Here is a 61,305-nt window from a genome sequence, read left to right on the forward strand (position 1 = left end):
TAAAGTTGCTTTCCAAGTCCGGTGTGATGGCGCGCACTTGTAATCCCAGTACTAGGGAGGTTGAGACGGGAGAATCAAAGGTTCAAGGGCCAGCCTCAGCGACTTAGTGAGGCCCTCGGCAATTTAGCGAGAGCCTGTTTCAAAACAAAATGGGCTAGAGGTATAGCTTATAGGTAGAGTGTCCCCTGGGTTCAATCCCCAGTTTAAAAAAAAAACAAAAGACGAAGGGAGAGAGATACAGAGTAGTGATCCAAGAGATAGACGTTTCTATGAGCTTTGCTATGCAGGTTCTAGTGTTTTTCTGAAAGGTACCAACCATTTAAGCACCCTGCAGCCAGCATAGACCCTAAAGGAATCTCTGGCCGAATTAGTAGTCCTCCTTTTTGAATCCCATCCCAGTGCTAAGGATTAAGTCTTTGTCTTTCCCTCATCTCTAAGGAACGCAAGCTGGAATTTCTTCCCTTCGGGTTTATAGAAAGAAAAGGAAGCCTCTTGGCTACTGGCTCTGGCTAAGATTAAATTAGCACATGACCCTCTATTTCTCTCCCTCATTATGACTGAAATCCCTGGACAGAACCATGATTCACACATAGGACACTGGACATAAAGTATAGTGGGCAATTCAGGAGAGAGACCCAAACTGGGGGCGCGGCTGATGTGCGCGAGCTCTCTGCACCCCATTTCCCGCCACGTCCCCTGTCTTACACCCCAGGACAGACTGGACAGTCTCCAGAACCGTGGCTGGTCCAAAGCTGAGGCCCTAGCATGGGGGCAGCAGCGACGGGTGACCACACCTGAACAAAAGTCCTTCCCCGCTGAGAGGGACTGGAAGAATGGGCCTCCGTGCTCCAAAGACCAGAGAGAACCCTGCTGATTTTTTTCTCTTTTTTTATATTGCCACATCACCCCAGATGTGAACCCCCGGTGAAATGTACAGCACAATGGAGTTACAGCCTTGAGTTTGCATCCAAACGACCAGAAGTGAAACTGAAGTGGACTCTCCCTACTTTTACTGTTTGATGAGAGTTTGAGGTGTTTTCCTCATGGCGAATGTCCACTCACTTAGCAAAGGACCCTCATTTTGCATCCTGAGCAATCAGCATCAGGGACACGTGTTACAGATGTGATTGTGTAAGTGGGTGGATGTGTGTGCATGTGTGTTAGGCACAGGAAACAGCCCTCTTGATTAGTGCATGGTTTCACCCACTCTGAGCCACACCAGCTGTACTTACTTAGAAAAATAAAGGCCTGCTTCAGGAAGTCATGAGCCCTGTCTACTTGACTGGACACTGTGTCCAGCCAGCATGGTCCCTGACACATAGTAGTTGCACAGTAAATACTGCTTGAATAAGTAAATGAATAAATAGGTAGCATGATAACAAGAACAGTAGCACTCAAAGATGCCCAGGACTTCATCTCATCTCCAGAACCAGTGAATATGTGACCTTACATGGCCAAAAGGATTTCCCATTTTTAATTTTTTACCTTTTCAATTTTCACTGAAATATAACTGGCAAAAATTGAAGTATAATTTATAAAATAAAAGTTAAAGTATAATAAAAAATTAAAAATCTAAGGTGTATGACTTAATGTGTATTGTGTGTGTGTGTGTGTGTGTGTGTGTGTGTGTGTGTGTGTGTGTGTGTGTGGTACTGGCGATTGAATCTGGGGAACTCTACCTCTGAGCTCTACCCCAACCATATTTTTTTTTATTTTGAAACAGAGGCTCACTAAGTTGATGAAGGTGACGCTAAATTGCTGAGGCTGGACGCCAACCTGTGATCCTCCTGCCTCAGCCTCCCAAGACTGGGATTATATGCATACACCGCCGCCATGCCTGGCTTATCTTGCCTTTTGAAAAAAAATATTATTTGATTGACTTTGCACAATTGAAACACTGTCCCAGCCTTGAGTAGCTGTCATGTAGACTACACCTCTCGGATGCTTCTCTTCACAAACATGTTGGGGACTATTCTCGTTCTCCTCCTCTCAGACTCCCAAGAGCGCTGGTTTTAATCCCACACCTCTAATACCTTTTAGTTGCTTTCTAGCACATCGTAAGACACCAAAAAGTTACTTAATTGGAGAAGCAAGTGAGAGAATATAGACATAGCAACAGGTGTACTGCCCCACCATAAACATGCAGTCAAGGGCCGCCCCTGGGGTGCAGGCAGAGAGCTGGAGTGTCCTGGCTCTAGACTTCATGGGCTGAACCCAAACTCAATGCATACAGCTCTTGAGAGGAAAGAGCCCACGGCAAGTCCAGACCCAGGACACCTGGGAGGCTGAGACAGGAGGATCGCAGTTTGAGGACAGCCTCAGCTACTTAGAGGCTCTTTGCAACTCAGCGAGACTCTGTTTCAAAATAAAGAATAAAAAATAGGGATGGGGGTATAGCTGAGAGATAGAATGCCCCTGGGTTTCACCCCCAGTACTGAAAAACAAAAATACTCCTGGTACCAAGCCTGCCCCACGTCCTGTATCTAGGGTGGACCATAGGTCTTTGTAGAAAACAACCTATTTCTAGCAGGAAAAACAAACAAATGGAATGTATACGGTGTAAGTCATTTAGTCAAGATCAAATAGCAAGATAATGCCAAAATTAGATGCAGGGTCCAGGCCCTCCAGTTCCCAGGCCAGTGCCCTGGGATCATATCTAGAAGCCTTGAAGAGACCACATGCCTGTCAAGGAAATGGGCTTGTGATTGACTCCTGCAGGCCAGTGTCAGCAAAGGATTCCTGGTGGCAGTAATCAGATCACAGGGAGGATTTTGTGATCAAGTATATTTGGAAAATCTGGATGCATCAGTCAACTTTTCATCACTATAACACACACCTGAGATGGTCCATTTGTGAAGAGGGAAGGCGTATTTTGGCCCACAGTGTTGGAGGTGTCTGAACATGAGCAGTGGCCCCAGAGCTCGGAGCAGGGGCTGAGGCAGCTCATCGTGGTGGACACACCACATGTGGCAAAGCAGAGACACCCACCTTGTTTGGGAAGTGAGGGGGCTAAAGAAGAGGAGACTGGGATCCCACAGTGCTCATCAAGGACGCACCCCCAGTGACATAAAGATATCCCTCATCCCGGGTCTTACTTCTTGATGTTTCCACCACCTTCCAGGATCGCCAAGCTGGACACCAAGCCTTTAACATATGGGCCTTTGAAGGATACTTCAGATCCAAAATGTAGCACTGGGTTAGCCAGGATGGGCGAGCATGGAGAATCAGCCAGCAGAGGAAGGCTTGGCTCCATCTTCCGAAATGGCTTCTGAGCCCTTTTCTACAAATTATGGCACTGGCTGGTCCTGAACATGCAGGGCCAGCCTCCATGCCCAATATTTTATAACCCCAAGCTGTTAGTATCCACCCACCAGCACCCCTTTGAAGTTCATTATTACTTATTATGAGCTCTAGTCTAAAAATAAAAAGTATCTGCAGAAAACATTTCTCTAATCAAAGACAAACACACAGCCCTATTCCTCCACTGGAGTGCCCATTTAAAAAAAAAAAAAAAAAAAAACCATGCCGGAGTAAGTCAGCCTGGCTGATAAGCACTTGTTTCGTGCTGATAAAGCCTGCCACTGGAGAAGTCAAATGAGGTCACAAGAGGGTGGCATCCTCACACGGGGATTTGAGAAGAGCTCCTGGCTCTGTAGCCCAAACCCAGCCCCCTAGTCAGACTCTGGAGTCTGTCTTTATTCCCACTTTTCTTGAAATGTTCATCCTCAAAGTGACCCTCCAAGTTAGAGGAAGGTAATTGTCGAGGACCGTCTTAGAACGTACACTAAGATTATCATCTTGGACCAGCTCAGCTTAAATACATGGTATTTGGCTAAGTGGGATTTGTCCACAAGGAGAGAAAGTCCAAGGGTCCCAGTGTCATCTCTGAGTTATGGTCTTTGATGTTGTCTCCACCCAGTAATGACTAATCTCTCCTTCCTCCAAGCTTATCAAATGCCTACCTCACTTATCTTCTTTACTATAACCCGTGACAATATTAGCTTCTATGTTGGATTAGCTTTTATAATGCCTCGTCTACAGTTTCTATAAAAGTAAGGTGCTAGCTGGGCATGGTGGTGCACACTTGTCATCCCAGCATTTGGGAGGCTGAGTCCAGAGGATCGTGGTTCGTGGACAGCCTCAGCTACTTAGTGAGGCCCTTTTCAACTCAGTGAGACCCTGTTTCAAAATAAAGAATAAAAAATAGGGCTGAGGGTGTAGCTCAAATGTAGAATGCCCCCGGGTTCAATCCCCAGTACTGCAAAAAATAAATAAATAAATAAATAAATAAAGTAAGTAAGTAAGTAAGTAAGTAAGTAAGGTGCTGGCTACAGATGGATGGGAGAATTGTCATCTACCTCCTTCTTGACCCCCCCCCAGATCATTAAATTCTTTAAAAATAATTGTATCAGGCTCTGTGTCATTGTCGTGAGAGAAAGACTAGTGTTAGGGAGCTTCTCTAGAGCAATGACCTTCCGTGGGAGGAACTGCAGAACAATTTTCAGGAAGCTGCATAAAGCAGCGACCTTCTGTGGCAGGAAGCAGGAGACAATTATTAAGGGGCTGCATAAAACAGCAACCCTCCACGGTGGGACTACAGAACAAGCAGCATCTGCTAGAGTCACCAATACAATGCACTACATTCTGCAGTATGCTTAGTAACGTTCTCAAATGTGCCCTTCTCTTTTTAGTACCGGGGATGGAACCCAGGGTCATTCTACCTCTGAGCTACACCCCCAGCCCTATTTTTTATTCTTTGTTTTGAAACAGGGTCTCACTGACTTGCAAAGGGCCTCACTAAGTAGCTGAGGCTGGCCACGAACCCTGATCCTCCTGTCTCAGCCTCCCGAATACTGGGATTACAAGCATGCAAATGCACCCTTGAAAGCCAGTCTTCCCACCTGGTGCTCCTTCCTATCACTGCACTCTTCCTGTCCTAAATTAGATAACTTGGAGTCTCCAACCATTGTAGATGGCAGCAGGGCTGACTTCAGCTGCAGCTGAGCTGGACAGCTCCCAGGCCCACGGATGGCTTTTTGTCTCAAGGATCCTCTGGGGTTCTCAACTTTTCTAGTTCAGGGCCTTCTCTGATGCTACAGCAGCTGGCTCAGCCCCAAAGCCCAGACATTCTGGAGAATGGGGTCCACAAAGTAACTCTCAACACTGAAGATAAGAATCTTTGAATAAGCACCTGGGCCTCTTGTTCTTCGTTATGAGTTTGACATACAGCCACACAGCTGTCTGCATCTTCCTTCCTAGCAGGGTGAGCCCACAGTGGTCGCCAGCACAATGACATGGCTTCAGCTGGCTGAGATTATGGCTGTCCTTGGCTACTGATAACTATAGCTACATTATGTTTAGCTCACAAGCCTACCTGTCCTGGCAGACTGGGAGCTCTCCTGTTTGATTGTACTGGTTTGGGTCTGGAAGTAGCAGAGTTCTGGCCATCTCGTCTTTCTCCTTTGCTTCTGGGCCATGAGGTGAGTATTTTTTCCCACCATATATCTATACCAGGATGTGCCGCTTCCTCACATACCCAAAGAAGCAGAGCCCATTGATCTTAGACCCAAACCTCCAAAACTGTGAGCCAAATAAACCTTCCTCTTTGTAAGTGGGTTGTCTTGGAAGCTTGTTACAGTGATGGAGCCAACTCACATCTAGTCCATAGCTCCTTCTCAGACTCTGCCGTTGTCCTGATGGCTGACTTGGCAGCCATGTGCACCCACCTCACAGATATCCAAGTATAGTACTAGTTGACCTAAAGGCACCAACTGAGGAGCCTAACAGCAGACTTCATTGTCTGACAGTTCTGAAGGTGGAGCTGTGGCAGGGCCTCTTCTGAGGATCGGGAGAGAAGAATCCTGCCCAGGACTTTCTCCTAAGATGTCTGCTCCCTGAATCTTCACATTGCTCTCCATCCATCTGTGTCTGTGTCCAGATTTCCCCTATTCATTAGGACACCAGTCATTGGATATAGAGTTCACCATATTCCATGACCTTGTCTGAACTACTTAACACGATCCTATTCCACAAAAAAAGGCCCCATTCTGAGATTGTAGAAGTTAGTATTTAAATACACAAATACAAAAAATAGGAGGAACACTTCAACCCAGGGCCAGCTGTGACACTCTGAAACCCAGTTTAAAACTATGTATATGTTTCCCATATACATATGTATATGTTAACCATCTCCAAGCCAATAATTGAGCTTGGCAGAGATACTGAAGTCGACAGGTGCCCAGAATATTCAGAACTCCTCCAATGGCCAACCGTGGCTCAAAAACTTCCAAAGAGCCTCATCAAAGTTCTCAGATTGCACAGCACCTGACCTCCCCCCTTCAACCCTCCACACAGAGTCAGACTGGCACCCACTCTTGTTCAGCCCCGTCCCCATGGTCTCCCACAGATGTTTCCCCTAATAAAATCCTTTTATGTTCAATTCCATCTTAGCCTCTGCTTCTTGGATTCCCAGGCAAACACAAGCTGTCTTAGCTCAGACTTAGGGTATGAGGAAAAGGGCTCCTTCACTTTCTGGGAAGATTAGAAACTTGTCCTTTACCTTATTCCACCCCAGCCTTCTCTGCCTTGCTCTGACCACATCTCCACTCTAGCTTTCTGGGATTTCCTCCCAAGACATCACCTGCTTTCAGGGAGGATTTGACAAATTTAGCATCTTCTACATGATGAACCATGTCTTGACCCTCCCTGCATCTCCATGATGAAGCCCCATTCATGTTGGGCACTGGAAGCTGTGGGCTGGTCATCAGCTCCAGGTTGAGCCCCATATTCAGCCCTGGGGTCAGAGAAGAGTCAGGTGTGGTTATCTCACAGTGGGGACAGACATAATGACATCCTGGAAAATCAGCACAGTAATGTGGAGAACTCAGGATCACAGGCAGCCATAGAAGGGTTACTGAGATAGTCAGCTATTGTGTCACTGTGAACAAAATGCCTGATATGTACAACTTAGAGGAGGAAAGGTTTATCTGGGCTCAGAGTTTCAGAGGTCAGTCCATGGTTGGCCAACTCCAAGACAGAAACATCATGGAGATAGATTGGAGTGAGGGAAAGTGGCTCAGCTCATAGCAGTGAGAAAGGAAAGAACAAGACAGGAAGGGACTGGAGACAAATATGGTCCAAGGCCACACCCCCAGTGACCTATCTCTACCAGTCATGCCTTACCTTTCTATAGCTTTTACTTCCTCCCAGTAAAACCATTCAGATTATTAACCCATCAAAAGTACTGATCTACTAAGGAGCTCAGAGCCTCATAATCCAATCAATTCACATCCAAGCATTGCAGCACTGCTTAACACATGAGGTTTGGGAGACATTGCAGATCCAAACCATAATAATCTCCATATGCAGTCACTTGGAGAGCCATTGGCTCTTTGAGTACATCATCTGCCTTCTAAGATACTCATACAGCAGCTGAACCAAATATTTCACCAGTGCATAATAGAGATCACCAGATTTCTAACCGTCATTAATTTTTCACTGCTCGGCACCAGCTCTCCACTTTGGTACAATGATACAATCTATCAAATACCTCTGCAGGTATGAACTTCTGTGAGGGGACATTGAGATGGTGTTCCCCTTGGGAGGGAGTCCAGAAGGCTGCATCTGTAGAGAGGTTGACACATGATTGAGAATGTGCTAGGGTCCATATCAAAGACTGAAGGTTTCAATGGCTTAAAGGTATTTGCCATCCAAGGTTCATAGGTTGAAACTTAATTGCCAATATGATAGTATTAAGAGATAGACCTGTAGAAAATGATTAAGGCCTAAGAGTAAAGTCCTCATGAATGAGATTGGTGGCCTCAGAAATGAGGTATGGGGGACCTGTTTGTCCCTTCTGCAGTGCAAAAGCAGCCACAGCAAGAAGGCACCACCTTGAAGCAGGAGAAAGCCCTCACCCAGCACCAAACACTGAATATGCAAGTACCTTGTTCTTGGATTTCTCAGCCTTCAGAAAGGTGAGAGGTTGAACACTGTTGTTTTTAAAGCATCCAGTCTACAGCATCTTGTTTTAGCAGCATAAACAGAAAGAAATGGGAGTCATGAAGCCGGGCGTGGTGGCGCATGCTTGTAATCCCCGCGCTTGGGAGGCGGAGACAGGAGGATTGCGCAGGTTCGAAGCCAGCCGCGCGCACTGGCTTAGGAGACCCTGTTTCCAAAATGAAAATGTAAAAATAGGTCTGGGAGTGTAGCCCCGAGGTAGAAGGGCTCCCAGGAACCCCAGTACCACCAAAAAAAAAAAAAAAAAAGAAATGGGAGTCATGAAGATCATGGGCCAAGTCTGCAGTCTTTCTCCCCAGCTCCTGTGTGTCCCCCTCCGGATGACATTTTATGTTTGAGGAGAGGAAAAAGAACTCCCATATGGTGCTGTTTACTTGTATTCATGAAAAAATCAAAACACACCACACTGAGGGCCAGGAACATAATGCTTGCTTCTGTGTGCCTGCAGGGAGCTGGGCTAAGGTGATGGGGGAGGTGGGGAGCGCAGGAAGCTGGCACCAGCTCTGGTCCCAGGGCAGCTACATCCATGTGCCCGGCTATTACATCCTTCATCTCTAATCATCACAGGACAAATACCGGCATCCTCAATTTCCAGAAACAAAGTAGAAACTCAGAGGCACAAATCAACTAGCTCAAAACCACACATATTCCAAATGATTGAGCTGGAACCAGAACTGGAAATTCAGAATTCAAATCCCAGTCATTTTGTAATACCACCCAACTTCTACAGTTAAACATAACTTCATTGATCCTCAAGTTTTTCCATGAGTAACATATCTGCTTCCACTACCTCTGGGAATCTTTGTCTTTAAGGATTAAAAATGGTGAAACCCCTTTGCTTTTAGTGCTTTCTGATTCAAAACCTACCCCCTCACCCTTTATGTGCCACCACAACAGCCAAACACATTAAATAAACGAGTAGACTGACATTTGGGAGGAGGGGGTAGGTGAAGAAACGATGCTCTTTACATTATGAGTCTCACTATGACTTGGTTCTAAAAATCCCACAAAGGCATTTAGCCTTGTCTGCAGGCCCAGAGATGTCAGCGGCCACACAGATCCTCCCAACGACTGGACAGGAGCCCCTTCTGTGCCCCCGGCCCACGTGCATAGCATAAGTGTAGTATTTAGGTTACTGACTAGAGCCAGTTAGTGAAACACAAGAACATGGAAGCCTCTAGTCACTTCTCAAAAGATAAAACCCAGTGGCATTCCGTGACCAGTGTTCATGGTGGTACCCAAAGGAAGCCCCAATTGCTCCCCTCTGTGCTGCATCCTCTAGAGACCCTGAGGCTTGGATGCAAGAGACCCATCCTGGCTAAAATCCCTCCAAAGGACCAGAGAGGTGGTAGGGACAAAAGAAAAGACAACGTGTCTGCTCTCCTCCGATGGACTCAGTCACCTCTACTCATCCAGCATTCATTCATTCATCCCACACACTTTTATTTATCATCTGACCAGTGCCAAGCACTGGCTTAGAACATGGGGAGTGTGGGGATAGTACAAGAGAATACAGGCTTACTCTAAGTAGTGATTGCCTAAGAGATGCATAAAAAGAACAGTGGAGAAACTGCCTCACAAAATACTCACACTGCTGGGAAAGGCAGAAACTCGCCACTAGAGGATCAGAGAAATTATTCAGGTGGACCAGGACCAGAGACCAGAGGTGGGCTCCCGCAGGGATATGAGAGTTTCCGTCAGTGGCCATCTCAGTTCAACCGTCTCTGCTTACACACCTGAATCCAGGGCCATCATACAAAGAGAAGCCCCTTGGAACAATCACACCAGGGCTAAGCTCTAAGCTTGTCTATTCTCTCGCTGAAGGATCAAAAAGAAGAGACTTTATTCTCCGAGTCTCCATTTTCTTGCATATAAAATGGAAATGGTGATACCTGAGTTATGGGGAGATTAAAAGAATTAAAGTCATTCTTGCTAGTCCACAGGAGGGGATACATTTCCTGGGGGCCACCTCTGACCTTACAATGATCATACTCTGTAGTGGGAGTATCCTTGAGGGCAGAGATTATTTGAGTCATCTCTGAGCCCCTGGCCCTCCTATCACTTCCTGGGAGCTATTAGGTACTTGATAAGTATTTCATACTGGGGTAGACTGCGTTGTTGTTGTTGTTGTTGTTGTTATCGTTGTTGTTGTTGTTGTACACCCCTTGGAGTGGTGGACTTCCCCAGCCACCACCACTGGGCTTGGTCTTGTGAGTTGGTTTGGCCAATGGAATGCGAGAGCACAGAATGCATGTCACATCCAAGCAGAGACAATAAATATTCTTGCATGGCCTCATGGGATCCTGTCTTTTAATGTGTGAGGACGATGACTCAGAGAGAGGAGCTACTTCCCAAGTGAAACCAAGGAAGAACCAAGTTCAGTGGACATGGCCCCAACTCTTACCCTAGATCTGGGCCCACGGAGTCCTCGCCGAGTCCAGTAGCTCCATGTCAGCCTCTGAATGTGAGAAGCAAATGTCCACTGTTAGATGGGATGTGATTTTTCATTATGCAGCATCATCACTACAAAACCTGTCACTCGTCCAGAGCAGGAAGTATTTGTCCAAAGATACGGACAGATGAAAATGAGCCAACCAGCTGGAGCAACGCCCATCAAAGTGGCGCACTGTGATCCCTTTCTTAGTTCTCCTGTTCATATGAGGACAAGAATAACAAAACTCCTTTGCCTTTAGCACTTTCCAATTCATAACCCACCCCTACCACATCCATTAAGCCTAATCACTGTGCCCAGAAGCACCGAAGACAACAGATAGATCGGCATGGTGGGGGTGGGAGGAAACAATGCTCTTTACATAATGATGCCCACTATGACCCAGTTATAAATAACCCATGGAGACAGTTAGCTTGTCTAGCAGGCGCTAATTATAGGGGCTGCTGGGAAATGGATGCGTGACCGTCCTCAGATGCTGCAGAGTTGGCCTGCTGGTCCTGGAGTGGCTGACTATATTGCTTTTCTATATTGCCTTCAGGTTGAATAGTATGCGTGAATGGTTTGCTCTATGGGAAGAACTAAGAGAAACAAACGGGTCAAAATGATGGGGATAAAACATTCAGGGTCCAAATGGCCTGGGAGGAAAAACGTGGAAAAGAGAAAGCAAAGGGCTCTGCCCACGGTAACACAGCTCATGAGCAGCTGAGCAAGATTCGACCGCCGTTGTCTTCCCTGACTCCTGACACTATATTGTGCCTGGATGAAAAGAGGTCTGAGCTATGACAGAAAGGAGTTCATGGAGTACCACAAGAACCCTAGGCTGTGGCTGAGGACTGTTGTAAAGATTCACAATCATACCAAAGTCAATCACTGAGCCAAACAGAAGGCGGGAGTAGGGAGGGAACCAGGTGGGAACTGGAGAAGGGCTAAATGGGTGATGTGTGCATGGTGCCTCTACAATCTCCCCATTAAGATGTATAATTACAATGTACAATAAAAATAAAAATAAAAAAGACTAGGCATCCCATTGCCCACTCAGGACAGATGTCACCAAGGGCTGAGACTCCAGCACCTTCACTGAGCTTTCCTCCCTCCAGACCCATAAGGCTTCATAAGGTCCCACAATTCTTCACCAAGCCATTATGACCCGGAGTGTTTTATTCCCACCAATTTGACCCCATTGTTTCTCTTAGATTCAACCACAACATAAAATCAATATTCAACATGGTGACAATATAAAAAGAAAATGAGTTAGGAAAATAATTAGTCACTCCAGGACCAATGGACCAATATAAATCCAATTTATTAAGTCTTAATCTGACTCATAATGAATATTGCTGATATAAATCATCGATAAGAAGAAAAACTGGCAGTCACAAAATTAAATGGAAAATTGCAACTAAAACTCTCCCCCCCCAAAACACAAAGCAATATGGCAAAAAGTATTGATGAAATTTGATATGAGAAATGAAATGACCAATAAACCAAATCTTCATTACAAGTTTTTGAAAGAAAAAAAAAGATTCAATAAAAATAAAATAAGTAAGATTTAAAAAAGAAAATGGAGAATAATATGGAGAATGGTTTAATTGCACCAAGAAGAAAAATAATTGATGGTTTAATGGACTCCATACATTTCACCCTAGAAAATACTTGCTGGGCAGAATTCATCCATGTTGATATACTTAGAGTCAAAATGTTTCCAGAGTCAAACATCATGGGGTTCTCCTTTGCCTGTTTGCTCATGATGTTCCTCCTTCCTGTCCTGGTTTTCTTCCACCTTTTTTCACCTGTCCCCCTACTACATTCCCATTAAGCCTAAATGCTGCTTTAGCTACAACACATTTCTGCTGCTCTATCTGGATGGGAACTCTCCCTCCCTGAACTCTAAACTTTATCTCGCCTCTCCTGGTACCAAGGATGTTCAGCTAGGGCAGTTCTTGGAATCGATCAGCTGTCCTTCTTCCTGGAATCACAATCTTGCAACCTGCCTACTTCTGAAATCCCAGGCCTCAGTTAAGAACCCCAGAACCTGTGAGATAGTCAATAAACCACGGAGGAACTGACAGGTGGATGAAGATACTGGCATCCATACTTATGCACCAGGGTGGATTTAAGTCTATGTACCACCTCCCGTAAACATATCTGCTTCTTAGGAATGGGATGAATTCACTTCTCACTTGTCAGAAGATTTCTGAGCTGTGAGAACAGGTGAGACAGATGTCACTGGAGCCTGAGGTTCCATCTCAGAGGATGAAACTCTCACCCAAAGGCAACTTGTATTCCATGGAGGCACCCGGTCAGCTCGCTCACGTTATCCCTCTTCACTTACTGCATCTGAATGAACCAGGTCCCTGTGTTCACTGAAACTGTAGAACAAGCTTGTTGGAGAAAGACAGCTGAGAGAGACAGTAATGGCCTGGGAAACGGCGTTGGCATGACAAAGCCGGAAAGATGCTCTCTGCAACCTCAAATGACTATTGATGCTCATGAGGGCTCTGCAAGAAGATAAAAGGTTAGCATCTCTGGATAGGATATTTGAGGCCTCTTTCTTGAATCCTAGGACTCGGGCTTAAAGAAACATGAGCCACATGGCCACAGGAGGCGGGGCACTTCGCAGGAGGGGTGGGCTCTGGGGCTCTGGGGCTCTGGGGCTCTGGGTTCATCTAATCTTGGACCACAGAGTTACTGAATCTCTGTACTACTCTATTGTATTGCCTGTAAGATGCAATATTACTTGGTAATATTCCCTACCTCCTAGATTTATTCAAAATACTAAAGGAGTTGGGGTTTATATAAAATGTTTTGCTTAGGGCCTTGTGTGTGGCAAGCACCCAATAAACCACCATCCTCATGACCCTCTGCTCGGAGGGCCCCTTGGGTCCCCCTGAGGTCCTCTGGGGACAGAGAGCATGCGAATTCCCTCTGCTAATGCAGGGAAACAAAACGGGGCTGGGGGTTTTGCATCCTTTACCATATCTGCAGTGGGAATCCTTCCCTGGTGTTTTTGGCATGGGTATCAAGGCTGTATGCCCTCTGGTGGGTGTGCAAAGGAGTTTCCTGAAGAGCCCTTCAATACATCCATCACAAAATCTGCTTTCCAGCTCTCGGGGAGAAATATTTCTGACTCATGCTCAGGCCAGAAGAATTCAAAAGAGACAAAACAGAGGCACCAGGGAGCTCTTAGAAGATTGTGTGACTCACACCAGAGGACACGTGGAGGCTTGGGAGTGAGACTGATCTGTGACTTACCAAGTAGAGAGCCCCTGGGACAACTCCCAAGAAATATCCTCCTGGAGGCTTACACTTTCACTTCTACAGGATACAGAAGCAAATCTCTCCCCCTCCCTGCAGTAGAGATGACGGCTGCTCTGTTAGGACATTGTCAGGGATTGAACGGGGTAAGACCTGGGGAGCCTTTGCCTCAGCACACCGTAAGCAGCCCATCAGCAATGGCTGTTACCTTCCATGGTCTTCTTCCCAATCCCAGAGTCCTCCTCTGGTCCTCACCTCGTGTAGCCCGCTGGATGGCCCAGATGCACCTCAAACCTGAGTCTGAGCCACACCCAAAGTGTCAGCCCCCTGCACGCTACCACCAGGCTCACTCTCATCCCAGCCACGCAAGCCTTTAGGGAATATGGTATCGGATCCATGGCAACAGAGACTATGATGCTAATTCATCTTCAATTCTGGGTCCCAATCACAAGAGCACAGAGTGGGTACCAATGTGGTTTTGGAGTGTGAGTGTTCTGCATTTTTGTTATACAATATGCTGTCATCACATTCTTACCATGTGGGATAATGTCGTGCAAGGTAGACAGGCTAAAGCTTGAATTTCCCCACTTGTCACTTCTTAGCTGTGTGACCTTGAGCAAGGAGATGGCTGCTCTGAGCCTCAGCACCCTGAGCTGTCCAAGGGGCATGGATAGAGCCATTCAGAGGGCTGCTGTAAGTCTCCATGAGGTCACTGTGTGCAAGTCCTAATGTAGCATCTGGTCTGGAGTAAACTCCAATAAGTGACTGTTGATCTGTGATCAAAGCATGATAGTTTTCATTACTAGAGGTGGGTAGGCAAAACTCAGATGCGTTGAATCACTGACTTTGACCACATGAATATAACTCAAACATAAGACCTTTTTTATTTTTATTTTTTGTACTGGGGATTGACCACAACAGTGTTTTACCTCTGAGCCATACCCCCAGTCATTTTTATTTTTTACTTTGAAAGAGGGCCTGGATAAGTTGCTGCGTGTCTCACTAAGTTGCTGAGACTGGCCTCAAACCTGCAATCCTCCTGTCTCAGCATCCCAAGTACTGGGATTACTGTCATGGGTCATCACACCCTGTTTTAAACATAAATTCTTGGTTCCCCAGCCTGATGTTCATTCTCTGTTGCCCAAAATGTCCAAATTATTTTGATCAGAATGGGAAGGGAAAAGAGAAAGTTACTGAAATCCCCGATTTCACGTTAGCAGCCTCTCGCCCTGCAGAAGGAGCTCTCTGTAATAAAGGCCTTCTGTCTCAAGTCTGTTTCGATCCATTTTTTAAATCCTCTCCTCCCCTCAGCTCTTCTTGGAAACTGGCTTCCTGCCACACTGCACAGAAAGGCTTGCTATCTTTCATGAAGTACAAAGAAAAAACAAAAACAAAAGACGGGCCTTTGAAATGCTAACATTTATTCCTTGTAGATTCTCATTCTCCATGCCTCTTTCAACTGAGAATTAGCCGGGGTCCTCAAATCCCTGCACATCTGCGTTTAACCCACTAACAACTACGCCATGTTCCATCTCAACAGGGCACTGTAGGCAAAGCATGAATGCGTCAACTTCTTTTGTGTGGAGGGAGAAAATGGGTATGAACATCGTGTTCATGATCTCTTTGGGGACTGGAGTCTGAAGACCCAACGAGCCCCAGCCCATCCACCACCACAGAGGCATGGCGCCACACAAGAGCGCCGGACTGGGAGTCTAGAGACCCAGATTCTAGTTCACATCACCTTTCTGGGCATCTGGGCAAATCTTTCAACCTCTCTGGCTTTTGTTTTGCACATCCTATCAGAAAGGGAGTAGACAATAATTTTTGAAGTCTCCATGGAAATAACTTCTTACACACAGCTCTTAGAGGACAATTCCTCTCAACCTGTGAGCCCGTGACACTGAGGAGACACAGATGGGCTCCCACACACCCTGCGCACAGTGGTATGGCAGGCATAGGCCAGCTCTAGCTGCTTCTCCCCCCACCACCACCCCTGGATGCTTAAGAAGTGTTTTGATTTTGCATCTCGCCAATCTATTCATCCAACAGATATTTACTAGGTACTTGCTAGATCCTCTTCATTTTTTTAAATTCCCATCTACCAGTGAGAAATCTGAGAATTAGAAGCAAACAATTATAATTAGGCTCACCAGATTATTTCTCCTGGAGTAAAAGGATCCCTGGGGCTCTCTGTCGGTAAGAACTCTCTAGCCGTGCCTGCAGTGAGCTTTGGGTTGGCTTTTGATCATCAACCACAAGGACTGGTGATTCAGAGTGTGTGTGTGTGTGTGTGTGTGTGTGTGTGTGTGTGTGAGAGAGAGAGAGAGAGAGAGAGAGAGAGAGAGAGAGAGAGAAGAGAGAGAGAGAAAGAGGGAGACTTGAGATTGAACCCAGGGGCCTTCTACCTCTGAGCTACACTCTTAGCTCTGTTATCATCACATTATTACTATTATTATTATTATTATTATTATTATTATTATTACATGTGTGTGTGTGTGTGTATGAGAGAGAGAGACTCAAAATTGAACCCGGGGGCCTTCTACCTCTGAGCTACACTCTTAGCTCTGTTACCATCACATTATTATTATTATTAGTAGTAGTAGTAGTAGTAGTAGTACATGTGTGTGTGTGTATGAGAGAGAGAGAGATAGAGAGAGAGAGAAAGACTCAAAATTGAACCCGGGGGCCTTCTACCTCTGAGCTACACTCCTAGCCCTGTCGTCGTCATCATCATCATCATCATCATCATCATCATCACTACTACTACTACTACTACTACTACTACTACTACAGGGTCTTGCTAAGTTGTTGAGGACGGCCCTGAACCTCTGATCCTCCTCTCTCAACCTCCCAAGTACTAGGAGTATAGGCATACACCACCACACCTAGCTCTCAAACTCTTTTATGTGGCAGGATGTCTACAAATACCTTGACCCAATAAAAGACCTAGAGATTTGCTGATCCTAGTCATTGCTATAAGAGTCCATTTAATACTGTAACAAGACACAACCCCAGGTGACAAGATGAGATGAGACAGGTAAACGTAAAGCCTCCTAATGATAGTGAGGACCCGCGGTGACTCCCATTCTGATCACACACTTGCATACTTAAGACACCAAAACTTAGACCCTGTTTCCCCAAAATTATGATTCAGCTCCTTACAAGTGGGCTTCAGACATCCATATGTTAACCTTCAGGGGATGCCTGGTAGACCTAGAATGGCAAATGCTTAGAACATATCGCCCTACACATCCCCAAGGGCATGACCCAACATTATTCATCAATCAGGCCCCTGGTTGCCATTGGTTGGAATGCAGCTGTGAAGTCTTCCTCACCACCGCCAAAGAGGCTGAGCTGACGAAGAAATAGAGACATGTCTGCTATCCCTGATAAGCCATAAGCCATACCTACCCTGCTTTCCCAATTCTAGAAACTGTCAAGGGTGTGAAAAGATAGGATATCCCCCTGCTGACCTCACTAATAATAGACAATTGAGGTCCAACTGTCCATTGTTAAAGGGCCATTGGAAGAGACCAGGGGCCAAGATGGAAAGAGATCTGGCAACCAGGTCGGATGGGAAATGATTTAAGGACCCCAGGATGCTTAGCCTGGAAAAGGCCCAGAGATTATATACATTGAGGAGTCCATCTGTGTCTCTCCAAGGAGTTCTATAAGGCCCAAAATGGGGACTTTCCAGGGAGAGAATCTCTTCAGACCCCTCTGCTGTCACTACAAGCATGACCTTGTACAATCTACTGGGCTCTCTGAGCCTCCTTCCCTCATCTTTCAAATGAAGACAGCAGTGCCCACTTAAGAGTGGTACTGTGTTGCCAGGCGTGATGGTGCACGCTTGTAATCCCCGCACTTGGGAGGCTGAGACAGGAGGATCACACAGGTTCAAAGCCAGCCTCAGCTACTTAGTGAGGCTCTCAGCAACTTAGTGAGACCCTGTTTCAAAATAAAATGTAAAATAGATCTGGGAGTATAGCCCAGAGGTAGAAAGCCCCTGGGTTCCACCCCCAGTACACAAAAAATAAAAATTAAAAAATTAAAAAAAAACTTAAAAAAAAAAGAGTGGTACTGTGTTGCTATCAAAAGCTGTCTCCAAAACCAGACATCGTCGATGTAATGGTGGATACAACATATCACCTTTATTCTGTTGCTATTGGTGGGGTGCTGGTCCTCTCGGTTCACTGAGAGTTTTGAGGGCAAGATGGTCTTAGACGAGAATGGAGAACGATGTTTTGGTTGTCTCCCTGGCCCCAGAACTGGGTTGCTATCTTACATATGGGATTCTGTGCATTGCAGGGCCCCACCATTGGAATGCCAAAATGTATCTGATTAAGAGTATCAAAGCAGAAGTCCATTGGCTCTGTCCCCTACCTGGAGTAGGAATATTCATGTTCTTCACAGTCTTCCACAAAATCAGCCCAGAGACCCAGCAGGTCCCCCATGTCAATCATTTCCTCATTATCAAGCCTGCCGTCTTCTCCTGTTTCTTCCTGTGCCCCGGTATGGATAAGTCTGGTTTGCTGTTGAGCCATTCTGTCCGTCTCCTGGATCTCGGCTCCTGAGCTCTTGGGCCTCAGGAGCTCTATGCATTGAAGCACAGAACCACCCCAGGGACACAGAGGTCCTGCCCTGGGCTCTTGGGTCTTGGGACATGGCACGGAGCTGACGGTTTTGGAATCCTCCCTTTGTGAATGCTCTTACACAATCCACATGCATCTCACACAACCCTGATGATCAGCTACAAGGTAAGTAACGTATCATCTCCATTTTAACCTGAAAAATCCCAGAGGTTACAACCTCTGACTTCCAGGTCTCATGAACTGGGAAGTCAGAGACAGGACTTGAACCAGGTGATGGTTTTAGAACATGTCCACATAGACTTGATATATGTACATAGCTAGGTATATAAACATATACAGGTGCTTATGAGTATGTGGGTTCATACGAATCCATGTGTGTGCATACACTCACACTGTTTCTCAACTGTCTTTTGAGAGGTTCTAGAAACAATGTCCCCTCAGTAGTAACGAGCACCTCAATGCCCAAACTTTGATTTCCAAATACAATTCTCTGCTAAAGAGAACCAAGGCTCTTCACAGAAATGTCTGGTCCCACCGGGCGTGGTGGCGCACGCTTGTAATCCCTGCACTTGGGAGGCAGAGACAGGAGGATCGCACTGGTTCAAAGCCAGCCTCGCTGGCTTAAGAGACCCTGTTTCCAAATAAAAATATAAAATAGGTCTGGGAGTGTAGCCTGGAGGTAGAAGGGTTTCCAGGAACCCCAGTACCACCAAAAAAAAAAAAAAAATGTCTGGTTCCAGGATTTGGGAAGAGGCTACACTACATAAGATGTGCCTGCAACATCTTGGATCAAAAAACAGAAAACTGCTTCAATAATAATGACACATGTCAAAAAGACATAGAAGGAAATCTGACAGGGCTCTTGCTGGCCAAATCTGGGACAATTTAAGCATCATAATAAATCTAAAAAGTAAAGGATTACAATCTTTTGGAAAAAGTAAGAATCCAAGAATATGCATTGACATAAATAAATGTTCTTCTATATGGTAGAAGCCAAAAAGTTTGGAAAGACAATGGAATTTTTAAGTGAATTTTTTAAATTATTTTTTAAATTTTTTGTTGATGCATTATATTCATACATCATATTGAATTTTTAAAAAAAACACCTTGTGAGCTACAATAATAATTTGTTCAGAGAAGGATTATTAATAGATGCTAAAACAAATGGATGAAAGTTTAAGGGTTGATAAAATATTATCATAGTTTCAAAGAATACTTTGCCAAAAAATACTAAAAGAGAAATTCTATTTATTCATTTATTTTTTTATTTATACTGGGGATTGAACCCAGGGGCACTCTACTTCTGAGCTACACCCCCCCAAGCCCATTAATTTTTTTTAAATTTTGAAACAGCATCTCACTACGTTGTTGAGGGCTTCTTTAAGTTGCCGAGGCTAGCCCCGGACCTGTGATCCTCCTGCCTCAGCCTCCCAAGTACTAGGAATACAGACATGAACCATTATGCCCTATAAAGAGAATCTTTATATAAACTATAAATAGAAAATGGACATTATTGTGAGCACTATGAGGTCTGATTGTGAGGTCTAGGATTGAGGTCTTGCCAGAGTAGGACTAAGAACAAAGGAAGAAAGAGAAAAGCCCCCTGACCACTGCCCTGCTCCGAGATGCCCTGGCCACCAGCACACCAACGGGTGGCTTCCAGACTACTCCCATACTCCCGACTCCTTACCCATAAAAATCTGTAAGGAGGCGGGCTCCTGACTCTCCTGGGCTCTCTCCCCGGTCAGGTGCCTCCTTCCAGGTGTTATTCCTAAATAAAGCCTGATCCCTGCTGTTGGGCCATGTTTTCCTTGCCCCATATACCCCAACAGCTATAAAGAGAAGTGTTATAGTGGACACTGTCATAAGCCCCTAAGCAACAGGAGAACTGCCAGTAATGGGCTGACAGCATGAGCCTCCAGCTGTGCCATCAAGAGAGACTCGGGATCCTCTCTCTGGAGTCGCTGTTCGATGTGCATATTGGAATCCAATCAGACCCAACACCAGACAGCTCAAATTTAAGCACGCTCTACCAAGTGACTGACGAGGCACCCTTCATGAAGGTCGGCGCCGGGGGGGGGGGGGGGACAAAGAAGGCTGTTCCGACTAAAGGAGGCTAAAGAGACACGTCAACCTAAACGCAGCATGCCATCTTGGGTTGTTTTATTATAAATGACGCTATCGGGAGCTCTCAATAAGATCAGCAGATGCGATGCGAGAAGGTCTTGCTTTCAGGAAATGTGCGTTGAAGCATTCGAGGGCAAAAGGGCCTTGGATCTTAGATGATTCAGAAGAGAGAGTGAGCAAGGGACAAGGCAAGTAAGAGAGTAAAATATTAATGTTTGACGAATCCGGGTAAACAGTCTTTAGGAATTCTTAATGCTGTTTGGTAACCTTTAAGTCTGGAATTATGTCAGAATACATTTTTTGAGTAAGACATAAAATGAAAAGTCTTCTCCCCGGCCAGTTCTCTGGCGATGTCCCCATCGAGAAATGCAGTGTCGTCCCCTCTCCGAGACAATGTAGACCTGGAGATCTGCTGATCCTAGTCCTTGCTAGGGTCAGGACTCCCTCCTGATGAGGGGATGTGGCCCACGGAGGCTCGGTCACCAAAGGCGATCCAGCCTCTTCTCCTGTTTGAGCACAGACGGTGGAACCCTGGCCACTGTGCAAGAAGTCCAGCTACCACAAAGCCACCGAGCTGGGGAGACCACTTGGGGTCCCCAAGAAGAGACCTGGGGAGAACAGGTCATTCCTGTCTTCACAAAGACCCAGGACTAGGCCAGGCAGATGAGATAGAGAGGCTGCAGGAGTGAAGGCCACCCTCTAACTCAGCCTGGTGTCTCTGGGCCAATGACCTTAGGGGATCTCTGAACCCCGAGCACCTCAAAGCCTCCTCTCATTCAGGCGCAGGCTGACAACCTGACCCTGTAAATTTGTGAGGGCCTGGGGGACTCCTATGGAGGCTCAGAGCATTAGTCATTAATGCATTCAGACAGGCCATGGCCAGCAGCCCTGTGGGTGGGATCTGTCCCAGCCTCACGTCATGGAACTTGGGAGGTGAGTTGCTGGGCTACTGCTCCAGCATTGTGCCTGAGCCTGGGGTGTGCATATGCACACGTGTGCCTGTGTGTGCACACCCTTATCAAGTACCTCCTCTGCCCCCAGCTGTGCTTGACCGGAAGATGGCAGAGGGGATGCCTGTGCCAGTTTCCCCTCTCCCGGACCCTGACTGCTGAGACAGTGTCACTCTACCCAAGAAGGACAGTGCGGATTCAAGCTCCCAGGCGCAGCTCTGCCACTCGTGAGCACGGCGACTGAGGCTAATTATTCAGCCTGCTGATACCACCATCTTCCCATCTGCAAAATGAGGGTAATAAAAGTGTCTCACAGAGTCGTGAGGGCCAAAGTGAATCAATGCATGTGCAGGATGAGTCTAGAATGGAGTGCTATTGTTGTTATTATTTCTCGTTTGCAGCCCCCCCCCCCTTTTCAAAGCCCTCCAGCTTCACCGACCACCTTTCTCTTTCCTGGGCATGAAGAACAAAATTCCATTTCCAGGCCTTTCCCTTGCCCAGATCACTCTTCCTTCCAGATACTCCCATTGGCCCCAGCCTACTTCTCCCCGGTCTTCATGATGCCTCCCTTGACTGCCCTGAAGGAAACAGCAGCCGGCCCCTGGACTTGATGTTTTACCGTGCATATCAGCAGTGGCTGGTGACTAACGCTGCGCACCACGGTCAGGCCAGTACATACAACACAACAGAGAACCCAATGGTCGTGGTTATTGGCCTGTGCCACCCACTAAAATGTAAGTTACAAGACAGCAGAGAAGTTGATTTGCTGACTGTAGTCCCAGCATTCGGGACAATGGCGAGCGCAGAGAGAAACATAATTGTAGAGCATGATGAGTGAAATGTTACAGATGAGACTCCCCAAGTCCTTACATAAAGCATTTTCCATAACTCAGAACCCATTTGAACTTGGGCCTAGAACAGCATTTGCCCCCAAAAGATGTTACTTATAATGATCTGTTCTGTACAATAGAATATCTGTATTCCAGAGACTTCCAGATTAGTTATACTCAAGTTTCTCCGACTGTGTTTCTTGGAACTGTGAACTCCAGAGAGATAGTAATAGGAATCCCACCCAGCAAGGACTCACAGGGTCAGACATTAGGAAATGATGCAGAATTCTACCCCTTTGGGGGATTCCTGATGCTCAGGAAAACCTCTAAAAAGCCCTGTAGAGAAAATAGGCACTGACACTGGGTTTGCTGAATTTATTTCATCATAGACCCTGCCCATTAACATCTGCATCACGAAGCACAATTTAGTAAACAGAGATCTCCTATGAGCCCCTCAATTTACAACTGCGGACAGAAAGTGAGGCCCAGAGAGGCTAAGTGGCTCACTCGGGGTCACACAGCCATCTCCTGAAACCCTGATGTTGCCCTCATGGTCTGCTTTCAATTGGTTTACAAGAAGTCAAAAGCCAAACCCAGACCTCAGATTCCAGTCTCACTGTGATGGAATTCATATATGAAAATCTATGTGGCAACGAGGACTTGCTTTCAATCTCGCCCTCCCCGAAATTGTCACTCATTCAACAAATACATGCTCAGCGTATGTGCCGGGCACTGCACGCTCTGCGGTGAACGAGATGCGATTACACAGAAGACTGACAGCCAGATTGTCCTTGAGGAGAGCCCACCTGACGGAGCCACCCTTGGCATGCTGCTGCCAAGCAAGGGCTTGCGAGACATTACACGTTTGCATTTCATTTGCTTCCATTAACAGTTTTTGCATTTAGGTCGAATGGTAATAATACATTCTCTACTGAAACGTGCTGATATCAAACACCCTTCTCCAGGCAGGTAACAGAGGGAAAAAAAACCCAAAAAGATTGGCATTAGTGGGGCTCCCTGGATGAACATCTCAACCTGCAGATTTGTCCATTTCAAGTCCATTCAAATGTCATCTCTGGCTTCTATGTTTCAGTCAAAATGCATTCTCCTGTTTGTTGTTGCTTGCATAAGAGATGCCTGTTTGAGAGTGGTGTTTCTTTCTTAAAGCAGATTAACTCATACTTTTCCGAACCCTTCAGAACACATGGCTTCCGAAAGGCCTGTCATTCTCCCACAGTCCAGACTTGAGCTGGAGAAAGATGGTGTTTTTATCCTACATGATCTTTTCAACAAACTGACCATATCAATCTAATCATCAGGAGAACTGTCTCGTGTTATTTTAAAGAGGAGTTTCCAAATTAAAAAAAATTATAGCTCCAGGCTCGAGAAGTTCATATCTAACGCCGTGTCAATGAAACCAGCCTCAGTCCACACTCGAGAAACATCTATCTAATAAGAAACTTGAGAAACCAGCGGCTGCCCCAGGGCCCCTGTCCTGTGTGTTCGCCTAAGGCCAACATAAGCACATGCTTCTGGACCCGGCACACAGCTTCACTACTTAATCGAGCCTTCATTCCCAGTTTCTTCACGGGCAATCCTGAAATCCAAACTGCGAAGCCAAGAGAATCACCCATACAGAATTACTCCATACAGATAATTTGTGTTCATAAGACACCAGAAGCAGTAAGGAAGGATTCCTCAGGTAGACACCGGCAGAGAGCAGACAGTAGGATAGCAGAGGATCCCAGAAGCCAGACACAGGCCAAGAACCATCACCATGCACATATGCAACCTTAAACCTCAGCCCAGGCACAGGTAAGTCCCTGGTCAAACCATATGTTCAGAGGGAAAGAGAGAGTACAGTTTTAAAGGGCTGAGCTCCGGTTCTCCTCTCCAGATCTGTTAGGCTAGGTCTGTTTGACTGACCTTTTTATTCCTACTGCTTCTGCCAGTTCCTTCAATTAAGAATCAGCAGGGTGAGGCTTCTACTGCACAGACACAAACACTGGGACTTCACAGCACAGAGAGAAAGAGAGAGAGGGGAGAGAGAGAGAGAGAGAGAGAGAGAGAGAGAGAGAGAGAGAGAGAGAGAGAGAGTTTGTAAATGTCTGTGCCCTTACACAGCTCCACGAGGGTGCCCCTTACACCTTTTAATGCAATCCATTCAGAGTGAATGGCGTGATTTTGCCTAAGGAAATCTCCCCCTCACAGTCCAGCTCCCAGGCAGACTCTGCGGCAGGGTCACCATCTGGGGACGCCTGAGAGACCTGGGACTTGTGGTCAAAGGGGCCCTCCTCTTCCTGCTCGCCGCCCCCGGGCCCGTCCCCAGGGGCCGCCGCGTTGGGGACCATGTGGACATAGGCGGCCGCTATGTCCTTGTGGAAGACGGGGTCCTGGGGGTAGGAGATGAGTTCGTTGCTGACGTTCAATGTCTCTACCGGGGTTCTGCAGCAGAGATGGTCGCAGCCCAGCAGCTGGGCAAACACCTTCCGGAAGTCCGCGTTGAAGGCGTAGATTATAGGGTTGAGCGAGGAGTTGGCCCAACCGAACCAGACGAAGACGTCGAAGGTGGTCTCGCTGACGCAGGGGAAGCCAGCCTTTGGGGCTCCGCTGCAGAAGGGAACCATGCAGTTAAGGACGAAGAAGGGCAGCCAGCAGCACACGAAGACGCCCACGATCACCGCCAGCGTCTTGAGGACCTTGGTCTCCTTCCTCATGGAAGCTCGCAGGCTGGAGTCGGGCTCGCAGGCCGCCCGGCCCCGGCAGCTCTGCGCATGCTCCGCCGCCCTCTCCAGGGAGGCGATCCTGCGGATCTGCGCCTGCGCGATGCGGTAGATGCGCGTGTAGGTCACCACCATGACCGCCACCGGGATGTAGAAGCTGACGATGGAGGAGGAGATGGCGTAGGCTCGGTTCAGGCTGGAGTCACACTTCTCGGCCCTCACCTGGGGCACCCGGGTTCCCTCCCAGGGCGTCCCATTGGCCAGGTCAGAGGGACCCTGCGCTGCGCCCCAGGAGCCCGCCCGCTCCCTGTGCCAGTTGAACTGGACCGGGATGAAGGAGATGAGGATGGACAAGGTCCAGGCCAGACCTACCATGGCCAAGGCCAAGGTCTGGGTCATCTTGCGCTCGTATTGGAAGGGCCTGGAGATGGCCCAGTAGCGGTCCACGCTGATGACGCACAGGTTCAGGATGGAGGCCGTGGAGCACATGATGTCGAAGGCCACCCAGACGTCGCAGAAGGGCCCAAAGGGCCAGTAACCCGCCACCTCGGCGACCGCCTTCCAGGGCATGACCAGCAGAGCCACGAAGAGGTCGGACACGGCCAGGGACACGATGAAGACATTGGTCGTCCTGGCGCGCAGGTGGCGGCTGCGCACGATGGCGGCGCACACCAGCACGTTGCCCAGCAGGGTCCAGACGATGAGGAGCGTCAGGAGGGCGGCGGTGACCACCTGCGCGGGCCCCCGCTGCGCCGCCGGGGCCGAGTCCCCCGCGGCCCCCTCCCGTGCCAGCTGTGGCTGCCGCCCGAACCGCGCCCAGGACCCGGTGCCATTGCGCCCCGCCGGCAGCATGTCGGGGTGGGCGGCAGGAGCGGAGCGCGCGGGGTCCCAACTTCAGCCCTGCGCCCCCCGGGCGACCCCATTGGGCACCCCCGGGGGTGCACCAGGACCCGCAGCCAAGAGACCCCGGAGCCCCGAGGGGCGCTCACCGTGCGGCGGCCGCCTTGAGCTCCTCGGTCCCGGGACGGGACACGAAGGGGCTGGTGCCTGCGGACCGCTGGGCTGTTCCCGGGAGCCAGCGGCGGGCGGCGGCGGCTGCGTCTGTTTCGGAGCTGGAGAAGGCGAGAGAGAACTGCCACCGAGGGGGCGGGGGCCCGGAGCCGCGGGCGGGCGAGCGCTGCAGCGGCGCCGCCACCTTCCCGCCGCGCATCCCTCTCCCATCCCGGTCCCGCGCTCCCTTCCCCTCTCCGCGGCGCTTCCTTCCCCGCGCACCCGCCACACCTGTGCCCCGGCTGCCTAACTCCACGCCGGGCTAAAGACCAACCCACAAGTCAGAGGGCCGCCGCAGTGCCAGACCCTCTCCCTGAGCCCGGGAAAGTGCATCTGGGCAGGCGAAAAGGTGCCTGGCCAGGCCCAGCCCTTGGCCCCAGCCCTGACCGTGCGTGCATGGGCAGCGGGGAGTGGGAGTGATGGCGAAGCTCTGGTCTCTAGACTGGTCAGGAGCCCTGCAAGGTAAAGAAGGCTGCCTGGGACCTAACGCAGACCTGTCTCCAGGCGGGGCTACCTTGAGCGCCCTGCCTATGTCCTCTTGGTTTCTTCATGTGCACATCGGCTGGATGTGGCAGGATCTGAGATCTAGGAAAAGTGTGCCAAGACACACCGCCCGGCAACCACCCTGAGACTGCGCTCTCTGACCCTGGAGCCGCCCCTTTCTCCCACCACCCCTAACCTTGGATCCATGTTTTCTTGGGGGAATAATTTGGATGAATTCAGATCACAAGAAACAAGGGGCCCCCACCTCCACCCTGACCACCAGTCAGGAGCCGCCGCCTTGAGAAACCTTGAGGGGGAATAGATGAATATCTCAGTATTTCCCAGAAGAGGAAGTGGAGGCTTGGCCAGGTGGCCCAAAATACAAACTGGAAAAAAGAAATAAATAAGCAGCGGGGGGAAGGGAGAGAGCTCGCAGTGACCCTTAGGCCTGAGCACATTTCCCAGGTGACGGCCCCACCCGTGACCCTTCCAGTCTGGCTGCTGGTGTTGAACTCAGACAGCAGCAACCTCGCAGTTCCACCTGAGACGTGCTGGCCCACACACCTGCAGCACATGTGGTCCACGAGGGTACAAGAAGTCCTCATCCCCGCCCTGGGCTCGCCTTCCGCCCAGACCCACCTGCACCCACCCGCCCCCATCCACAACCTGGACCAGCACCTGCGAGTGCCCTGGATTCTCAGGCTCAGGCTGCTGGGTCCTAATCATCCCCCAGGCCCCACCCTTTGGAGGCTTTCCAAAGGGAAGGTGATAACCAATCTCTGAGCCTAAAACTGAGAGTCACTTCCCACCTGTCTCTTCTCTCCTAGCAGCTGGGCACCCGCGCTTGTCCAGGACGGTGCCCTCCCCAGCCTCATTAGGCTAGGATACTGTCCTAGGCCCCAAATTCTTCATGTCCACCCTTCACCCAACCGCAGCAGAGGGCTCTTACTGAAATGTAGCTGTGGCCACATAACCCCACCAGACACGCCTCAGCAGCGCTCTCTGGAGCCCCGTCCTTGGCCAGGCATGCAGGAGGCTTCTCTTCTGCTCTTCTTCCAGTGTCCCCAAGCCCACAGCCCCTACTTCTTCTCCTGCTGCTCCCCCACATACAGCCTGGATTCGAGACAGCACCGCCGGTAGCGGCAAAGAGAGCTCATTGTGACACCCCAGAGGGTCAAGCCGTGATTTCTGAGACTGCGAGCACCACGTCCCAGCCTGTCCTCTGGAACACACCAGCTGGTGATGAGGAAGAGGACTTGGGTTTTGAGATGGGGTTTGAAATCCAGCTGTTCGTTCTTGTACTCGGCACATATTTATTGAGTACCTGCTATGTGTCCGATTTACTCCCTGGGGATACAGTTTGAGGATAGTATAACCCTTGTCACAGTTACCATGGCATATTTCCTGGGACAGTTTGGGGGTTAGAGACTAAATTTCAATCAAAAGTCATATCAGGAAATATATGAATATGACTTTGGTGAGTACTGGGAGGTTCAGAGCTTTATGGAGGTGTGAAATGTGGGGACAGGGGATGGCCAAGACAAGATGTTTGGAAAAGACTCCCACTGGGGCAGTTTCTCCTTGCATTGAAAAAAAAAATTAAATTAAGCACAGGGGGTGAGAACGAGGAAGAGCCATACAGCAGACAGGAAGAACCGGCACCTACGGGCTCTGGATCTTGGGAAGATTGCTTGACCTCTCTTGGCCTCCGTTTTCTCATCGGGAGAATGGGTTGATGAGAGTGGTTGAGAGGGTAAGTGTGGCGAGGCCAACAAGATTGATGCGTGTGTGTTCCTGAACCTCCCTCCTTCCTCTCCCAGCACCTGTGTGGTTCCTTGCCCTAGGCTGACCCCAAAGAGAATTCTCCCCTTTCTTCTGTGATGGAGTCAGGGGTGGGTGCCTGGTTGGAGGCTGGAGGAGGAAGGGATGGTCGCAGAAAGAAGAGACTGTATGTGTCTTCACACCAGAGCACAAAAGACTTAAAACCAGGGCTGGGACTTTCTAGGGAAGATTGTGTGAAGGAGATGAGAGAATTGGGGTGTGGAAGAAAGCGGACAGGTGAGGAAAGCAGAATCTTAGAGAGTCCCCATTGCCTCCCTAGAAAGGCAAGTCGTTTAAGTTTGGAGATTACCTTTGGCTGCTGAACACAACACTGCCGGGACACTGGGCCGCGTGGATGGTGGCTCATCACTTAGCAACGGTAGACCTCCCCTCCTTTGGGATCAGACTCTTCCTGTCCCTTCTGGACTGAGCAGGGGTCCTGTGCCGGCTTAGGATGGACACTGCATTAATCTACATTGATGCGACTGGGATGCTGTATCCCATCGTTTACTCACACTGGTCTTCGAGGCTCCCAACTTCTTGAATCAAGGAACTGGATCTGAATTCCCCAGGTCAACATAAAGAGTGGGTGTTCAACAAGTATTAGTTGGTAGGTGAGTAAAGAAAGGAGGGATTGTGCCCAACACCGTGAAATCAATAGATAATCCAATTGTATGGGTCGGGTTTTTAGTCACTCTGACCAAAACACCTGACAAGAACAACTTAGAAGGTTTATTTGGCCCCCCGTTTCAAAGGTTCAGTCCGTAGTTGGCTGGCTCCAGGTGAAAACATCATGGTTGTAGTGGGTGATGGAGAAAAGCTTCTCAGCCCATAGCAGAGTGGGAGAGGGGAGGGAGGAAAGGAGGAAGGGGGGAGGGGAGGCGAGGGGAGGAAACAGGAACAAATAAAGTCCAAAGCTACACCCCCAATGACCCATCTTCCTCAATCATGCCCTGAAATCCAAGACATTCTTTTTTTTTTTTCAGGTCTAGGGATGGAATCCAGGGGCATTCGACCTCTAAGCTACACCCCCTGCCCTATTTTTATTCTTTATTTTGAAACAGGGTCTCACTAAGTTGTGGAGGGCCTCACTAAGTAGCTGAGGCTATCCGTGAACAACGATCCTCCTGTCTCAGCCTCCCAAATGCTGGGATTACAAGTATGCACCACCATGCCCGGCTCGAGACATTCTAATAAATATAGCAAGCACACTTTCCAATCCCAGCAGGTGCCAACAAGAGCCTGTAGCACTGGGGCAGATGGCAAAAGAGTGTCGTTGTTATACCAGCTTGATCCCTTTAATTGCTGGTTGTAGGGAGGACTAGGAAAGTCCTAGGGAGCACAGCAGGATGCCCAAGGTAGCAGAGGTCTCTCTCAAGGAAAGGTTAAGACAGTGACTGGTGACCAAGTGTGTTTGTGTTGTGGTTTAAATCCGGAAGTCCCTCAGAAGCTCATGTGTTGACAGTGTGGTTGCCATGGCAGCAGGGTTTAGAGGTGGGACTTTTAGGCAATGGTTGAACCATGAGGACTTTGATCTCATGGACTTACTTATCACCAGATCACTTTATGGAATAATCCATTGACAGCTGGATGGACTGCAGGGAAGTGGGACCTAGTTGGAAAAAGTAGGAGGTGACTTGGGGGAGTGACCTGGAAGGGTTTATCTTCTCCCTTGCTCCTTCCTCTCTCCCTTCCTCCCTCGCTCCTTCCGGGACGTCACGAGCTGAGCAGCTGTCCTCTGCCATGGCCTTTCACAGTGATGTTTCTGCCTTGGAACCCATTAACCAGGGACTAAAACTTCTGAAACCATCTGGGCGTGGTGGTGCATACTTGTAATCCCAGTACTCAGAGACTGAGACAGGAGGATCATGGTTTGCAGACAGCCTCAGCTACTCAGTGAGGCCCTCTGCAACTTAGTGAGACTCTGTTTCAAAAGAAAAAAAAAAATCGGGCTGGGGATGTAGCTTGGAAGTAGAATGCCCCAGGGTTCCATCCCCAGTACTGAAGAAAAAAAAAATAACTTCTGAAACCATTTGACAAAATAACTTTTCCTCTCTAAGTTGTTCTAAGTTATTTTAGGCACAGCAATAAAAAGCTGACTAACACGAGTTTGGAAATATTCTTATAACTAGTGGGGCCAGAGTGGAGCGTCCAGGCTAAAAGCCAGAGGTGAGAAGGACCACGCATGTTCCGACACTGGGAGAGTGAAACTTGTTGAAGCTGAGTCCAGGGGCAGCAGCAACCTCCGCTAAGATGTTAGCTGCCCTCCCTTTAATCATCTTATTTATCTGGATAAGCATGGATTTCTCTGCAACGTTCAAAACTCTTTTTATCTCCACACCTACCTCTGTGTCACTTTCAGCTTTCTTTGCACATGTTTTTACTTGCTCCTCCTAAATCCCGGTATACTCCTCCTCTCTATTTTTACCAGCCTCCCTTGCAGCTAGGTGCAGGGTGTGGAGCTGGATTCTGGCTCACAGAATGCGGGTCAAAGTGAACCACAGATCTGAACCTCAGGAACATCCCATAGGGCCCTTGAGCTCCTTTTGCTGTGGCTGCAGTGATTTCAGAAGCCACATGTTCTAGAAGCATCGCTGCAGATGGAGAAGGCTCAGGTGGCAGCTCGTTTCCATGGGACCATTCCTTCTGGTCCTGATGGTCCCCTTCCACACAGAACAAGCCAAAAAGAGACAAAAACAGAGAGGGTATAGAAGGAGGAAGAAAAAGTGGAGGAAAAAGGGCAGGGAGAGGAAGAGGAAGAGAACAGAGAAAGAAAAGAAGGAGAGAGAAAATGAGGATGATGTCTTTGACCCTCAAAACCCTGTCATACTCTCCTTTGCAGTTGCAAAAAACAAGAAATCGCCCTTGTGCTAAAACATGCCCAAGTGGAGTTTCTGGTGGCTCCCACAACTTATGAGTCTGCAAAGACAAAGAGTAAACGGTGTCCAAGGGTAGCCTAGGACGCAGGGATGGACTGCCCACTGGGGCGAACAGAACTGGGCCGGGCTGACAGGAGGGGACACTGATGCTGGAGGGCATGGACTTGTGAGCGCATGGGGTGGGGGGAGCGGGGTGACCAAGAATTCCTCATAGAGGGGAAAGCAGATGCGAAGGCTCAGAGGCACGAAGCTGCATGTGGGAATTTAGAACCTCTCAGATCTCTGAGTTATCCCTGACAGCTAAAAGACGGTGTTTTTCATCACTGATAGAAGCCAAGTTTTCTATCCATAAGACTTTCTGTGCACAAAGTAAGAATGTGCAGCTGGGTCGCCTTAGCACGTGTCTCTCACTCCCCTGGGAGACTCCCTAAGCCACTTGTCCAGTGGGGTGATGGTTTCCAGCCAGGGCCAGCTGCTCTTCTCAAGTGTGCCCACCTTTTCTAAAGAGGCAGAGTTTAAAACACCTGAAAACCAGGATGTGTCTCCCACTCACCCTCAGGAGCCAGCCTCCACAGCGGGTTTCTAACCAACTAAGCAGCTAATAAATCCCTATTTACTTATCCCAGCCAAAGCCCAATCTCAGGAGATCATGAGGAACTGATTCCCTCACACACTGGTCCTGCGAAATTAGACTAAGAGGATTTTCAGAGAACAGTTCATCACAAAGGCAGTTTTCCTAATCGGGCCAGCAGACACACCTCTGTTGGAATTCATTGATGTTTCTTCTTTTTCTGAAGATGTGTTTATTTCAAATGGGGTTAGCTCCCCTGAGGCAAATGGTAAAATCAATAGAACAGTAAACCAAGAGTTTGCTGCTGGTGGTATCAAAAGACACAGCGCTGGCCAGGCACACACATGCCTGTAATCCAGTATTTGGCAGGCTAAGATAAGGAAGATCGCAGGTTCAAGGTCAGCCTGAGAAACTTTAGCGAGACCCTGTCTCAGAATAAAAAGAAAAAATTAAAAGGGCTGAGAATGCAGCTCAGAGGCAAAGTGCCCTTGGGTTCAGTCTCCAGTATCAAAAAAAAAAAGCTTGACTCTCTTTTTCTTCAAGATGAGCTCTCTCCCTTGGCTGTAGGAAACGCTCTGAGCACCCAGACCTAGCTTGAGACGGTGAAGTCTGGGCAGAAGTCTCAAGCCCAAGGCTACCTTCAGATTCCATGATCCGCCCCTGGTCCTTCCTCTCTGCAGCTCAGGAGCTGGGAAGGCTCTAACTGTCCCAGGAGCCTGGCACATTTGCAACACAGCATTGTGTAGACATAGACCTGGGTTCAAACCTTTTCTAACTTTCTAACTCTGGAACCTTGAGCAAGTCACCTAGCACGATGAGCCTAGTTTGCTTGGTCTTTGAAGTGGTAACTTCACACCTTACACACTGTGCAGAGAGGCCCTGGGTAAACGAGGCTGTGCTTAAGAAATGGCAAGTGCTTGCATTTGTTACTTTTTGCTTCAACGATGCTGCATAACAAACAGCCCCCAGGACCTCAAGGGCTTAGAACAGCAAGCATTTATTTCTTGCTAAGGATTCATTGTCAGCTGGAGACGCTTCACCCCGGACTTTGGGTCAGGTTCTGTTTGTGCCTGTATTCCTCACTCCCAGCAGGGAACCAACAGGACCACTGCAGGCCCCATTCCCTCAGAGCCTCATATCAGATGGGGCATGCATTGACTCTGGCCATGACCAAGCTGGTGTGTGAGTGAGCAAGAGATAGGCTCTGTCCATAGGGGAACGGTGATGCAGGGGGAGCCCAGGAAGACTCGTGAGCCACTAATAGGTCAACACAGTCCACAATAGACAGAGACATCATTGTCTCAATATTCCAAGTGGTTCTGGCAGCCAACCCCTTCTGTCTGTCCCCTCACTCACCTCTAATCAACTCCTGGATGCCTTTGCCTACATGATTGACAGAGCTCCCAGCAGCCTCTGTGAGTGACAATCTCTCCAACCCATCTACCCAGGGCTCCACCACCACCACACATCGCTGGAAACACAGTGCGGAGCCTTACATGCACCTGTGATTCACCATAACCCATGCTAGCAATAAATGCAAATTAATAAAAATAATCAAAGCCAGCCACGCGCGCTGGCTTAGGAGACCCTGTTTCCAAATAAAAATGTAAAAATAGGTCTGGGAGTGTAACCCAGAGGTAGAAGGGCTTCCAGGAACCCCAGTACCTCCAAAAAATAATAATAAAAATAAAAAATAAAAAATAATGTATTAATAAATTAACAAATCAATTAATAAAAGGTGCTAGGTGTGGCCCTGAACCACTTGGTTACCTGCTTGCCTCATCCCTGGCCACCCACGCTTTCCCCGGGAGGCCCCATCGCCTTCCACCCTGGTGGTTCTCTCAGTCCAGTTCTCCCTGGCCCTGTGCTCTGCACTTGCTCCTTCCCCTGCCTGAAACAACCTTCCCTCTCTCTTCTGGTCTCCTGCTCACCTCTCAAGCCTGCACCAGTGCATGGTCCTTCCCAAGACTTCAAGCAGGTGACCTCGTTTTTGCGCTCTGGCGGCTCTTGGCACCTACCTCCAGTAGAGCTCGTGAGCTACAGTGTGGATGTCCTCTGGCAACTGTCACACGCACAGCCGATGCTAACCAGAGGGGAGAGACCAGAAACCTTTTATCCATGATCTGTATAAGGCAAGAGGTGCTCTCGCCATTTCTGCTCAACAGAGAACTAGAGCTACCGTCCAGAGCAATTAGACAAGAAAAAACAAAAGACTTCCAAGTTAGAAAGGAAAGAGTAACATTATTTCTCTTGGCAGAGGACTTAGTCTTATTTGGGAGAAGACCCCAAAGAACACCAAAAGAACTCTTAAATCTAATAAATGAATTCTGTAAAGTTTCATAACATAAAATCAACCTACAAAAGTTATGACGTCTATATTCAAAAAGGAAACCAAAAAATCCCATTTATGATAACATTTAAATTAATTAAAAAAAATAAATTAGCTAGGTGCAGTGGCACACACCTAATATCCCAGTACTTGGGAGACTGAGATAGGAGTATCACAGGTTTGAAGCCAGCCTCAGCAACTTAGCAAGGCTCTCAGCAACTGAGCAAGATCCAATTTTCAAATAAAAATGAAATCTACCTAGGAGTGTAGCTCTGAGGCAGAATGCCCCTAGGTTAAATTCCTAACACCACACAAAAAAAGAATAAATTCAATCAGAGGTGTAAGGTGTAGGTTGAAAACTATAAAACACTCATAGAAGAAATTTAAGAGAATACAATTGAAAGCTATACCATGCTCATGAATCAAAAGAATGTTGTTAAAAGGGCCACCCTGCCCAAAGAGCAGTTAGATTCAATGCAAACCCTATCATAATTCTTCACAGAAATAGGAAAAAACAATCCGAAAGCTCTTGTGAAATTATAAAAAAAAAAAACCCTGAATATCCAAAGCAATTTGGGAGGGGGAAAAAAGAAGGCATTACACTGCCTGATTTAAAAATGTATGACACTGGAAACTACCATATGATTCAGAAATACCATTTTGGGGTATCTACCCAAAATAATGGAAACCAAGCTACCAAACTAATGCATGGGTATCTATGTTCATAGCTGCACAATTCACCATAGCCAGACTATGGAACCAGCCAAGACGTCCATCAACAGATGAATGGATTACAAAACTATGGGATATGTACACAATGGAATTTTACCCAGCCATAAAGAAGAACAAAATTATGTCATTTGTAGGGAAATGGATAGAACTGAGGAACATTATGCTAAGTGAGATTAGTCAGTCACAAAAGGTAAAAAATTGGATGCTCTTCCTAATATAGAGAAGCTGAAAAAGGGTCATAGGAGGAACAGAAAGAGGAGGAGGAGAAGAAGGAGGAGGAACCATAGGTGAGCAAATCAGGTGACCTGAGGGTGATGGTAGGAGGGAAGAGAATGTCCATGAAGTATATTCAGAAACATATCAAAGTCAATCGCTAAGCCAAACATGAAAAGGAAGTAGGAGGGAGGAAATGGGGTGGGATTGGGGAAGGGCTAAATGAGTGATGTGTGCATGTGTGCCTCTACCATCTTGTACCCCATTAAGATGTATGACTACAATTCATAAATAAATAAATAAATAAAATATATTTGGCATTGGCTGGGGTGAGGCTCAGGGCAGCATGTGTGTTTAGCATGCACAACAGGTACAATCCCCAATACCAAAACAAATACACAAAATATAATAAATGTGTATTATATTCAGTCTACTATACAAGTATTGTAAGTATATATCATGATATATAACTGTAAACATATGTGTATTATACAAAAATTATTATAAATGTATTATTTAAAAATGTGACATATGTGTATTATATTAAACAAAGCTATAGCTTGCAACACAGTCTGGCATTGATATAAAAATAGACACACAGACCAGTCGAATAGCTTAGAGAACCCCAAAATAAATCTAAACATATATGATCAACTAATTTTCGATGAGGGCACCAAGAAAACACAATGGAGAAAAGACGCCCTCTTTACTAAGTGGTCCTTGGGAAACAGGATTTTGACCTGTAAAAGATCGTAAGCCTTGTACTTGTAAGGGGGTTAGCTGAATCAGGAGGACTGCGGGTTTGAGGACAGCCTCAGCAATTTAGCAAGATTCTGTTTCAAAATGGCTACAGCTGTAACTTGGAAGTAGAATGCCCAGTCTCCAATACAAAAGAAAAAAAGACCCAAGGAAAACAGCTGTTTCTTTTTCTTCTCTTTTTTTTTAATTCTTTGCTACTGGATATTGAATCCAGGGGCATTATGCCTCTGAATCACACCCCCAGCCCTATTTTATTATTTTTTAAATTTTGGAACAGGGTCTCACTAAGTAGCTAATACTGGACTTGAACCTGTGATCTTCCTGACTCAGCCTCCCAAGTACTGGTATTACAGGCGTGCACCACCATGCCTGCACAACCCTCTATTCCTATGCTTAGCTTGGATGAAGCCTGGACAGCTGGCAGAGATGTGATTGAACAAAGGGTCTGAGCAGACGGTGGTAGACTGAGAGGGACCCAGCCAGGCCGGTCTATTCAGATTCTTCTGGGCCCCTCTGAGCAGGCTTCCTCTCTCCCAGGAATAGGGCAGGACCCTCGGGAATGAGGGTCTTTGAGGGAGAAGGGAGAGAGCAGGGAGTGGCCTGCCTAGATCTTATGACTTGCTTTGAAGGGGGCAGTCTAATTTCTGTGACCCACTTCAGGAAAGAGAAAGTTGGGTTTCTGTGACTTGCTTTGGGAAGACAGAAGAGTGGGAGGTAGAAGGATGAGCAAGGAGAGGAGACCCCTGACCTCTCCTTGTCTAGGCCAGGACCAGGGTCAGCAAGCACTTTCTGTAAAGGACCGGGCACATATTGGTCCTAGCAAGTCATCAGGTCATATGTGATCTTTCTTAGGGGTGTGTGTGTGTGTGTGTGTGTGTGTGTGTGTGTGTGTGTGTAAGAGAGAGAGAGAGAGAGAGAGAGAGAGAGAGAGAGAACAAGAGAGAGAAAGAAATAGAGAACAAGAGAGAAAGGAGAGAGGAGAGAGGAGAGAGAGGTAAAATACATTCTTAACCCACAGGGCAGTTTGCCCGCCCCTGGCCTAGCGCCCTTCCCATGCCCATATCTATGCCATCTCTAGCCAACGAGTGTTTAGAGCACTAAGCTTAAACCAATTACCAAAACTGGTGTTGCAGAGACATCTATCAGGGCCACAGGGCCAGCAGCTGGGCTTTCAGAAAGACCAGCCAGTACAAGACCCACTTCTTGCTCCCACACAAGTTGGCTGCTGGTTCCCTGTCCCAGGAAGAGGACAGAAGAGGCTCCTGGGCTTCTGGAAGCCAGGGCTGAGCCCAAGCCCAGGGAAGAAAGCCAGTTTCTGCCGGGCCTCTTTCTCCTCCACAGCTGGGCTTAGAGCGCCCTCTTGTGCCTACAAGGGCTGCACCTGTGTGCTAGAAGCAAGCCAAGCATCCCGCCAAGGTGGATAGAGCGGGAGCAGGAACAGCCGGAAAGTCATGTCCCTGCCCTTCCCCACACCCTGGAACAGTCTCAGGCAAGGAGAACAGACGCGTGTTCATACCACCACGTCACTAAAGCCCTGGAAGCTGCTGCCGGTCCAGGAGAGCAGTCCTGCCTGAGAGACAAGCCCGACCGGGGGAGAGAGAGACTGCAGAGCTATGCAGGGACCCAAGAGGGGTCTAGGTGAAGGGTCACCAACAGGAAGTGTGCTTGGGTAATGACGAGGCCCTCATTATGGAGGAACATCTACATAGCCCGAGGATAAGAAAGAGTTGATCCTTACAGGAGACACGCACACTCCCAGGGGCACGGGCAAGGGTGCCGCGGGGCAGGAGGGTCCTGAGATATGAGCACCCATGGTTGGAAACAGAAGAAAGGATGGGGCTCTCATGAAAAGAAGATGCACTAGCAAAAGCCATATGACAAGCCAGATTAACGCCCAGAGAAGTTGGTACTTTCTTCTAAAACCACGGGAGGCCAGGTACAGTGGCGCACGCCTGTAATCCCAGCACTTGGGAGGCTGAGACAGGATGATCCCAGGTTCAAGGCCAACCCCAGAAACGTGGTGAGACCCTGCTTCAAATTAAAAAGGAAAAAGGGCTCTGGGTGTCGCTCAGGGGTAGACCGCCCCAGGGTTCAAACCCCAGTACAAAAAGGAAAAAAAAAAAAAAATTCATGGAGGCCATTGAAGGGGTTTTAGCAAGTGGTTTGATTGGCTTTATATTTTTAGACAATGTTGATGATGTTGTTAATGTTGCTAAAACACCGTATCAGAAGCGTGCTAGTTAATGCACTGCACCTGCCTTTCTCCTTTGGACCGGGCATGGTCCCCTTAGCGACGGCGCTTAGGAGAAGCTAAAGTCCTTCATCTCCCATAGGACCTCACAGAAGTGACCCTGGCCCCGGCAGACTGCATTCCACCCCGCCACGCCAGCCAGTCACCCACCACCGAAACCCCCGATTCTTCCTAAGCGTCTAGACAGGGACAAGGGCGCCCCACAGGGGAGGGGACAGAGCGGGGTGGACGGAGCAGTCTCCCTGACACTGTAGCTAGCGCTTGGCTTCCCAGAGACCTCGGAATGCTTCGCATTCCTCCTGGCAGCGGGGGCAGGCTTCTGCGATCGATGCCCACCACTGAGTCCAGAATAGAGCACAGCAGGCATCCTGCGCCTGGCCCCTCAAGTCACTGCCCTGGAGGTAAAGGTCCATTAACCCCGGTGGAGCAGCAGGAAGGGCACCGGCGCCCCCTGCTGGTCATGGCTCGCCACGGCAAGGCTCCCATTGCTGTAAAAGAACCTTGTTATTTTCAGCAAAGTGCAGTCAGTATTCTGTAACTGAGTGAAACGTGAGATGTCTGTCAGTTAACTGGTTTTCCTGTGCACGTATTCCCAAGCAACTGCCTGTACCGACAGAGAGAAAGAAATAGAGAGCGAGCGCTATCTAAACACCTAAACATCCCTAAAGAAGCCAGGTGTGGTGGCACACTCTTGTAATCCCATCATTCAGGAGGCTGAGACCTGAGGATCGCGGTTCACGGACAGCCTCAGCTACTACTTAGTGAGGCCCTTTGCAACTCAGTGAGACCCTGTTTCAAAATAAAGAATAAAAATAGGGCTGGGAGTGCCTCTAGGAGGTAGAATGACTCTGGGTTCCATCCTCAGTACCGCGAAAATAAAAAATAAAAATAAAAATTCCCAAATGTTCTACAAATCCTTCCACAAATGTGCTTTTTTAAAAAAAATTTTTGATACTGAGTACTGAATCCAGAGACATCCTACCTCTGAACTACTTTCCTCTTTTCATTATGTTTAATTTTGAAACAGGGTCTTGCTAAGGTGCTGAGACTGTGCTCCAACCAGCACCCTCCTGGCTCAGCCTCCCAAGTACTGGGACTACAGGTGTGCCACCATGCCTGGCTCACAGGTGTGCTGTAAGTCATCTATATCCATATGGCAAAAAACACCCGGTGTCAAGGCAGGCCGTTCAGGGCCTTGGTGACGGTGCGCGGCCCCAGGAGGTGTTGGACAGGGAGGCGGCAGCGTTGAGAGACCATTGCAAGGGTTGACCTAGGCCTTCACACACACACTGGACCTGGACACCCACCTGGAGGAGAGGGCAGCAACCCGGAGATTTCTGTGTGTACCAAGGGGTGAAGTTCAATGGCTAGAAGGTCCTTAGAGGTGCACTGACATCAAAGGCAAGCCGGCTGGGATAGTGGTACACCACTGTAATCCCGGTACTTGGGAAAAGAGTCAGGAGGACCGCAGGTTTGGAGCCAGCCTCAGCAACTTAGCAACACTCTCAGACATCTAGTGAAACTCTTTTTTAAAACAAAATATTTAAAAAATAAAGATCATAGTGCAGCTTGGAGGGAGAATGCCCCTGGGTTCAATCACCAGTACGAGAGAGAGAGAGAGAGAGAGAGAGAGAGAGAGAGAGAGAAGGAAGAGAGAGAGATCACATCAAATTCAGTGCATATAAAATGATCCTACTCGTGTATATGTTTGTGTGTGTGTGCATGTGCATGCATGTATGCATGTGTGTGTTTCCTAAGAAGTCCCGGTAAACCCCAAACTAATAGTGATTGCCTCCAGCTCACGGTTTCCCAACCTCAGCACCACTAGGAGTTGGGGCTGATATCCTGGGGAGGGGCTGCCTGGCGTGGCAAGATGCTCAAGTGCACCCTGGTCTCACCAAGTGAATGACCACAGCAGCCCCTGGTGATCGCAACCGGCAGGCACTGCAGAAGGTGATGGGGACTGAGCCCATATTGATTGTTAACAAGAGCTGTGTTACTTGCTGATAAGAATAAGCTTCCATACTTAAGCAAAACAATAAAATCCTTTTCTCGGCCTCTAAGCTGTCAGCCAAGAGCTGCAGCCAGTACTGACCTGGGTCAGCTAAAAGTTAGCAGTTAGCCCAGCTAAACCTGGAATGTTAAAACAAACACTCAATTCTTACTGTAGTTTAGTTTAAGGTTAAGAGAACCTAAACCAATGACCAAGTTAACAAAAGAGTTATAGCCCAAAACCTCCTTACTTTAAAGACAAGTTTTCAACATAATAATTTCTAGCAGATAGAGATAAAAAAAAATGAGATGGGAATTAAATGGATAAGCAAAAAGAATGCTGAAAAGACTGGGCACTAACTGGAAAACACGATGTCCTTGCCTAAGGCCTTGCCTAAGGGACCCCCTGACTAGGGTCAAGATGACATTCTGTGGGCTAATGGTTGTAGTAACATTCTGGGAAGTTAAGAAAAATATGTCAAAATATAGACCCCAGCCTTGAGACAGTTGCCCAGAAACAATAGTAACCAATCCCCCATGAACAGCTAATGCTATAGGTCTTCTAAGCCAATCACGGTAAAGGTCATGAGATCTGCCCAATCAACAGAGGCTCTTTGTCTAAAAGGGTATAAAAATGGAAACCAAAGTGTGGTCAGGGTTCCCGTGCTGAACTTCTGTGTCTTTTTATGTCGGGCCTTGAGACAGTTGCCCAGAAACAATAGTAACCAATCCCCCATGAACAGCTAATGCTATAGGTCTTCTAAGCCAATCACGGTAAAGGTCATGAGATCTGCCCAATCAACAGAGGCTCTTTGTCTAAAAGGGTATAAAAATGGAAACCAAAGTGTGGTCAGGGTTCCCGTGCTGAACTTCTGTGTCTTTTTATGTCGGGCGCCTAAGCTTAAGCTTAGATAATTGGTGGGCCTGGGCCTGCATTAGGTCAGGGAGAGATGAAAGATGATTGGCTAAGTAGGATGGGAAAAAGGAGATTATGAATCCTTATAATAACTGTTCTAGCCAGGCGTGGTGGCACACGCTTGTAATCCCAGTATTCGGGAGGCTGAGACCGGAGGATTGCGGTTCATGGACAGCCTCAGGTATTTAGTGAGGCCCTTTGCAACTCAGTGAGACCCTGCTTCAAAATAAAGAATAAAAAAATAGGGCAGGGGGTGTAGCTCAGAGGTCGAATGCCCCTGGGTTCCATCCCCAGACCCGCAAAAAAAAAAAAAAAAAAAAAAACTGTTCTATGTTCAAAACTTCAGTGACTTATTCTCAAGTCGCTTCTCCGCCCCTCAAAAGCAGTGCTTCCTGTTCCTTCCTGTTCCCTTCTTCTGCCTTTGTAATAATAAAAATTGCTTAAGTTTACAGCCAAAGAGAGTTTGGGCTATTCTTATATAAAATTAGCTCAGAACAAGAAGCCATGGCTACATCTCACACTGGTACAGTTTTGCTGCCCCACTGTAACACTTATTGAGGCTTCAAGGAAACCCACTATTGTCCTGTAAAGGTCAATTGAGTGCCCATCCATTCCGACCCCATCCACGATGGGGGACTGCTATCGCATCTCATGCTGACCTTGAGCCGAAGCTCGGTCAGGGGACACACAAGAGCCTAAGTCCCCCATGAAGTGTGAAGGGCATCTCCTTCTTCAAAAAATTATCATTTGGATTAATATGTGTAATTGGAATTTTATGTATAAGCATTAGAACTAAAATTGATGAGCAACGACATGTGAGAGACTGAGTCAGCAAGGATCTTTTTTTCCCAAGGATAAAGTTTGGGTCAAAGATTAAGTTCAAACTGACCTTAGTTTGGGCCAATATATAAGATTAAGTCCGAGCTGGCCTTGTGATGAGGCAAAGCATACTTTCTATGATTTATTAAATGTCTGGCACCCTGCCCTGAAGTCTGTTAAAGACTTTTTCTGTCCTTGAAGTTTCCTGCTTGCATAACTGTAGTTTTGCCTACTCTGCCAAAAAAAGAAAGTATAAGATTGTAACGAATCCTGAATAAAGTCGGAGAAGCTGCCATCTGGTCCTCTGTGTCAGTCTTCTCTCACCAACACACGACCCCCGACTCCGCTAGGGCTGGACCCTGGCAGGATACTCTTTTAAAAAGCCCTGTAAAAAGTTAAATCTGAAAAATACCCATAGCCCACCTCCAGAAAGCCCCAGAACAGGAGAGGTCAGCCATCATCCTTGATAAACAGCAGCCTCGGGACAGGACAATAAGCCAGGCTTCCCAGCTAGGTGAGCAGCAGTACCTTGGAAGCATTGCCATTAGCAATTGCAGTCAGTAAGCAGACACAGCCCCCAACCATTCACAGGGCACCCGTGCGCACCCCAGGAGTCTGTAAACCCTGGCAGTTCGCAAACCCCTGCAGCACCAAACTCCCAGCAGCCCAAGTGCTGGAGTCTGAATTTTGCATTCAGAAGCTTGAATAGCTAAGAGTCTAAGCTCCACTTCTGAGAGCCAGAACAGACCACTTTAGGTGCAGCTCCAGAGGCTTGGGATCCGCAGGGTCCTATTGCCGCCAGATTAGCCTAAACTCTCTGCTGAGAGCTGGACTGCTCTAGTGCAGCTCCAATGGCCTGGGATCCACAGGGTCCTACTGCCCATGTGATTCCTAAAGAGACCAATGTCCTCTAAGTCCTGGGCTCCTTTCTTCAGTCACTTAATATAGCATATGCTGTTAATGGCCCTCTGTGCAAAATTCAGGAAAAAAATCTATTCGTGGCTATCTCTAATTTATTGGCAGTTTTAGGCTTCTCTCCCCACCTAGCTAATACAACTGTCTGAAGCAGAATATTAAAAAACAGGGAACTCTCACCAAGACTCTAGCTCTGCTAGCCAGAGTCTGGGTCACTGATAAAAATATTCTGGAAAATACAGTGTTTTATTAGCTGGTAGTACTAAGGTACAAACAAGGCTATAGAAAACCTCATCCAGATAGAGGACATGCACCAGGCAGGGAGGGGTGAGGCGGGGCAGAGGCAAGAGCAGCAAAGTCTCAAGCCCTTAGAGACCCTCCTGGTGGGCAGTGAGGCCACCTTCACCATGTCCATGAACACAGGCTCCCACTCAGTTTCACAGGGTGCAAGGAAGGAGGGCGACCTCTGCACACTCTCCAGTCACACCCTCTCTCTCTTAAAGGGGATCCCAGCAATCGAAAGTGAAAGTCCCAAATCTCCACTCGCATGCATTCTCCAGAACTGGGGAAAATCTGACCCCAAAACTCTAAGATAAAAAGCTCTCGTTTTTTTTCCTGCACTCAAGTATGGCCACAGTACTCGCTGTGGGGTGCGGAAGTAAACTAGGCAGCCCTAGAAAAGCAGCCTAGAGGTCTAAAAGGAATGTTCCCCTGACAGCAAGTGTGGGGGACAGGAGGTTTAGAGTTCAATCTGTCCATAAGCCTTTTTTTTTTAACTGCAGAGCTTAAAGAAATTAAAAGGGACCTTGGTAGTTATATCACTGACTCAAACAATAGGTGCCGGCATTCAGGTTGCTCATTCTTTACCGGGTAGAAGGGGAAGCCATCCTTAGACACAAAACTCCAATAACTGGTGCAGAAATCAAAAAATTTAATCTAAAATCACTACAGCAGGCTACTAATTTAGTTTATACTAATAATAGGGACTCGGAAAGGGAAAAACAGGAAGACAAACGCATGAAGGAATTCTGGCTGAGCACTAATTCCACAAAAGCCTGGGCTCAAGTCTGTTTTCAGTGTGGAGAGTCAGTGTGAATGCCCTCAACCAGGAGGCTGGAAGGCCCCCCCAAGGCCCTGCCCACAGTGCAAGGGGGACCATTAAGTGTTTGAGCACCCCAGGTCTGGAGGAACCTGGGGTCCCCAGTCCAGGTTCCAGTGATGAGTACCAGGGCCATTCCTCCAGGCTCCCACCACCTGAGTTAAGACTAAAGAGCCTTAGGTAATGCTTATGGTGGGATCTCAGACTGCCCGATTCCTTGTAGATACCAGAGCCAGGTTTATGGCATTACCCTTCTCTCATATAGCTGTGGTCTGGGCATATAAGGCCAGAGTCTAAAGCGTCTCTTTACCCAATATTTAGCCTCCTCCTGGGGTGACCTCCAATTCCCCCATTCTTAGTTATACTAGAGATTCCAGCTTTTCTATTAAAAAGGAGATACAATGTCAGGAAACCAAACTAACTTGGGCACAAGCCTCTCCCTTGGTCTGATTTAAAATTATACCATGTTTTGTCTCATCTTCCAGAAAAGTCCCAAAAAGGAAAAAAAAAAAGAAAAAAATTTACGCTATTTTTTGTTTTGTTTTGTTTTTGCTTTTGTTCAAGTTTTTTTTTTTATCTCAACCAGTCTTAGCTCAAGTGTAAACTTCTAAAAAGCTGTCCAGACCACCATAAAACTTAAACTTCTGTGAGATGTGATTAAATACAATATTCATTGCCTTTAAAGTTATTTTTTTTCTTGGGTAGGATTAATGTTTTAAGAATCTAGGCATGCTTATCTGATGTTTTGGTTTTCTGTGGTAATCTATAATACAGTTATTAAGTTATGTGATCAAATACAATATGCATTTCCTTTAGTTTTATTCATTTTGCAGGATTAATGTTTTAAGGCACTAGTGATGCTTACCTGATGTTTTAATTTTCTGTGGTAATTTTAATTCAATTATTAAAGCGGATAAATGTAAAATGTAATGCTTTAAAATGCTCTTAACTTCATATGGTTTAACATAACACTTAAATCTTTTAAATGGGTTTCAAACTGTTGGGATAAGAACAACATTGTAAAATGGTATTGTTTTTGTGTTAGCTTGTATGTAGGAACAAGAGACAGATGTAGAAGGCATGAAAGAATTCATGTGGGTGTAAAGTTTTTGGTGGAAGAAGGATACAAAGAAAGGAAATTTTGTAAAAAATAAGAAAGCATTTTGTATAGAGTAAGGTTTATCCTAAGTTTGTCCTAAATGGGAAAAGAAACGACTAGGATAAAAATCAAAGGGTTGAGTCAAGTCTTAAAGCATTTCTGGGATGTTTGTCTGCATATGTAATAAAGATGGTTTTATATAAAAAAAAACTAGTTAAAAGACTTACAGTAAGTTTCTATTAAGCCTACCCCTTTGAAGACCTCTGGAGCCATTCTATTCATACTTATATTTGGCCCATGGTTTCTTTTTTTTTTTTTTTTTGGCGGTACTGGGGGTGGAAGCCAGGGGCTTTTTCTACCTCCAGGCTATAACCCGAGACCTATTTTTATATTTTATTTGGAAACAGGGTCTCACTAAGTTGCTGAGAGCCTCACTAAGTAGCTGAGGCTGGCTTCGAACCTGTGCGATCCTCCTGTCTCAGCCTCCCAAGCGCGCCATGGTTTCTAAATTAAGTGGTTAAGTTTGTCTTCATCAAGTTCCAGATGATGCTCCAGATAACATCCCAGATGTACATCTGCCGGGAGCCCCTTGGACAGCCAGAGAGACTCAAGACACTCACCCATCTCACTCCCTCAAAGCAAAACTGCTTACATAGACCCTAATGCTGGGGCCCTACTCCATCCCTTCTCAGCATGGAAGAAGTTAATGATGGAGATTTTGGCGTCCTTATTCCTTTACTATGGTTGCATGAAAGTAGTAATAATAGGGGGAACTGATGTGGATTGAGCCTGTGTTAATTGTTAATAAGAGCTGTATGTACCAGTATTGGGAAGAGGTTTCAAAATGTATTAATGTACCAGTGAGGAGATAGAAAGGAAATAGGCAGATAGGGAAAAGGCCTCGTTAGAAAAACCTAATTTTCTGAGGAGCGAGGGGCCAAGGTTCAAAGATAAGGACCAAAGCTTCACAAAGCCATCGGTTTACTAATCAACAAACCCAGGAGCCACCACCAGAGCAAGTCTGGCATTCCTGAAAGGAGACTCTTCAAAGGACTTGCAAATACCCTATGCAAATTCTGAGAGCTGCTTCCCAGAATTCCCAGGATCCCAAACTCACCCTAACCAAAAGAGGACATGCAGACATTGGGGCAAAGTCCCTAGCACAGCCACCAAATTGGGTTTTCTCCTCTTGGGGAGCTTTTCTCTCTCTTGCAGGACATGTTAGCCCTGAGAGAAGGCAGAGTGCAATTGAGGGCACGTGGCTCGGGCGGCTCTCGGGTAGTGACCTGAAGGCCTCTGCTGGACATCAAGGCTGACTGGGGCCCCTAGGGGTGGCCTGCTCCTCTTTTCTGGCAGATCGCGTGGACTCTGGAAGAAAGCTGCCTGAAATTAAAGGCATTTGGCTTGGGCTACTTCCAAGTAATGTCCTGAAGACAGCGGCTGGACACTAGAGACCCGACAGCCCGAGAGATGTTCTGCCACTTTCCCTATTCCTTTCTGGCTGATCGCGTGGACTCTGGAAGGAAGCAGATTGCAACTGAAGGCAATTTAGCTTGGGCTACTCTCAAGTATTGGCCTGAAGGCAGCTGCTGGACCCCAGAGTTCCATCTTTCCTTATTCCCTGCTGCTTCCAATAAACCTTTTACTCCCCTTCTTGCAGTCTGTGGGTGTCATTCTTCGCTCACTGTAGACCCAGTAAGGAAACACCAGATTTCTTCTCAAGAAACTCCATTTCATCTTTTATGAAACACCAGGTTTCTTCTCAGGAAACCCTCCGTTTCATCTTGGGGGGCTCAGAAGAAACCCCTGTTTCACCAGTATTGGGAAAGATTTCCAGTTTTAAAATATATATTTGGTAGTAAAGAAAGCCAGGAGCTTCAGGGAAAAGGGCCTTTTTACATTTCTGAAGAGAGGCAAACTTCCTCAAGGATGGGAGGAAATCCCAGATTCCGGATAAGCAACTTAGCACATTTTCGAGTGTAACAAAAGGTGTGGGTGTCTGTGCCTGAGACACAGCTGCCCCCACCCCCGCCTGCCACCCCAGGGGGGGATATGGCTGGAGAAAGGGCAAGATATTTACATATCAAACAACCTGCCACAGATCTGGTTGGGGGGGGGGGTATAAAGAGACTTCCGGGTTCAGGAATCTTCGGTGGTGAATTCATTCGAACCACCCCCTCATGCCACTCCTGAATGGCATGGGGCTGTGACTGTCTTCTGTATTTCTATCTTTTTAATAAACTCCTTGAAAGCTTCAGCAAGAGTCCAGGCTATTGCATATTTATCCTTAGCTCAGGACAAGAACCCACCATTTTCGTGAGGGGAATTGTTTCCTGGGGTCTAACAAAGGTCCCCCGGGACTGATCCCCTAAACGGTAACCCTCACCCCCAAATGGTACCATTCATCTTTCACCGCAACATCATCTCTTTAACCGTAACATCCTCTTTAACTGTAACACTGTAAAAATTAAAAAAAAAAAAACTATGTTTACCTTTGGCCTGTCAGGTGTCAGGAAGTTAAAGAGAGGGGAATGTGCCAGTATTGGGAAAATGGCTTCAAAATGTATTTGAAAATAGCTTTGGTATTAATTGTACCAGTAATAGAAATGGTCTAGAAAGATTTGAGGAAGAAGCTCTGATTATTAATAAATATATTTCAAAAATTGGGTTACAGAAGATGGAGCTCAGAATTGTAAAAGGAAGGGCTGCTAGGGCCAGGTTACTGCCAGGAATCAGGCAGCTGTTATAATGCAAAGCACCCTAGCTAAAAGCAATTAGCGAGTCGAGTTGATAGGGAGTTGGAACTTTGGACTTCCACATTCTAAAGACAGGTTTGCATATCCCCCAAGAGGATGGGAGGAGGGGATCGACCTTCACTCCACACGGCCCTTGACCATCATTCTGGCTTAAACAAAGAAACCTAGGACCAACAGGCGGGAACTGAAGGGGACAGGCTACCTATGTCAGAATAACGTGGGAGAGCAAGATGGAGGGTGTCGTATCTATAAAGGGCTGTTTTGTATTTTGTATTTCAATGACTTTATTCCAAGCCACCCCCTCATACTATCCCTGGATAGTATGGGGCTGTAACTGTATTCTTTATTTCTATCTTTGTAATTATCTATCTTTGTAATAAACTCATTTAACTCTTCAGCAAGAGTCCAGACTATTGCACATCTACCAGTAGTCTGGACAAGAACCCGCAGGTTTATGGGAATAATTTGGGAGCCTAACAGAGGTCCCGGGGACAGTCCCCCAAAAGGTAACAGTCACCTAAAACCGTAACAGGTCAAACCATAACGTTAATGTGCCGGTTTTGGGAAATGGCTTCAAAATGTATTTGAAAATAGCTCTGTATTAGTAAGTCAAAGCTTGGGTGCAGGCAAGCACTCAGGCAGAGAAGGAACCCTGCGAGTTCCCCACACACACCAAGGAGAACAATGGAGATACCCAGGGCCTTTGAATTTTAAAGGCAAGTAACTTCTAGCAACCAAGCTAAAATCCCCCAAGGATGTGGGAGGATGCCACAAGCCCTGACTTTGATAATCAATTAACACATTTTCGGGTGTAACAAAAGGCTTGGGGTCTGTACCAGAGACAGGCCAGGCCTACAGGAAGAAATCCCCACAACAAAAATCTTGCCCTGGAGAAGGGGCGGATCTAGTCTGGTCAGAAGATGATTGGTTAAGCAAAGATACTGGATAAAATTCTGTATAAAAATTGTTCTGTATCCAAAACTCCAGTAACTTATTTTCAAGTTACTCCACTGCATTTATTCCTTTAATGTCATGCTTTAACTCCGTCCTATTTTTCTGTCTTTGTAATAATAAAATTGCTTACGCTTACAACAAAAAACAATTCAGGCTACAAGAACCTGTACATCTCACACAGTTACAGTTTTGGAGCCCAACAGGGGCACCATAACAGTTTTACCATAATGTTACATTGTTGTGAATGATGTTTAGGTGTAAGGGTTAACGTTTAGGGAAACAGTCCCCAGGCACCTTTGTTAGACACCACCCCCCGAAACAATTCCCTTTAAACACAAAAAGCGTGGGTTCTTGTCCTGAGCTAAGGATAGATATGCAATAGCCTGGGCTCTTGCTGAAGATTTAAAGGCGTTTATTAAAAAGACAGAAATAACAGAAGATAGTTACAGCCTCATGTTACCATGAGGGAGTGCTTCGAATGAAATCACCAAAGTACAAAACACAGAACAGACTTTTTATTCACATGACATCCTCCATCTTGTTTCACGTAATTCTGACGTAGTAAAAGTCCCTGTAAAGTTCCTCCCCATACCTTTCCTGCCAAACTCTTAGTTCACACCCAGGTTTCTCCTTTCAGGAAGGTCCACCCCCTCCTCCCATCCTAGCTAGATTATCCAATTATGTAAGCCTGTCTTTAGAATGAGGAAGTCCTAGCTCCCCTTCTCCTTCCACTTGCTAATTACCTTTAGCCAGGTTAAGTTACATTAGAATAGTTGCCTGCTTCTTGGCAGAAACCAAGTCCTTCCCCAGGTCTGCCCTTTTAACACAATGATTTTTAAAATATATTTATTAATAATCAGAGCTTTCTCAAATCTTCCTAGGCCATTCCCAATAGTGGTATATGTACTAGTATTGGGAAGAGGTTTTAAAATATATTAATGTACCAGTATTGGAAAGATTTCCAATTTTTAAAATATATCGTTTGCACTAGAAAAACCAGGATGGACAGGAAGGAGGGACTGTAATTTACATTTCTAAAGAGAAGGAAAGAAAGCCGGAGCCAGGGATGGGAGGAAATCCCAGATCCTGGAGAAACAATTTCACATATTTTAGGGGAATGGAACAAAAGGTGTTCAGAGACGGGGCTGCCCCCTTTTCCAGGGCAAATCCGCCTGGAGACAGCAGAAAACAGGGCCAGCAGAGATACGGGGCCAGCATATCTACAGATCAAAGGACCTGCCGCAGAATTTGGTCTGGATAAAAACACTCAGTATACTGGACTTCTTCGGTATTTTCCATTCAAATTGCCCCCCTGTGCCCCTCTCTCGGGCACAGGGCTGTAACTAGCTCCTGTATTTCTATCTTTTTAATAAACTTCTTTATATCTTCAGCAACTGTCCAAGCTATGCATATTTATTCTTAGCTTAGGACAAGAATCCACGGTCTTTTTCTGTTTTTTAGTCATTTTGAGTTTTGTTATGGGTTGGGGGAAAGTGTGTCTGGGACCCTAGCAGGGGTCCCCGAGAAACAGTTTCCCAAAACCATATTCTCCCAATCCGTAACATTATACATAACACAGACAAATTTCCCTGAGCTTTAAAAAACATTAAGAATAGTAAGAACATTAGTTGATATCATTGAAGTCAGATTTTTTTAATTTAATGTAAACTAACTTATAGGCAAAGAGACTTAAAACATTTTGTCAGAAATTCTAGTTCAAAATTTCTCACTGATGGTAAATACGCTGCTCTTTTTTACACAGCCCATAAATCCTTAATCTCTGGTAAGCTCGGCACTATTCAGGGATTTGAAGTCACTTTGGGGATTCACTTCCTCATCTTTAGCTGACTTTGGACCTGAGACACAACTAAGTGGTTATGGGACCTAAAGAGGTTTATTTCAAGCTGTAAACTGCAGAAAATAGACCCTGACAAACTCATGTTGAAGAAAAATACATCTTTCTCTAATATGGTGAATGTTACTTATATTGAATCTGAGTCAAAGTTCATGCAGTAGTTCATACAATCGATAAAAGAATTTTATTGTAACAGGAGATTCCTATTTGGTAAAATTGTCATACAATTTAATATTTTGTTAAACACAGGGTCTTGCCAAATCGCTGAGGCTAGATCAAACTTGCAATCCTTCTGCCTCAGTTTCCCAAGTAGCCTGGATTACAGATGTGCCCCAATCCCCAGGCACTAGATTATACACTTGGAGAATATGATGTAATGAATTGCTCAGGGTGCTGCTGGCTGCGGTGAGGACTGGTGCTCAGAACCCTCCCCTTCAGGCCCTCCTCCCTTCCCCTCCTCCCCTCCCCTTCATCCCCCTCCTCCCTTTCTCCTCCACCTGCTTGCCCTCCCCCCCTCCTCCTCTTCCTTCTCCCCCATCCCCTCCTCCTCTGTCCTCCTCCCCCCTCCTTCTTCTTCCCCTCAGCAGCCTCCCCCTCCTCCTCTTCTTCCTCCTCTCCCTCCTTTCCCTTCCCACACCTTGCCCCCACCTCCTGTTCCCTGTTCTCGACCCCGCCCCCTCCAGCCCCTCCTTCTCCGCTCCCCGTTCTCCCCCTCTTCCTTCCCCACTCCCCCTCCTCCCTGTCCCCCTCCTCCTCCTCCCCCATCCCCTTCCCACCATCAAGCCCACTGTGCATATGACCTGGCGCCCACATTCAGGTGACGAGGACGTGGCCATGGACACCACTCCTCAGGGTCACACGGTGGTTTTTCCACCTCCACCAGGGCCCAGTGTCAGCGCACAGCTCCCCCGCCCAGCGCCTGGCCAAGTCCCTGGCAGTTCACCTGCAGTTGTTCCCCACCCCAGCATGTCCAACGCCCCTCCTTTTGTGCTCTTTCCTGCTATGGACTCCAGTCTTGTCTCCACTCTATTGGCCAGCGCCCACCCCACCCTGTACTGCAAGGCCTGCACAAGGCCTGAACCCATAGACACCATCCCCCAGGCCATGGTGGTCACTTTCCAGTCCCCAGGTGTGGGCAGTGACAAGCAGAGCTCACACAGCAGTGACCCGTGAAAGCACCAGCGGGTCGCAGCCACATTTCAGCCCACGCCACCCCAGCCATCAAGGCCCTGGCATCCAGACCCCCACCCTCCATTGGCAGCTGAGCACAAAAAGAGGGGCATGGGGCAGGGAGCTCCCTGTTATAGCCAGTTAGGGTGACTCTGCACCAGGAGTCATGTTAGGGAACAAGGTTAGAAGGTGGGGTGGGGCCCACTAGTCCCTTCAACCCAGCACATTCAGCCCCCAGGTGTGGATGTCTGCCTTCACCACCAATGAAGGAAGGTTCAGAGGCAGAGCATGATCCCGTGATCCCACCCTGCCCAATGGTCCTCTTTCTGTGCTCTTTCCCACCAGGGACTCCAGTCTTTTTCCACTCTATAAGGCCCAGTGTCCAGACCTGAATGCTCCAGGGGCACCAGAGCACAAAAAGAAGGGCATTGGGAGGCTCCTTGTTACAGTTCATTTGAAGTGACTGTGGACCAGGAGCCATGTTAGGGAACAAGGTTAGAAGGTTAGAAGGTGGGGTGGGGCCCACTGGTCCCTTCAACCCAGCACATTCAGCCCCCAGGTGTGGATGTCTGCCTTCACCACCAATGAAGGAAGGTTCAGAGGCAGAGCCTGATCCCGTGATCCCACCCTGTCCAATGGTCCTCTTTCTGTGCTCTTTCCCACCAGGACTCCAGTCTTTTTCCACTCTATAAGGCCCAGTGTCCAGACCTGAATGCTCCAGGGGCACCAGAGCACGAAAAGAGGGGCGTTGGGAGGCTCCTTGTTACAGTTCATTACAAGTGACTGTGGACCAGGAGCCATGTTGGGGACAAGGGGAAGGGTTGGGGTGGGGTGGGGTGGGGAACAACAAGCTGCCAGGAACCTGGCCAGGCGCTGACTGGGTGGTGGAGCTGTACGCTGACACTGGGCCCCGGTGAAGGTGGAAAAACCACAGTGTGACACTGAGGAGTGATGTCCATGACCACGTCCTTGTCATGTGAATGTGGGCGCCAGGTTATGCACACAGCAGGGTTGGTGGTGGGAGGAGGACAGTGGGAGGAGGAGGAGGGATGAGGGAGGCAAGGAGAGAAGGAGGAAGAGGAAGGGGAGGAGGGAGAGAGGGAAAAAGGGGAGGAGAGGGGAAATGGAGTAGAGAAGGGGGAAGGGGAGGGGGGATGCAGTGGGGAAGGGGAGGAGGAGAAGAGGAGGAGGGAGTGGAGGGGAGGAGGAGGCTGAGGGGTTAGAGAAGGGAGAGAAGGGGGGATGATGAGGAGGGGACATAAGGGGAGGAGCAAGAGGAGAAAGAGAAAGAGGGGTGGGAGATGTGGAGAAGGGATTGATGGAGGGGTCAGGGGAGGGTCTTTGAACATTAGAAATTCCCTTCCAGGAAGGTTAGCCTTCCAGGGGGTAGAGCCATCTCTTTCTGCAACCCCTAAAGTCACAACCACTGCATCCTCTTGACCCTGCACCTTCAGCCTCCAGGTATTGATGTCTGTCTCTCCAATGAGGGCAGCTTCAGAGCCAGGGACTGGTCCCCTGGCCCCACAGCACTGGCCGCACAGGGCTCGCCATAGGCATGGGCTGTGTTCACTTGCAGGCCCTGCGTCTGGGGCCTGTCCATGGACGACAGCGTCCTGCAGGATGAGGTGTGGGCGCTCTCCCTGCATTTTCTTCCATGACACCCGGAACTTGGAGAGCTGGACAGGTGTTCTTCCTTCAGCCTTTCCTGATGCTCCTGTTCTCCCTCAGGCCATTGCAGCTTCAGGTCACCTCCAGGAGGGCTGGCGACAGCACAGTCCTATAGAGAGAAATTGATGGATGACACCTGGCCCATCTCCCTTGGGAGGATTGCTGGGCTCTCGGGACACTGACTGCCCTTTGGAGGCCCAGCTTCCCAAGGATGGAGGGAACCCCAGTCTACCTTGGCCCTATTAGGTCTGGATACTACTGGAGCCTCATTGCCAGGGCCCCCTTGGCATATGGTCCAGACTGCCTTGCCCCTTGGCGACTCTCTTCCCTGTCCTTCCTTCCCCTCTTGAGCCCTACCCTCTGTGTCCTTGTGGCAAAGACGACGGAGGTAACCAGATGGCACAGGATGCACGGCTGGGTCCTCCTGTGTTGATGAGGGTGACTAGATGGGTCTGCGCTGGAAACGCTGGATCCTGACAGTCCCGTATTGTCTCAACACGTGTGAGTGGCCAGTGGACACCATGGGCGTCATGTGAGGGGTCACCCAGGACATGGAAGGTGGCAGCCCCACGGGGTCTTTCGAGGTCTTGGGGAGCTGGAGCAGGACTCTGCAGAGGCCAGGTGGTGGAGGCCCATGGCAGGCGTCCGGCAGAACCGGCACAGAGGGTGGGTGGCTGGGACTGGAGCAGGGGCAGGCAGAGCAGGATGTCCCCACTCAGCAGCAGGAAGGAACAAGGCAGGTCCGGGCACAGGGAGGGTGGTAAAGGCGGCGCCAGCGAGGGCACCCACCTAGAAAGGTGCCCATTCAGAGTTAGGTAGAGCCTGATCCCAGGAGAGGAGGAGCTCCAGAGACCAGGAGAGCTCTTCTTCATCCCACTCCATGCAGACCAAGAGAGCAGAGTGGACCTGGCCCTTGTGATGTCATCCTTGGAACACATGATGTGCACAGGGCGGGACTTCAGATACAAGTTCACCATGTCATAAAGTCCTGTGTGTGTGTGTGTGTGTGTGTGTGTGTGTGTGTGTGTGAAGAGATAGAGCCAAACAGCTGAAAGGGAAGACCTGTACATAAAATAAAATCAAAGTTTTAAAAGTCCTACTTACCAGTGAAATTTAAAATGTGATACTATTTTTCTTTTTTTGGCTCATAAAAATGTAAATACAAAGTAAAAAATGCCACCCCAAACCATCCAGGACGCAACTCACTCTGTGACTGACATGTGGCACATACTCTCTTAGGGGAAATGTATTAATACTTTAAAAACCTCAAATGAACACATCTTTGACTCTGCAATTCTGCTTTAGGGTTTAGCCTTATCCACTAGATTGAAGAGACCATGGACGTCCATAAGGGGATAACATTCAGTTATTAAAATCCAGGGAGTTATATTTCCTAATGTAGAAGATATTCATAGTATATGTGGGAAAGCGTGTCACCATCACTTTGAACTATCCTATGATGTGAGACCATGAGGCACAAACAAATGTATGAAACTAAAGGGAAAAAATGGCAGAAAAAGAAACTAAGTGTGCTTACGTAAGTACAAATATAAGTAAAATAAATTGTAGCCTTGGCAACAATCTCTTAGTGTGGGAAATATGGAAGACTAATTTCTCTGAATTTGAATATATTTTTCTAGTTTCATAAAGTCAACATGGAATATTTTGGGTAATAGAGTTAAAAATAAAGATAATTTTTTTGGTACTGAGGTTTGTTTTTTTAAAATTTATTTTTATTGGTGCATTGTCATCATATATCACGTTGGAATACAAGACTTGAGAGGATATACAAGCACACATCATCCAATTAGCCCTCATCCAGTCCCCATCCCATTCCCTCCTCCTCCCTCGAGCCCATGCTTGTTTGGTGATTAACTTTGATACATTTGTTTATGTACCTCCTGCGTTTTAAAGAGGCTCCATCCTCCCCTATTCCATACCCTCTGATTGGTCACATTAGTTGCTTCACTATAGGGCCCTTTCTATAGCTCGACCTCTTCCTGTTGCCCCTTTCCTCCTAGTTTTTGCTGATTACGGGAAGCATCTGGTTTTTATTTTCTGCGATATTTCTCTGTGCATGCCGCGTTGCAAGTACCGATCCCACTCTTGATGGCCCCAGTAGTGGCCTGGCTACCCGGTGGACTGATCCAGACCTCGCTGGCTAAAGCAGCATCCTTGCCTCATGGGAGGCCCTGATTCTGGTCTCGCTGGCCCCAACACCGGCCTAAACCCTCAACAGGCTCCGATCCCAGCCTCCGAGGCCCCAGCTCTGGCCTTGCCTCACGGCAGGCTCTGATCCCTGCCTCGCTGGCCCCAGCACAAGCCTAACCCCTCAGCAGGCTCCGATCCCAGCCTCAGAGGCTCCAGCACCGGCCTTGCCTCACAGAAGGCTCCGATGCTGGCCACTGGCCCCGGCACTGGCCTAACCCCTCAGCAGGCTCCAGTCCCAGCCTCGGAGGCCCCTGGTACTGAGGTTTGAACCCTGTGTCTTTCTACCTGTGGCCTCATTCCCCAGTATGATTTTAAATGTTTCCTTTGCACAATAATTTTAATATACATCATTAATGAAATTATGAGGTGTCAAGATAATATGCAAATGGATGTCATTAAACAGATTTATCAATAGTAATTGAAACAGATAAGCTATTTTGGTAAACAGCCCATTCACCAAATTATACCCTATTCAATTGCTGTTGTTGTTGTTGTTGTTGTTGTTGTTGTTGTTGTTGTTGTTTTAGAATTAAGAACTCCTCCAACAGAAGTTAAAACTCACCAGGCATCATGATGTCACATGCTTGTAATCCCTGTGCTTGGGAGGCTGAGATAGGAGGATCACACAGGTTTGAAGCCAGCCTCAACTACTCAGGGAGGCTCTCAGCAGTTTAGTGAGAACTTGTTTCTAAATAAAATATAACCCATTCCATTCCCAGTACTACAAAAAAAGTTAAACTTCAAGATGGTAGGAATTAAAAACATCTCTCAATAATCACATTCAACATAAATGGCCTCAACTCCCCAGTAAAAAGACATGAGGATTTAAAACATAATGGACTAAAAAGAAGAATCCCTCTATCTGCTGCCGGCAACAAACCTACCTTAAGAGTAAAGATAGTAACAAACTGAAGGTGAAGGGCTGGAGCATAGTGATCCATCCAGTGGAACTCAAAGACAAGCAGGAGTAGCAACTATGACATCAGACAAGTTAGACTTCAAGCCCAAGCCTATTTGAGATGAAGCAGATCATTTTTCACTGGTAAAAGGAACAACCCAGCAAAAACAAATAACAATAGTCAACATTTATGTCACAAACACAAACATAAACACAAAGTAAGAAGCCAACCCAAACCAGCCAGGGTGCAACTAATTCTTTGACTGACATGTGGCACATGCTTTCTTAGGGGAGATGTATTAATACTTTAAAAGCCTCAAATGAACACACCCTTGGCTCTACAATTCTGCTTTAGGGTTTAGTCTTATCCACTAGATTGAAGGACTATGGACATCCATAAGAAAGATAACATTCAATTCAGTTCTTAAAGACCAGGGAATTATATTTCCCAATGTAGAAGATACTCATAGTATAAAACTAAGGACTGTGGGAAAGTATGTCGCCATCACTTTGAACTATCTGTGCAAGCTGGCGACAACACAGTCCTGTGAGGAGAAATTAATTGAAGGATGACACCTGGCCCTCTCCCTTGGGAGGACTGCTGGGCTCTCGGGACACTGACTGCCCTTTGGAGGCCTAGCCTCCCGAGGATGGAGGAAACCCCGATCTGCCTTGGCCGCCTGAGGCCTGGCTGCTGCTGGGGCCCTGTTTCCAGGGGGCACCCTTGGCCCATGGTCCTTACTGTCTGTCCCTTGTTGACTCTCCTCCCTGTCCTTCCTCCCGTCTTTAGCCATACCCTCTGTGTCCTTGGGGTAAGGATGACGAAGCTGACAAGATGGCACAGGATGCAGGGCTGGGTCCTCCTGTGGTGGTGATGACAGTGACAAGACAGGTCTGTGCTGGAAACACTGGATCCTGACAGTCCCATATTGGGTCAACATGTGTGAGTGGCCAGTGGAGAGCATGAGCGCCCTATATGCGGTCACTCAGGACATGGATGGTGGCAGCCCCACAGGGTCATTCGAGGTCTTGGGGAGCTGGAGCAGGACTCTGCAGAGGCCAGGTGGTGGAGGCCCATGGCAGGGGTCCTGGTGGCAGAGCCTGCACCGAGGGCAGGTGGCCGGGTTTAGAGCAGGGACAGGGGGAGTAAGGTGTTCCCGCTCAGCAGCAGGAAGGATCATGGCAGGCTAGGGCCTAGGGAGGGTGGTAGAGGCAGTGCCAGCGAGGGCGCCCACCTAGAAAGGTGCCCATTCAGAGCTCAGTAGAGCCTGATCCCAGGAGAGGAGGAGCTCGAGAGACCAGGAGAGCTCTTCTTCATCCCACTCCTTGAGACCAAGTGAGCAGAGTGGACCTGGCCCTTGTGATGTCATCCTCGGAACACATGATGCGCACAGGGCGGGACTTCACAATATAAGTTCACGGTGTCATCAAAGTCCTCGTGTGTGTGTGAAGAGAAAGAGCCAAACAGATAGGGAAGACCTGTACATAAAATAAAATCAAAGTTTTAAATGTCCTACTTACCAGTGAAATTTAAGATGTGATACTATTTTTCTTTTTTTGGCTCATAAAAATGTAAATACAAAGTAAAAAATGCCACCCCAAACCATCCGGGACACAACTCATTCTGTGACTGACACGTGGCACATACTCTCTTAGGGGAAATGTATTAATACTTTAAAAACCTCAAACGAACACATCTTTGACTCTGCAATTCTGCTTTAGGGTTTAGCCTTATCCACTAGATTGAAGAGACCATGGACGTCCATAAGGGGGATAACATTCAGTTATTAAAATCCAGGGAGTTATATTTCCTAATGTAGAAGATATTCATAGTATATGTGGGGAAGCATGTCACCATCACTTTGAACTATCCTATGACGTGAGAACATGAGGCACAAACAAATGTATGAAACTAAAGGGAAAAAATGGCAGAAAGAGAAACTAAGTGTGCTTACGTAAGTACTAATATAAGTAAAATAAATTGTAGCCTTGGCAACAATCTCTTAGTGTGGCAATTATAGAAGACTAATTTCTCTGAATGTGAATATATTTTTCTAGTTTCATAAAGTCAACATGGAATATTTTGGGTAATAGAGTTAAAAACAAAGCTAATTTTTTTGGTACTGAGGTTTGTTTGTTTTTTAATTTATTTTTATTGGTGCATTGTCATCATATATCACGTTGGAATACAAGACTTGAGAGGATATACAAGCACACATCATCCAATTAGCTCTCATCCAGCCCCTATCCCATTCCCTCCTCCTCCCTCGAGCCCATGCTTGTTTAGTGATTAACTTTGATACATTTATTTATGTACCTCCTGCGTTTTAAAGAGGCTCCATCCTCCCCTATTCCATACCCTCTGATTGGTCACCTTAATTGCTTCACTATAGGGCCCTTTCTATAGCTCGACCTCTTCCTGTTGCCCCTTTCCTCCTAGTTTTTGCTGATTAGGGGAAGCATCTGGTTTTTATTTTCTGCGATATTTCTCTGTGCATGCCGTGTTGCAAGTACCGATCCCACTCTTGACGGCCCCAGTAGTGGCCTGGCTACCCGGTGGACTGATCCAGACCTCGCTGGCTAAAGCAGCATCCTTGCCTCATGGGAGGCCCCGATTCTGGTCTAGCTGGCCCCAACACCGGACTAAACCCTCAACAGGCTCCGATCCCAGCCTCGGAGGCCCCAGCTCTGGCCTTGCCTCACGGCAGGCTCCGATCCCGGACTCGCTGGCCCCAGCACAAGCCTAACCCCTCAGCAGGCTCCGATCCCAGCCTCAAAGGCTCCAGCACCGGTCTTGCCTCACAGAAGGCACCGATGCTGGCCACTGGCCCCGGCACTGGCCTAACCCCTCAGCAGGCTCCAGTCCCAGCCTCGGAGGCCCCTGGTACTGAGGTTGGAACCCTGTGTCTTTCTACCTGTGGCCTCATTCCCCAGTATGATTTTAAATGTTTCCTTTGCACAATAATTTTAATATACATCATTAATGAAATTATGAGGTGTCAAGATAATATGCAAATGGATGTCATTAAACAGATTTATCAACAGTAATTGAAACAGATAAGCTATTTTGGTAAACAGCCCATTCACCAAATTATACCCTATTCAATTGCTGTTGTTGTTGTTGTTGTTGTTGTTGTTGTTGTTGTTGTTGTTGTTTTAGAATTAAGAACTCCTCCAACAGAAGTTAAAACTCACCAGGCATCATGATGTCACATGCTTGTAATCCCTGTGCTTGGGAGGCTGAGATAGGAGGATCACACAGGTTTGAAGCCAGCCTCAACTACTCAGGGAGGCTCTCAGCAGCTTAGTGAGAACTTGTTTCTAAATAAAATATAACCCATTCCATTCCCAGTACTACAAAAAAAGTTAAACTTCAAGATGGTAGGAATTAAAAACATCTCTCAATAATCACACTCAACATAAATGGCCTCAACTCCCCAGTAAAAAGACATGAGGATTTAAAACATAATGGACTAAAAAGCAGAATCCCTCTATCTGCTGCCAGCAACAAACCTACCTTAAGAGTAAAGATAGTAACAAACTGAAGGTGAAGGGCTGGAGCATAGTGATCCATCCAGTGGAACTCAAAGACAAGCAGGAGTAGCAACTATGACATCAGACAAGTTAGACTTCAAGCCCAAGCCTATTTGAGATGAAGCAGATCATTTTTCACTGGTAAAAGGAACAACCCAGCAAAAACAAATAACAATAGTCAACATTTATGTCCCAAACACAAACATAAACACAAAGTAAGAGGCCAACCCAAACCAGCCAGGGTGCAACTAATTCCGTGACTGACATGTGGCACATGCTCTCTTAGAGGAAATGTATTAATACTTTAAAAGCCTTAAATGAACACACCCTTGGCTCTACAATTCTGCTTTAGGGTTTAGTCTTATCCACTAGATTGAAGGACTATGGACATCCATAAGAAAGATAACATTCAATTCAGTTCTTAAAGACCAGGGAATTATATTTCCCAATGTAGAAGATACTCATAGTATAAAACTAAGGACTGTGGGAAAGTATGTCGCCATCACTTTGAACTATCTGTGCAAGCTGGCGACAACACAGTCCTGTGAGGAGAAATTAATTGAAGGATGACACCTGGCCCTCTCCCTTGGGAGGACTGCTGGGCTCTCGGGACACTGACTGCCCTTTGGAGGCCTAGCCTCCCGAGGATGGAGGAAACCCCAATCTGCCTTGGCCGCCTGAGGCCTGGCTGCTGCTGGGGCCCTGTTGCCAGGGGGCACCCTTGGCCCATGGTCCTTACTGTCTGTCCCTTGTTGACTCTCCTCCCTGTCCTTCCTCCCGTCTTTAGCCATACCCTCTGTGTCCTTGGGGTAAGGATGACGAAGCTGACCAGATGGCACAGGATGCAGGGCTGGGTCCTCCTGTGGTGGTGATGACAGTGACAAGACAGGTCTGTGCTGGAAACACTGGATCCTGACAGTCCCATATTGGGTCAACATGTGTGAGTGGCCAGTGGAGAGCATGAGCGCCCTATATGCGGTCACTCAGGACGTGGATGGTGGCAGCCCCACAGGGTCTTTCGAGGTCTTGGGGAGCTGGAGCAGGACTCTGCAGAGGCCAGGTGGTGGAGGCCCATGGCAGGGGTCCTGGTGGCAGAGCCTGCACCGAGGGCAGGTGGCCGGGTTTAGAGCAGGGACAGGGGGAGTAAGGTGTTCCCGCTCAGCAGCAGGAAGGATCATGGCAGGCTAGGGCCTAGGGAGGGTGGTAGAGGCCGTGCCAGCGAGGGCGCCCACCTAGAAAGGTGCCCATTCAGAGCTCAGTAGAGCCTGATCCCAGGAGAGGAGGAGCTCGAGAGACCAGGAGAGCTCTTCTTCATCCCACTCCTTGAGACCAAGTGAGCAGAGTGGACCTGGCCCTTGTGATGTCATCCTCGGAACACATGAT

The 61,305-nt window shown here is 47.6% G+C and overlaps 1 protein-coding gene across 1 annotated transcript; it reads right to left on the minus strand.

The window, feature by feature from the left end:
* Positions 1-24,375: 24,375 nt before the first annotated feature.
* Positions 24,376-25,800, minus strand: DRD5 (dopamine receptor D5; the record flags this gene model as incomplete). The annotated part of the gene is made up of 1 exon (XM_080697592.1): positions 24,376-25,800. The coding sequence occupies one exon, from the start codon at positions 25,798-25,800 to the stop codon at positions 24,376-24,378; it is 1,425 nt and encodes a 474-aa protein (XP_080553718.1).
* Positions 25,801-61,305: the final 35,505 nt, after the last annotated feature.

This window comes from Muscardinus avellanarius (assembly GCF_963383645.1).
Source record: "Muscardinus avellanarius genome assembly, chromosome: 6".
NCBI classification, from domain to species: Eukaryota; Metazoa; Chordata; class Mammalia; order Rodentia; family Gliridae; genus Muscardinus; species Muscardinus avellanarius.